Source organism: Physcomitrium patens, chromosome 7 (assembly GCF_059467195.1).
Source record: "Physcomitrium patens ecotype Gransden chromosome 7, ASM5946719v1, whole genome shotgun sequence".
Taxonomy (NCBI): domain Eukaryota; kingdom Viridiplantae; phylum Streptophyta; class Bryopsida; order Funariales; family Funariaceae; genus Physcomitrium; species Physcomitrium patens.
Genome location: NC_143416.1, coordinates 12,403,589 through 12,475,677, shown reverse-complemented (window position 1 = coordinate 12,475,677; position 72,089 = coordinate 12,403,589). Strand labels below are relative to the sequence as shown.

The following is a 72,089-nucleotide window of genomic DNA, read 5'->3' as shown; positions in this document are numbered from 1 at the left end:
TGGTTGAAAGATTTCGGTAAGCATCGTGGACTCTCAACTTTCATTTGGGTACACACAGCTTTCTGCCCGTCACTTTTCGGTATTTATCCGTGAGCCAAATGCAATATCTTGAGCTTCAAAATGCATAGAAATACGTTCCAAGAACTTGATGAGAAAAATTCTTTCGCCTTATAAATTGCCAACAACTTGCCACAAAATGGAAGTAGAACTCACAGGCGTGAACGGCAACCTAACTGGTACGAAACTGCTCTGTTGAACCGATAGGTTCGGTCAAAGAATCGGCAACTTTAGCCCCTACGTATTAGGCACATAAAAAGGTACACAGTCTGCAACTTTACCTAACCATTTCATCATGGGTCACAGGTTCGGAAACCAAATTAGAGCCGACAAGACAGATGGTTGGCCATGTGTACAAACTAAGACTGCTTGGTGTTGAGCACTGAGAAAACTACAATCCGTGCATGTTTTCAACACACATCAATGTCCCATGACTCTCAAACCAGCAAAATAATCATCATTGAAATTATAGCGAGTGGAGCTTTAAGTCATCTGGCGGATGAGATTGTTGAGCAAGTCCTCTCTGTTTCCAGCATCACCAGACTCAACGAAATGAAGCCTCTTCTTCTTCAGACCTCCCAAAGGACAGCTAAGTTTGAAAGACCATAAAAAGTTGTTGGCTTCCTTGAAGTGAGGTCCAACAGTGAAGATCTCATGAATGAGATCCTCAATACATATGATACCCAACTTTCCAAGTGCCTACACAAAATCAACAGAATTCATCAGGTGAAATCACTGCAAAGGATACACGTCAGGTCCTACTAATTTTAATTGTGTCGCAATGCAGCTATTTATACGAAATTCTTGTTGAGTACAAACCTCAAACCTAAGCCTTTCCTAATTAAGCTCTGTCATGATGACCACTTGTGTGAAATTCCTAGTCCACCATGGGTGATATCAACCGCAGAACTTGTTGCATTTTAAAATCTACTGAACAAAACTGGCAGACTAGTTACACCACAGAAAACGAGTTTATAATTCTAAGAAAGGACGGTACCTGCTCGATAATGGTATTGTCAGTAAGGGCGACACGTGACTTGACAACCTTACCGTGCCCACGCTTATAGATCAATTCACGAACACTCTTCAAATTAGGGTACCTGCAAGCACAATTGAAAGCCGAACTCGTGATCAATTCAAATCCAGAACAAGTCGGGGAAGGCAAAACACCTCTTTCAAAATGAAATTCTCCAAAACTCAGTTTTACGCCATTCGCTGCCTACCCGTAGGTCACATATGGCTCGACTCGACTCAACATGTTCATCGTGGCTTTGTTAACTTTCATGAACACCCCATTAAAGATCTGCATAAAGCACTCCTCACATCAGAAAATGACTCAATGAAAAAAAGAAAACAACAAACAACTCCGGCACTCTAAACCCTATAATTCTACATTAAAGCTTCAATACCCAATCCAGCTAGAAAAGAGGCATGCAAGCAAATTGAAGACGAATACTTGTACCTGTCTCAAACGTAACAACTGCATGATCTTCCTGGTCTTGGGATGCATGTCGTTCACACTGAACACAATACAAAAACTCAATCATCGTTATCGTCTGTAACCAACAATAAAACACTCGGAATTGTCTAAACTCAAATTCCCCAACGTGCGAATTTCCATATGTTGAACCAAATAGAATGTACACAGAGATTGAGAAAACGTATACATCCACTTTCAAAGCCACACTTCAATGCACGTTCGAAACCTGAACTCCATAATGTGATAAGTTAAAGAAAAGGCACCGAGAATAGGCGCCACAACCTTTAATCACACACCATAGAACGAAGAGAATCTCCTGCTTACCCACGAATACGAATAACAAACATGAGCTTGGCCTCAGGCTCCACATAGAATCCACCCTTCAGCTTCGCTTCTCTCTTCAGTCGGATCAGATCAGACTCCTGCTCCACATCCAGGAACCACCCATCAGTCCAAACTGTGAAACCCTAAGCCCCTTGGCAACCCTGATGCAAAGCACTCTGTTTCCACCAGATCGACTGTGAGCATCGCAGCACATCTGACCACGATATTCCTTAATGAACTGCTCAGCGCTTTTGAAGATGAGTTTGCGATTCTCTGAATTTCTGCTCTTCGAAGACTCCAAATGCTGCATGCGGTTGATGGCCCAAAGCTCATCGCGCTTCCGCTTCTTAAGTAGAGTTTTAGGCACTACTTTCATGGGCATATCAGCAACAGGTGCACTCTCCACTTCCATGCTGACCCTTCTACTGGTTCCTAGCACCAGATTGAATGCTCAACACTTCGCTGCGAGTCTGCGAGTGGAAGAGTGGCATCGAGGCAGCAACGCTTGCCCAAGTGGGCTGTGAACTTGAGCTGCAAACTCTAACGAAGATCTGACAGTCGAATGCGTTTGGTCGCCAATGGAATTGAGGGACAATTCTGAGTCAGAATCCGGCAAGTAAATATAAATGTGAGGTCAAATAATGTGGGTTTACTATCTATTGCCCTAAAATCGTGTCATATCCTTTGAATACATGCAAAATTACAAGATTATGCACACAAAATAAAATAACCATAATCTTTAATTTGTCTAATAATGCAATTGGTATGTTATATGCATTTTGATTACTTTCAAATAAAAAATCAAAATATAATAATGATGAATTTGTGACATTACATTGTTATTCTAAATATGTATTCCACGTTATTCTTACTTAAATTTTTCTGAGTTTTTTTTTTTTTTTTTTTTTCAGATATATATATATATATATAGATAGGAAAATGTTAAAACGACCAATGGTGGTTGACGCAATTTTCTTTGCATTAGCATGTTCATCCCCATCAAACGAACTCACATCGGCAACTTCTAGTGCATGGCTAGCTCTGTAGCAATGTGGTGCAGAGCTTTGATATGTGCAAATTCGAAAGAGGAATTTAAGTCTGAACATCTATTTGCTGATATATGGCTTGGTAAATCCTTAGATTTGGCAAGTTCAAGGGAAGGCTCTTCAATAAAGAAACTTATTGGATTAGATGCTTCTGCGCCAAAGAGCCAGTCTACACCCTTCTGTGAACTGCAAAAAGCTTCAAAATTCACCCTATTCATCACTAGACCAATGCACACAAGTGTCGTCAAGAAAACGGCCACTCCACGAGGCGCCAATCATGGACTCATCAATGAACACTTTTCAAATAGCCTCATGTTCTGAACGATTGTAAGATCACATGAAAACTGCACGTCGCCAATAAGATACGGTTCAGCGCTTCTCGCAATCACCTAACCAGCTAGCTTTGCATGTCTGACCACTTCAACATCCAGGTAGCGACCCCACAACGAACCTTCCTTGGACTACAAATTGCAACAAAAAAGTTGCACAAATCTACCAACAAACCAAAACACACGCAATGCTACTACTACCATCATAGAAATCTATCCCATCACTATCCAACTCCGTTGACATGTTTTCTTCAACCGACCACCCACCAAGTTGGACGCAATCTTGACAACTAGTTCTCCACATTGTAATCAGAAAACAATGGAATGCGACCCACAAATTGGATGACAATTCGCCTTGCCTTTCAAATTCTACATTGAGCGTGTGAATTTGCAAGCACTTGTAAGACATTGAAGACTGAATTCTAGCATCACACTCGTCGTCACACGCACTTTGGCACATCAACAAATCTCGGCAATGAGGTTGCGATTTAAATCGCCATTGGATTTATGGATTTGCACGGAGACTCTAGACACTAATACACTTTATTAAAAGGTATCCATACTGTATTTCCAAGCAAACTTAAAGCGAAGCAAAACAAAGCCTTGCCGAAGCGCCTGTTCATGAAAAGAGTACAGATCCCCTTCCATCTATCGAATATTCTCTGTTTTTTTTAATACAATTTTTGCACTAGATATGCTTCCAATGATGGCTTAAGTGTCGGTGTCGGTGCAGAGACTTAGGGTTTCAATTTTAGAGAATTGGCTTTACATCCCACTGAGTGAGATATGCTTCGAGATCTGTTACACATATCCCACATCAAATTTGTAGGCTTACCTTCTGCTAGATACAGTGCATTTCTTTGAAACTGTTGTTGGTTGTGGAGCTCGCAGCATTCCTCACGGCCACTTTCTACTGTTTCTCCATGCAAAAAATGGGCAAGGTAAAGAAAGTTCTCAACTAACGTTGCCCATTGAGGTCCGACAACTTTAGTGGGCTTCCCGAAGCCATCTCATGGCTGAACGTAGAAGCAATAGTGTCGTTGCAAAGGGTCACAAAGTGAAGCAAAGCACACATAACAAGATGCGAATGCTTTAACAAAGGAGGCGTCAAAGAAGAAAGAGCAGCGAGGATGTCATCCATGAGCTTGAGACGCATTGGCAACAGCCAGTTCCAGGAGAAAGGATTCGGGCAAGTAGGACGGGGAAGGGGAATTGAGGTAGGGGAGAGGGGTTGAGATCGTGGATGAAGGCTGGGAACGAGGGAACAGGGGAACGGGGACGAGTGTGCAATGATTCTTCATCCATGCTGGGGCGATTTAGTAAAAAATTGGGTGGCTTTAACATTTCCCTATATTTATATAGTTTAATATTTTCTTATATATATCATAATAATTAGACATTTGATATCTTTTTTCTTTTTTTCTTTTTTCTTAAAGAATTATTGTTAATGAGATTCATAAACATTATATTTATCACAAGGTATTTTTTTACATTCAATTGTTAAAATTTAAGTTGTTATCAATCTAACATTTCTATATGAAAAAAAAAAAAAAAAAAAAAAAAAATCTAAAAAAATATTTATATGTATTGATATTCAGTCTTTGAAATTTTTGTAAGTCTTTAAGGTATTTGTAAATTTTGAATATATCTTATTGACAAATGACTAATTTTTTTTATATGTAATTCAAAATGATTATGATATTTTACTTTTTTTCATTGATGTTTCTTTTGAAGTTTTATGTATTGAAAATTTTTTAAGACGATTGATCAAAATTATTTTGTACAATTCAAGTTGTAAATCAATGACAAGTAAATATTCCAGTATGCCTTTAACTTTACCTAGTTCTAGAATAAAACAATTAGACAAAAAAACATCATTATTATTTTGATTTTATAATATGAATTAGAAAAATATTCTAGTGTGATATTATAGAGCTATTGTGTGTGAATGCAAAAATAATAATAAAATTCTTAATAACAATAACTTAGTTCAGACCTATTCACATAAATATGAAGAATAGCAAGAAATAAGAGATCAAAAAGTTGAAAGGACATTATATTCTGTTCAATAAGGGACAAAATTAGGAATTAGGTAATATCTGGCTTGTCCCAAAACTTGCATTGTCATTGCTGAGGTGCACAATGTCCTTCATTTTATTTACACTGAAGCACTTAGATTACATGATTTTTTTTGTATAAACTTCTAATAATAATAACACCATTCAATCAAAATGTTTCATTTTAGGTCGGCGAACGATGTTAACGGCACACTTACATACCGAGAAATCGAAGTGGGATATGCACATACCCGGATCCGGATCCAGCTACAAATTGATACATGGTACACTGGTACCCGGACAATTTGATACCCGCACGACTGGCCCTTCGATTTGACCGTAATGGCCGCCCTCTTCGGTTTGGAGAGTGTGGAAGGAGTAGAATGCTAACCGAGCAAATTGGACACTCGCACAATCGAAGAGAACACAGAATCAAGCGCGTGATTGAAGAGCTGGAATCGTCCCGAGGAAGCTTTAGAATATTGTTTGGCCCGCATCCATGCTGTAGCAGCCATGTTTATGTTGGCAGAGCTGCAGGACACGCTGAAGGTGCCGCCGCAGAGCTTGAGCCTCGCGCTGCAGGATGCTATCACTCAGGAGCTTGCCAACCTTTACTTTGACAAGGTGAAATGAAAATTTCTCGCTTCTTATTCACCTCCGCGGCTTCTCTTCGTGCTCGGAAACGTGGTTCTGAGTGAAATTTTAGTATGTGAAATTTGAGGATGTTTTTATTTATTTATTTATATTTTTGATAATTTTTCGTTGGTCGATATTTTGGACTTTCTGGTTACTTGACATGTGAGTAGAGCATGTTCTGATTACTGCCTGGTTGACATTGTATTTGCGAGAAAGTTCTACGTTCTGCGAGACTGAATCGGTTTCTTTGGGTTTTCCGTGTCAAGTAGGTGCTGAAGGATTTAGGGCTGTGTGTGACGCTGTATGACATTAGTAAGGTAGAAGGAGGCTCTGTATTTCCTGGCGATGGTGCGCCTCACTTCACGGTTTGTTCCCTTTTAATTTTCTTAATTTTCTTAATTTCGTTTTTTTATCTCTGATTATTTCAATCGACCGTGCACGTCTTGTTTGCATTTGTATGACAGAGCAATTGCGCCATGCATAAATGTGTAGTGAATCTAGTGTGGAATAATGTAGGTTTCTATCATCGCATCTAATCTGAGTAATTTGGAAGGATTTTTGTAAGTAAAGCGCCATAGATCGTCTGGTCCAATACGCTGGCGATTCCCTGTATTCTGAAGTTCAGGGTTTAGAGGTTGAGATTTGAACTCTTTAGGATGTTACTCTCTGTACGGTATCTCCTGATGTTATGACATCTTTCCGTTTCCTTGCTGTGGAGCTCCGCATGTTAGTTGATTGAAAAGGTTGCTTGATTGATATTGACCCCGAAGGACAGTTAGTGATGTATGCATCTCGACACCGAAAGCTCGTAGAATTGGATCGACCTAAATTCGGCTTTTAGGGTTTAAGAAGTTGTACGACGCTTGTCAGTTCAGCATTGAGTCTAGAGATACTTCGAGCGGGTGGTGGATGTTTCCAGGTTGAAATGTGAGCGTCAGGCTTAAAATTGCAAATAGAAACCTGTTTCGCATTTTCACATGTTTTGGCTCTCCATCTGGTTGGATCGGAACACGTGTTGGGTGGGGTCCTTCAACAGGTGGATTTTAGGCTTGTTATGTTCCGCCCCTTTGTTGGTGAGGTGTTGATAGCGAAACTGAAAAGGTGCGACAAGGCAGGCCTCTATTGTACGTTTTCTCGCTCCTTAATATTCCCTTGCAATTTTTGGTATCCAAATGCACGTTATTACAATTTTTAAGTACGAATTCTGTATTGATGGTTCTGCTTACTCATTGAGAACTTCTGTGTTGGTTGCATTGTTGTTTCCAAAACGTTTGTGCAGTGTCATTGGGTAGTTTTTTTGAGGACATACACATTCCTGAGCATCTCCTTCAACAACCTTCCAAATTGTGTAGTCTCCTGCCCCTGTTATTGAACTTAAAAATGCGGATTTCAGAAAGTCTGGTAGTGGAACATTTTATTCATATTTGAGGCATTTGGTAAAATGAAAGTCCTGACTACAGCGATCCTGAGAGGGGAGCACGAGTATTGGCATTAAGTGTTGTAGCCACCGTGTTCAAGTTAGGGACGTTTTCAATGTGGATTCACATCATTGTGTCGTGCAGTGACGAGGAAGAGAAGCTCTGGATTTGGAACTACAACGGGGCTGATATGTTTATGGACCTTGAGGAAGATGTGAGATAAGCTTCCTTGGTTAGCTTCTGCTCATAGTGAAGGTCTTATTTTTGAAAATCTGAGTCGGATGTAAGGAGATTTGTTGTTAGTTCTCTGAACACGTCTTATCAATCTCAAGCAAAGTAATTGTCTGTGCAATTGCTTCCAGGTTCGATTCCGGGTAGTACAGGTGAAATACCCACCAATTCCTATTGAGCAAGAGAAAGATGCGAGACCTTTTGCTCCCATGGCTATCACCGTATGCAAATCCACTTTCATCTTATGTTCTTTCTTCTCTTGCAAATTATTCTGGATGAATGTTGCAGTGCTGTAAGCTTTTTCACTGGTTTGATTTTTTGAAAGTTTTTTTTTTTTTTTTTTTTTTTTTTTTTTTGTCGATGTATTATCGGATAGGACTGGCTGCCAACTCTGTTGGAGATGCAGAACTAAATTACAGTTTTGTGATCATGTTCACAACACGTGTGTATCATGTTGTTGGAGGTGCAGGGGGATATCAATGCAGATGGTCTTGGGCTTGTCGCATGGTGGTCATAGTCTAGCTTTTCAGTGTAGAGAAGCCTTATCGCCTGAGGTACTATACGTACACCTTCGGTTTTGTGGAAATGCTACTTTGAAGTAGCTGTTTGTAGAAGCTGCTTCCAACATGACCAATTTTTTTAACTAACTCTTGGTGTCGTGGATTTTTGCCAGATAAGGATAGCAAAGCTTGAGCAAGTTAAAGTTGTTTTTGAATCATGTTACGGATGGTAGTAGCATAATAGTGGTTACAATTTGGTTAGAGCTGAAAGGTTAGCGGCTATTGTTGCTACCTCATTTAGAGGGTGTTTCCTCAACGGTGATGGGTTGTCATAATACTACAAGAAACATAGCAGAGCTTCATTAAAGTGGCATTGACGTTTCTTGCTGATACACGAGGATTTCCTATGCTTGTTTAGTTGCCTTTCACATATTGCTCTTTTGAAGATAATATTATAAATAAAGACAATGATTTTTTTTATAGCTTCATTAAATGTTTGATTTAGCTAAGGTTTTATTCTAGTCTATATTGGAGATGACATATAATATGTGTAGCTTTTGATTTTAATGTTGATTTAAAAGATATTGCTTGTTCTTAGAGTTTGTGATTTTTATTTATTTATTTATTTACTTTTCAAAAAGATATAAGAAGATTTCATTCATTTAATATATATATATATATATATAATATTATTTTTTATTTTTTGAATTTGTGTTTATATGTTGTAAGGGTATATTTGGTTTGTTACTATAAGTACATTTAAATTTAAACAAAGTACAAGTAATGATAAAAGAATTATTTGATAACCAATTTTGCATTGCTTGATTTTCAAAGTCTAAAGATGTATTAAATAAATTATATCAACAATTAAAAAACTTGATTTTGATATTGACAAAGTAAAAAGAAAAAAATCAAAATAAAAATTAAAATAAAGGATTAGCAACTTCAATTTTTATTTTGATGAAAGATTCTAAATTAACAATAACAAGTCTAATATTAGTTTATTGGATATGTTTATTAAGATAAAAAAAATAATAATAAAAAAAAAATCCAAGAATTTGTTTAGTAAATGATTTTTATGCTTATATACTTAAGCTGTTCCAATAGATTTATTTAATTTAGTTGGTAAATATATTTTTGATTGTTACTATATTGGCTTGGTTTGGTTTGTACCATTACTAGGATGAATTCATGATATTTGTCGAATTATAAAATATATAACAACTCTTAGAAAAATAATAGTAAAGAATTACTAAACAAAAAAATAAGTTGTACTTTTAAATATATTACAAACTTCTAACAATTAATATGTAAAATTGATTTGAATGTAAAAGATCTTATTAGCCAATACTACAAAAAACTACTAATACAAAAAGAGCCAATACTACAAAAAACTACTAATACAAAAAGAGCAATAGAAGCAACAATTAAAGAAAATATAAATGTATATGTAGTAAACCAAATCATATAAAACAACTTGAATATAAGATAAAGAGACAAAGAAAGCTTCTCATTGGCTAAACATGGAAACAAGAGAACATGAGAATGAAAAACATGGATGAACAAGGAAAGGATGGATGGTCACAATCATTGCCAAAGGAATTGGACAATCTTATATCTTTGATATTTTTCAAAGATATTTTTCATCAAAATTCAATCAAAGGTTCAGATTATGTCATATATATATATATATATATATATATAAAGAAGATTCAATTAATCAAAAGAGAAAGAAAATTTTATAATAAAATTGGAATAATTTTTAGACTTTGAAAAACTTTAAAAATTTATTATCAAGTGTTATTTTGATATTAATATTTTATTTATAATATTTATTAAAAAGGATAAATTCACATAGAACAACAAGGTCAAAACATTATATAAGACATTTAAAGATTCTTGTATACAAACATCAATATTATTACATATAGATCAAAAAATACTATTTTATTTCAATAATAGAGGTATTTATATTTGCTTTAAGCTTAGTGTTTTTGTGATGTGGTGACATTAGTAATCTATATCACATTGTATATTTGTTGTATAATATTTTTGATACAAGATATTAATAAAAAATCATCAAAAATATTTATGCTTTCAAAAAATAGTGTTATTTATTTTTAAATATTATATATTTAATAATTAAAAATACATACATAGATAATTCTAATTTAAAAACATATTACATATATTTCCAAGATTTATACAAATTTATATTTTTTAATTAGATCATAATATTTTTGTAGAAAAATATTTTTTTCTAATAAAAAATGATATTAATACTTAAAAAATATCAGTAAGTAAAAATAAAATTAATAATTAAAAATCTTATAGAATCTTTTATTACATGTATAAGATGAAAGATTAAGAAACATTATAAAAATTTATCTAACAACTTAAGAGAATAAAATCTACATTTAAACTAAAATAAAAAAGTGGCCTCAATTAAAAATTTCTCTTAATCAGTCGTAAATTAGAAAAGTGTAAATATAAGATAAAGAGAAAAGAGAGAGAGAGAAAAAAAAGGCAAATAAATGAATAATAGAAAATATAAAAAATAAGAAAAATTATATCATTTAATAAATTTTATTTATATAATTAATTAAAAATAGCAATTTGAAATTATTTTTTTAAACTTTTTAATAACACCAAAAAAATATAAATTGTACTTATAATTTTTTTAAAATATGTCTAGTAGCTTATATGAATTTGAGTGCATAAATTCCACAAAGGTTGTAGCACTTTGGAAATAGATAAGAGAATAATACTAAGGACTCTAGGCCCTTTCAAAATACTCTTAATACACTACTTGTGTATATTGGTGACGTTCAAGTCCTTCACCACTTAAGTCGTATATTTTAGATATTAATTAAAAATTACAGTAACAACATATTTAAGTATATATAATCTCTGAATAATTTTAATAAAGTTTTGAATTCAGCTCTTACGCAGTACACACATTTCATCTGAAAATTTAATATTTTTCTCTCAAGAATCTTTTGAAATTTGTATCGGTGCATCGTGAGGCGGTGGTGGTGCATTGTGAGACCGTGGTGGTGTGGAGGGGTGGGACGGCGTGGTGGACAAGGTGGGGTGGAGAGGTGGGGCGGATTTGAACCATTGGGTTTGTGGGAGGTGATTGCGGTAGGAATGAATTGTTGATGTGCAGTATTATCCTACGTGAACGCGGGCTGTGATATGATTAGGCACGATTGAGAAGCTGACCTGATCTTCGATCTGACTCCCACAAGGGAGATGTTGTCGCCGCATGAGCCCTACCGACTAGGGATGATAATTTCGATTTTTGCTGTGTAACTGTTTGCAGCGATTGTTTCCGACACTTGTGCGATTCCTTGCTTCCTCTCCATCCCCGAATTCTATTCTTTTGTCCTTTGCATTCTGGATCTGGGATGCTACAGCTTCCAAATTCTGGTTTGTTGTGGCGGGGGAGCTTGTCCATTACACAGTGTGGCCTGTGTGGCGCCCGGGTCCTGGTGATGAGTGCGGTGCAGTGCTACCAAGCGTGGCAGTATGGTAAGGGGGAGGTTCTGCTAAGGAACTCAACTGGCTGCAGCAGCAACGCCCCACATCTAAGATCCATTACTTTACTACCAACTCATATTCTAGTTCATTACAAATATATATATATATATATATATATGTTTTTAAAATAAATGTTTGAATTCATATATTTTGTAAATATCACATACACTTCATAAATACGAAAATATGTTTAAATTCAATTAATTGATGTTATATATGACTAAATATAATAGAAATGTATACTCATATGCTTGAAATGTTTACTCACACTATGCCAGCTCGTTCTTGCAGACCAAAATACCACTTGCCATACAATGCCTATGCTCTTGGATCCTGATACATTATACAAGAAACAAATACATTTTTAATATGAAAAAAAAGCATATATATATATATATAAAGATTCTTTAGTATTCTTAATAAGGAAAAAAATTCTAAATAAGAAGTTTCAAGTTTATTGAATTATATATGTAAGAATATCTATGTTTTTTTAATTAATAAGAATCAAAACATAACATATGTATGCAAAAATTTAAAAATGGAAATAGTTACATTACTTTTTAAGAGTGCACACACATTTTTATTTCTTTGATGGAGGAAATAGAGAATGCATAAGAATACTGATCCCAATAAAAATAAACATATTGACGTTTTGATGACAATTATTCTCCTATGTTTTTACTTTTGTTCATCTGCACATTAAAATTATTTGTTAAACATATAACTTTTTGAATCTAAGTCCAATATCTATAAATAGTAAAAATTTATTTGAAGAAATAATCCATAATATCAAATATACATTAAAAAGAAAATCAAAATCAAAATCAAAAACTTGCAATATAAACACTTACCAAAAGATGTTGGACAATATTGCTCACAATAACAACTTTTTCCATTCACATCTTTTGAAGAATCATCACAATATGGACACAATATGGATTTCCTTGAAGAAAAAACATAATCGATTTTTAATCTTTAAGAGACAATAATAATATACCAAATTTTATATCAAATTCTATACAGATTTTATCTAAAAATATTTCAGTTAATCATGTTTTTTAACATCTATTATTTAATATTACTACAAAATTTATCAATATTTATATTTTCCTTTCTTGTTTCAAGTTTAGACTTTTATAAGCACAACTAAAAACAAATATATGAATAAAAAAGCTAAATACAAGTTTCGAAAATGTAAAACTTTAGTTGGATATTTATCCATAAATCATTGTAACAACTCATAAATCAACGATGCAAATTTGGATAAACAGGTCTGAAGTTGAAAGAGAACTTACTAGAGAAGGATCCCTCTACTTGTTATGAAGGATTTGCCAAAGGACACATCCACAATGTGGTTGTTTCTGAAATTCAATACTTGTAAACTCCTTTTATTACTTTTCTTCAGATTTTGAATGCTGGATTGCATGCTGATCAAATCCAAACTCTCATTAATATTGTTGTCGTCAAGGTCCTGCACATGAAGTGTTCAATTTCAAATAATTTGCAGATTTGTCAAATGTTAACATAAGGCAAAGCTGGTCATAGTATATGTGCACACTCATAAAAAAAGAAAAGTTCCCTTGATACAAACAGATGGCAATTGAGCTACGTGAGGAAATCTAGCACGGATAAATAAATTACTGGGTATTAAATTCATCCAACTGGTCACCATCTCAACGTTACAAATGGGGTAAGAGATTGAACTTGTCATAAAAACACGTGACTTTTCACAGGTTACGTTGTGGCACTAATGGCACCAAAACATTGCACTTGCAGTCTCTCCAGTGATAGCAGATCTGGAATCGAGTTCCGATCTGGTAAAACACCTCCAAACTTGAGGCCTGAAACATCCAGCACTCCTAGCTGGCTCTTGGTTCGAAGCCATCCCTTGAAAAGCTGTGAGAGGTGCGGTAGATTTGTGAAGTTGTTGCGACTGATATTCCTGCAGCATGAATTCACTGTTTGATTTTCATGCACGTCGCACAATATATAAAAGTTTTGATACGCAAGGTTGAAATAATTTGATATGCGTCCCAAGCATGCCTACTACTCCATTTCAAGTTTGCATTTGCAGCGTTCAACGTGCATGTGAAGTAGGTGGATAAGGACAATCGAATCGAGGCTAATACCTCGCGACAATTTCTAGGAAAACTATTTTTTAATGCATTCTGAGGATTTTGAACCCACCCAACCAACTCTGCAACCCTGGACTGCAGCACCAGGCTCGCTCAATTACGTTGCGAAACGCGGGCAGCTATCATCCACTGTCAGTGTGTTGGAGAGGGGCACAACCTGAGCTGTACCGGCTCTCTAAAATCAACGGACAAGAAGTGCGGACGCCATAAAAACTGGAGGCAATAGCATGAACTCCTCAACGCAACTGCTTTCGAGGGCAGGTGAAGCAACTGGACGCCTGGACGAGCAACGATGACCCGCTTCAATATAAAAGAAAACTTTATTCCAGTCCAACTCAAAATGTACAAATTCCTGGCCCCTTTGTGGGAAAGCGTCCTCCCATCATCTGACGCTCCTGGAGTTGTATGGTGGTTGCCATGAGGAGTTGTTGGTGCAAATACGCGTCACCGTCGTCAGGTCATCCACTTACGCTCCAAGGCTCTGGTACATTGCTCACAAGGACCACTTGTTATCCGCTCCATGTCAAGCTCCGTTCAGGCTCAGTCTGAGGATGTGGTACTAATGCGCAGTGTATGTGTGACCTGGCTAATTGGGGCAAGTGTGTCCTGAAGCCAAGGCCTGCATAGAATGACACCTGCAATGCGGCCATCATTTCTGGCGTGTGTAGCCATTTATTGTCATGCACTGGTTCCCGATGTCGGTAAACGGTGCTCACGGCGCGAAGTAAGCACTTCGAGTACCGTTTACCGTTTGTCGAAGTAAGCATATCTTGCGACGGAGTGTAACCAAGAGATCTTTAACTTCTATTCTTTTGTTTTATTTCTTTCCTTGTCTAGAAGTCTCTGATTTTTCTTGTTATATAATATATATATATATATATATATATATGTATTCTCATATCTATGTGTGTGGAAGTCTAATATTCTGGAAAGAATGAGTTCAATAGTTTTCAGTAAAGGGCATTGAAAGAATGAGTTCAAACGACTTCAATAAAAAAGCATTCATAGAATGAGTTCCAACAATTTCCAGTAAAGAGCAATGAGAGAATGAGTTTCAACAAAGAGGATTGGCATGTGTCTTTTAAAGTGAGGTACAATTTTGTGAGCATACGCCATCTAAGCAACAATTATTACATAATAAGTCAATCCAAATATCAAGTTTAGCATCTTAAGAATGTGTTGAATTATTTATTATTTGAAATTAAATTTACAGTTTTAAATTTTAGACAATTTTTTTTATTCATCAACAAATCTATGAGTTATTTTTCAAATAATTGATCAAATCTAAAAATTAAAAAATAATCAAAGCTCAACAAATTGTTAACTACTTACACAAAAAGTAGTTTATTATGTGAATAAAATAATATTTATTGATAACTTCATTTACAAGCATTTATTTGGATTAATTTATCCATAACATTTATGAGTTAATCTTTAATATGTCAAAGGAGCCCAGAACTTCATGCACTATTAAACCACTTTTTGGATCTCATGAGTTGCATCTTTTATTCATGAATATTCACAGTTAGTAGTCTCTCCAACAACCATGCATAAATTGCAATGTTAGCACACTATTGAAGGGCATTATCAATGAAATATCCACATCTTCTAATATAGCATCATGGAGAAGTTTACACTTTCTATTCTATTACTTTATATTTTCCTAGTGGTATTATTTTGTTTTCTATATTTGCAATCTAAATAACAAGTATTACAGAATAAGTCAAGGCAAATTTCAATTTTTACACTATGATTTTATTTATTTATTTATTTATTTTTTGTAACTAAATGTAGAGAATTGATCTTAAATAGAACTCTGATATAAATTATAAAAATTTGAAAAATAATAAGTATGTTGTAAAAAATTAATTTTTAAGTTGTTTAAAAGATAATTTTTATAGGATCTTTGGTCTTAGAAACCTATTTTGAAAAGTCATGGTTTATAACCTTCTGAAAGTTTTATGCTTGGTGAAGGAAAAATGTTATTTTAATGAGATTTGATCTTTAAAGATAGTTTTAAGTGACATGAGGTTATACTATGTTTTTGTAAAATAACAGTTAAGAAATATTATTTGCGATTCCTTCTAAAATATTTAATATTTTTTAAAACATTTTTTGTCTTTTAAATTATCATAAAATATTTTTAGAAAATATAGATATTTTTTTAAAGACCATTTATTAACATTTTCATATCTTTAAAAAAATTAATTAATTTTTTAATTAATTTTTTTAAGGATTTCCAGCATTGTGAACTATCTACCAATACATTTAGAGATTACATATTTTGTTATGATTTTTTACGTTTAATATTTTTAAAATTCCTTTTAATACAACTATGGTAGAAAAGTAAACAAATTTTAAAAACCTATATTTAATAGATAAATGTGTTTCATGGAGATTAAATAATTAGATATATAAATTTATTGTAATTTATTTTATTAATGTTTTATGCATAAAATTTTAAAAATAGCTTCAAAAATTTATAATTTAAACCTATTATTAATTGAGACCATTGTCTTTTTTGAATGAAAATTGACTAAAGTATATCATGTAGTATATGGCTTAGAAGTTTGGTTCTTGCCCATATATTATAAAAATAAATATATTCTTTTACAAACCTAACATTTTTTTGTTATCAATAATCTAGTATTATTATTTCTAAGGTTTTGTCAAAACAAAAACATCCTAAAATAAAAAGATTGTGTATTGATCATAAAATTGTGGAGGTGTAGTAATTTTATGATACATAAAATTATTCCTAGATAAGGAAAAAACATATTTCTTCTTGTTGGCACCTTTGAGTTTCAACATTACTCTATACATTTACAACCTTACAAAAATAACAAGTTTTGATTTTAGATAAGATTTTCTTTTTCTTTTTCTTTTGACATTGATGAATAATAACATAGTGTTATATTATTGTTATTATAATAAAGCTGCATTCCTTCACCTGTTCAATAGAGGCTGCTATTATGAAATCCTAACTCAACTCTAAGTTAAAAAAAAAATAAACCAAATAATTAATACATGCACACGAGTACAACTTATTGATTTACACTACAGGCTGTTGTCTGTGCTACCGTTTGAAAAACAAGCTGACTAAAACTCCTCACTCCATCACTTATGGGCCCGGCCATAGCCTCGAAGTTTGGTCAATCAACAGAAGACCTCTCACTCTGCTCTAGAACCTTGGAGCGCGAGGACATGCACACTTGCGTATCACTGGTTAATCAGGAATACTTGGAGATGCTCTTTCTGAACGATAGTTGCTGTAAAATCGGCAGTCAAATTGAATCCTCCCAAGATGCCGATTCAGTAACAGATAGAGCAAAAGAACAAATATGAAGGATTTTTGAGAATCTGAGTAAAATCCGAGGCGGCAATGGATAGAGCGACAGACTGCGTGGATTGAAACCTGAGCTGGCTGTACCCACCGCTTGACTGCTTCCTGGTGCTCCTAGAACACAGATCACGCGCACTTTTGAATCGTGGCGTTGTGGTCTTGGATGTCTCCACGGATTTCACCCCAAACTTCCAGTCTTTCAATATATTGCTACATTGCATAACACATCACTGACCTCATTGATTGTAATCTGATGCAGATTTTTCAGTTTTTATTATTATTTACTGTATATATTATATACTCTAAGAACCAGGAGTAATAGAAAACTTGGTATTTCTGTGCTGCGTTGGAATGCTGGGCATGAATAATGGTCCATCTGTCTGGACTGAACCGAAACAGCTATAGTTCCACTGTATCAAGTGGACTACTGTGGCTGTGCATCGGAAGTGAATGTGTCAAAATAAGTCTTCAAACACATGTACATCACTCGTTTCTCTATATTGTACACCACTTATAGTCAGTTTAAGACTACAAAAGATAATAATATAGATAAATTATTACTCAATTTATCCACCCACCAAGAGAAAAATTAATTATAAAAAATTTTTAAACAAAATTTTGACAAATTTGTTTCAATATGTATTTAGTTCATACAAATTTAGTATAATTATTAACTTGGTAATTTTTATAAAATGGTGTAAGTAGAAGTCACTTGGATAAGAGATGAAACAAACAAGCTGTATAGATGAGTGAGAGCATACATCATCTTCCAACACTCCCTCTTGCACTCATTCTTCTATAACAATTGTTTTTCTTCTTTTACTAATGTTCTTTAACTTAGATTGGGTGCAATAAAAGCTCCATTGATTGTACACCTTAACACTTAGACATGGAAGATAAAGAAACAAATGATTTTTAGAATTTGTATGTAGACCTTTGTCTTGTTATTAGTTTCTTGCCTTGTTATCTTAGTGCTTCTTAAAAAATGTTGCATTTGTACTTATTGTATGCTTAAGTACTTGTCTTGTTGTAGGACTTTGTTTATTCAACTTTAGTTTTTGAGTCTTGTGATGATGATGTTGATAGTAATGGTGAGAATTATCAAGTATTAAAAAAAAAAAATTCAATAACAACTTTAGTAGTAAGACAAAAATTACTCTATAACCAAACTCAAATGAGACTATCTAAAAAATTCTACATTATTCTTTGTAATTTTCAACTTGAAATCTATACTACTTAAGAAGATTGTAAGAGAGAAATTGATCTATATAATAGAATAAGATATAAGAGTTTTTAAACTTGAAAAGAAATAAAAAAATATTCTTAGGATTAAGAGGATAATTACAAATTTATTAGTTCAAATAAAATAATTAACTTCCTTCAATGACTTAAAACCAAGCTTGAATCTATAGCTTTTAAATTTAATTCTCCTCAAAGTTTTGGTTAAAATATTTATAGGCTAATTTTTTGTTTTAACTAATTCTATCTTTATTGTATAATCTTTAATTTTTTGTTATATAAAATATGATTCTATTTTTAAAAGTTTTATTTTATTATATAATATTAGATTTTTTTTATTTAAATATTATTTTGGTTGTCATACCATATTATTACATGTTTCTTTTTTCTAACTCTTAACTCAACAAGTAGTCTTTTTAAGTCTTCACACATGTCCTTTTTAATAGCTTGATATTCAAATATTCAAGAAGAACTTAATATTGAAATTCTTTTAGAGCACCAAGATATAGATGTGAAGCAATAGGTCAATAGATAAGCATTGGTAGAAATTTGTCAAGGACAAGAATATAATGAAACCAAATAATCAAGTAAGACTTTTTTCAAAGAAGTATGATAAAATAGAAGTAAGGAAACATGTAATATTAAATGAAATTAGAATAGCTATTAGCAAAATGTGTTGACTTTTTAAGCCACATATCTTAACTTGCAAGGCAAGTTTTTCTATGTGCACTACATAGTTAGTTTATTCCACAAGCTACTTACACATTGTTGTATGGCATGATTTTCTATTTGAGAATACATCGAATACGTAGATGTAGAAAGTTTAGTTTTAACTTATTGAACAAGTTCCAATAAATGATATATTCTTATTATAGAGGCCAAATAAATACAATAGTATCAAAAAATATGCTATTAAAAAAATCCTTTTATATTTAAGAAGCTTTATATATAAGGCTTTTTAAAGCATTTAAAAATTTTCTAACATCCTTTGCTATACCAAATCATAACTAACTATTTGATGGTAATTTTGATTTTCCATAAGTTTAAAGAAAATCTATAATCCTCTTATAAATATCCATTTTTATATCATAATTTTTTCATAGCTCTATATCTCCATCTTTAACATATATATAAATTCTTTGCTTTCAAAAACCTCTGTACTTTGCATAAAATGCCCAAATTATAGCAAAATCCTTTCAAAATATTTTTCTTCTTCAAAGGATTTTTTTCTCTTTAAATTTTAGAAATTCATTTCTCTTGATCCAATAGTTTAATTTTTGTCAAATTTTTAGATAATATAGAATTTATCTTTAAGCTTTACCACAAAAATAAATAAACTATAAATCTACTACAAATCGTCTGACAAATTATAAATCCTAAAAGATGCTTCAAATCCTAATTTACAAGCACTTAAACACTATTTTTTCTATATTTCAAAAACCCAAATTCTAAATGCCACAAAATTTGTATATAAATTTTATTAATATTATAACACATATTGAAAGAAAATTAAGCCAAAATCTTGTTAAATTGCTCAAGATATGGCTTGAAATACAATTACTAGTAAATCAGATTGCTTATTGTCCTTAGATTGCAAGTATTGACTTCAACTTCCTAATAATCCTTTATTTCAACTTATAATTCATCAGACATTATATGAAACATGTAGCCAAAAAAGTGCTTTCTTCAACTCTAGTTGTTGATCCTTCATTGCATTTTGTACGCGTATTTTATATCTAAAAGAGTGACAATAGGTACAAAACCTACATCTTAACTTTAAGTACCTATGTCTTTCTGACAAAAACTCCAAATTAGCCAAAATTTATACCAAAACCATAGCTAAAAATCTAAACTCTCTAATCCTAGCCTTTTAAGTTCGAATTGTCTTAAAAGAATAATCCTAATTTCTAATAAGGCCTTGGATAGCTTCCTTGATGTCCATTAGGTATGCCTTTTGGCCAATAGCAATGAAGATTTTTATCATCTATCTTCATTCATCCATATGGATACCCTAATTATTCTTTTTGCTACCAAAATCCCTCTCCAATTCTTTTTTTTATAAGATTTATATAATATATGTCCCAAACACCAAATAAAAGAAATAAAATAAATCTTCAAGAATCATTAATGTTTAATAAAGGTGGTTCTAAATATATCAAAATTATTATCAAAATAAAATCAACCTCAATAATAATCTTTTTAAATAACTACTTCAAAGTAGTAGTATAACCATATTTTGTGACTAACTAAAATCTAATAATATGACTCTTATCACATTGTATAATAAATTGTACATTAAATATTCATATATATTATTTTCACATAATAGCTGAATCACAACACAACATCTATCCCTTCCAAACTTATGTATGCTTTGGTATATATCAAGAAGAATCAAAGTTCTGGTCGGCATCATACTATTTCTTTAATATTGTCTTTTTCATAATCCATATTTTTTTCTTCATTTGTTAAGAAATCAATATCTTCTCCAATACTTTCACCTATTAAGTCTTAATTTCATTGTTTAAAAAATTTTATGTATTTTTCTACAATTGGAATCTTAAGGTGTATTCTATGTAACTCTTTTAATATATATATGGCATTATTTAAAATATTTACTATCACATAAGGTTCAAACCAACTCTTTGAAATTTTTTGCAAGGTACTGTGTTGGTTATCTAAACTACTGTCATAAATAAATATCTAATTACCTTCATAAATTCCTTGTAGCCTTAACCAATGCCGCTTATCAAATTTGTCATTATTTTTTAAATATGTTTCTATCAACTTCACAATTATTTTTTATACATCCTCAAGTCTCTTCTCTAGCTAATAAATTTGAAGTGCAAGAATTTTTTTCCTAGACATATTGTCTTACCAAGGTAAAACACTCCAAGTAGATATTTGTTCTTCAATTGGCATGATAGGCTTCTATCCTTGTATCAATTTTACTGGAATATATCCAATTATTAAATTATGAGTAGTACAGTCAGTCTATAAAGTAAATAGTAATAATCTTGGCTATTCTTTGATTCTTCTTTTGCATGCTTTAACAATGGCTTTGATTATAAGAGCATGACCTCACTTACTTTTGGTATTACCTTTAGGATTATATGTTATTGTAAGTGCAAGCTTAATTCTATATTTTTCAAAAAACTCTCTTGCTTCATATGCATCCAATTTTCTATGGTTGGCAATAATCTCTTCAATACATCCATATCTACAAATTACATCTTCTAATAGAAATCTACAAACTTCTTTAGTAGATTTTTTTTGTAAAGCTCTTCCTTTCACTTGATTAGATAAATCTTCTTGTACCAAAATCAAGTATTGTATCTGCCATAATTCCATAGGCATAATAATTAGATCCACAATCCACTTATAATATATTACAAGAGGGTATGTGGAATGCAACTCATCTTTGTGTCAAATCTTTGAGTATATTTGATAAATTTGACATGATTCTACAAACTTTATCATATCTTTATATATATTACTTTACGAATATCTTACTTTGAGCTTGTTAAAAGTAGCATAAATATCTTTGTCGTCCACCTATAAACTATCATAATTTTTTTGGATTAGTTGTTTTTATATTTTTGTTTTGCAAATCACTCTTTGTCGTATATTACTATCCTTTTTCATTTCTTCCACAAATAACCACCTTATAAAAGGTAGTTATAAGCTTTCTTTTTAATCTACTTAAAATAAATATTATTCCATCTTGGTTGCCTTGATAATGTGTTCAAGTAGTGCCTAATATCTATCCATTCTTCTTTATATAACTCTTCTATAAATGGTTTTGAATATTCATTCTTTCCTTGATGTATTCTAAAATAAAAGGTAGTACCTATATCTTTGGTATCATCAATCAAATCTTTTTTATATTCATACCTAGCCTAAGATAGCATATCTGCTATCAAATTATTTTTGCCTACTATATGCTTAAATTTAGGATTTAAGGATTTGATGTATGCAATCCATCTTAGCATAGTAATATCAAGGGTGTTATAATTAGTGATTATTTTTAGTAATACCAAACAATCTATTTCTACTATCATTGGTGCTCCAATTAAATAATCTCTTTCAGTCTTTATATCTATAATTGTCTCCCACAACTCTTATTTTACTTGTGGATAATTCTTTTGTTGTTAATCTAACACCATGGCTCCAAATCTTATAGCAAACATATTTTGTTTCTCATCATCTTGTTTTAAAGTCCAATCAATAGCTATTGGATTTGTATTGACTATAAGTATTACTAGTTTGCCACCTTCATAACTTATCCTTCATAGCACATGTAAAAAAAATAATAACTCCTTTAGTTTTTTGAATTACTTTTGTATGTTTCTTCTTCCATTTAAATCTCTTCTCTTTTTATAAAAAACTATAGAGAGAATCTACTATGTGTGCATAATAAAAAAATCCACACATAATAAAATATGCATGCTCCTAAAAATCTCCACACCTTTGTTTGTTTCCTACAAACTTCTTTCATCCATTATATAGCATCTACTTATATAGCTTGCGACCAAACCATCTACATAAATGCCCTATAAGAACAACCTTCCAAACTCCAAAAGTAAATTTAATTCCTAATAATGTTAAAAGTGTTTCTTCAAGCTATAATAAAATCTTATTACAATCTAAAATATGATTAGATACAAATTTATAGCACCCCTTTTGATCCATTGCTTCATTTTTTTTCTTCTTCCACACACCTTTTTATTGGGATATCATCCAAAAAAGGTAGTCTTCTTTAGAATAAAATCTCAAAGAACCTTATTCATTCTATTTATCATGTGAGCAATTGAGTTTGTTGCACCTTGTGATAATGTATACATCTTTAGCAACTCTAAAAGTATCTTCAAAGTGGTGATATCTCTGCCTCGTTCAACTAGTTGGAATTAATAATATCCTAAATAAAGATCTTCAATAGAATAAATGATTCTACCTCCAAATGTCTCAAAAAATTCTCCAATAATTGGTCCAACTCATGTATTTCTAATGGTCACTTGATTCACTAGTTGCATATCCTAAACTGTAGTGTTCCATTCTTCTTTGGTATTATGAATCAATAGTTAGAATATGATACAAATAATGGTTTTAAAATCTTCATTTATATCTTTTCTTTTAAAAGCTCCATAAATTTGGATAGATGCCCTCGAGATACTATAATTGGCCTTAAATTCCAAAGAATATGTGGAACTATAAATATAATCATTGATGCTACAATAATTAGGTCCATACACTCAATTTCTAAAGATTTATTTGTAATGAAGATTTAAGCATCAAAATATTGCAATTTATTCTTCTATTTAGTACTTGATAATGCAATATTAAGTTCTTATTGGATGACACTTTGTATTTGTTGTTGCATGGACATTGTATTTTGTAATAATGTTAATTTTTTTTTGTTTATTGAATATGGTTTATTGTGAGTTTGGTGCTTTAAAAAATACAACCAATGTATGTTTATGTTTGACTACGTTATTTTTTATATATTTTATAATTTCGACTTTTAAAATTATATCATATATATTTTATTTATTTTTTTAAAATTTTGAATATATAAGTAATTTTTTTATTGAATACTTTTTTTTGCCCTCATAACACTTTATTCAATAAGATTTCTTAATTTATCTTATTTTATATCTATGAATTATTTTAAAGTTATTTTTTATGTATTAAAATAATATTTTTTGAAATAAAAATTATAAAAAAAATAAGAATTTATTTTTTTATTATTTAGTTTTTTTCCTTTCTTTAACTAATTAATATACCTTTGCTTTTGTTGTTTCTTTACAAGTACATTACTAGTAGATCAAAAATTTATTTCTTTTGTTTTATTTTTATTTTTTTGTATCTTCTTATATATACTTTTTCATTCTACATAATTTCTTATTTCTACTTAAAAGCCCTTGTTGCTTTACTTTAACATTATTATTCTATCTTTTCTTGTTATTAAATTATTTCACCTTACTATTGTGACTTTATAATACTTGTTAAAGTTTTACTTGGCACTCTTTTGGACTTGTAAAATTCTAAAAATTTATCATGGTCTTTTAAATTAAAAAACTAATTTTTGGAACATTATTATATTTCTTTTTTAAAAGAAATTACTCTTCTTTTTATTAATAATTTTATCAAATTTCTCAATATCATTTTTGGAATTCAACGAAATCTGTTTGCAAGTAGCAACTTTATATCATTACATTCTAATTTTAAAAAATAAGATTTTAACTTCATGTAACAACTTTAGGAGTTGGTACAAATGTTATTTTTATTTCCTTCAGCAAATAGGGTAATCTTTAATACTATATAAATTCTTTATAATTTCTTCTTTGAATTTTGTATTAAGAGGTACATTAATAGTTGTAAGTATAATCCTATCTTCTTTAAAGATGAAAAATTTCTTCTTTCAAGAATATATACAATTAAGAAAAAAAATATTAAAACCATCACACTAATTTCTTTTTCTTAGAAATCTTCTATAACTTAACTTATTCTATCAATATTTTTATTCTATCAACATATATTTAAAATATAATATTTATAATAAGTTAAAAAATAAACATAAATTATTTTTTAAAAAATAATGTAAAAATTATAATTTATATTAAGATTTTTGTTTTTTGAAAAATTAAGGATTTAAAATTTTCTTAAGCTTAAACTATTATAAGAAGATATTATGCAAAAGTTCTAAAGCCCTTGGCTTATCTTCCTACCCACTCCAAAGGTGCTATAACCTATTTAATATTAATACATCTTAATTTCTAGTAGTTATTGCCATGTTATTTTTTTTTTGTAAAAATCATGTAATTATAATTTTAACTTCATTATAGTATTTTAAATCATTCAAATAGTACAATAAAATATTAAACTATCAAATTTTTTTAATTTTTTATATTGACCTCCAAAAGTTAACAAAATTAAAATAAAATAAAATAAATCCTAGAAATATATATCTTAAAGGTTTTAGTCAAATCTAAATTAATTCTAAATAATCTTCTAATATTATTAAGATGATGAAGTTAAAATTAAACTATCTCAAAAGATTTCTATAAAAATAATTTAAATCAACTAAACATTACATTAATCTTATAAATTAGTAAATAACTATGATATCTTTTTTAAAGAAAATTTTACTTTATAAATATTATAAATTCATTTCTAATAAAAAAAATATAAATACAAAAGATTTTTTTAGAAACATGTCTTAAGAACTAAATAATTACTTCTATCTATTATTCCTATAATGTTGGAAATTGATTAACTATTGTCTCTTGTATATTTTGACATTATACCTTTTTTCTTGTTTTTTTTCTTTTTTTTCTTTTTTTTTTGTAAAGGCCTAGTGACATTATTATAAATTAGAATGTTTATGATCCATTAATTATATATGTTTCTTTTATTTTTTCCACTTATTATAAACCTTTGCTAATTTTCTTTGATATATTACTTATATATCTTTACTTTATCTTCAATTGAGAATTCCATACATTTTAATAATAAAAGCTCTCCTATATTTCAACTCTTACATTAAATTTCATTGCAAAATAAAAATTTAATTCTTTTATTTTTAATTTTAATTATAGAAGTATTAATTTTAAATTAATAAATTATATCTTAGTTAAAATTAATGATAAAATGATATATTAATATTTTTTAATAGCTAAAATTCTAAATAAAAAATGGTACGTATCAATTAATTCTCTATCCTAATAATTGGCCAGTCGTAAATTTAAAATAGATTTTTTGTACAACGATAATTTTGATGGTACTTTAGACTGATTTAGGTGAATTTTAAAGAATGCAGTTTTTTTCAAAAAACTCAGTTTTTACAAAATCTTATCTTTCATAATTAAAATTATTTTTTTATGTCTTTTTCTTGCTTTAAAATATTATTATTGATTTTTACATCTATCAAATGGATGAAATATATATATATATGGATGAAATATATTTATATATATATATATATATTACTTAATCAAAAAGTATTATTTCAACTAATTTTCTTTATTTAAATAATTTTGAAAATTAAAAAAATCTTTCAAATATGATATAAATTTTTAATAATTTTAAGATCTCTAATTAGCTTTTAAAATTTTATTTTGATGTTAATGTTTATTTTAAATATGTCTAATAATCTAAAAATTTATTATCAAAATAAATCAAATCAAATAAAATCATATAATTTTTCAATATATATTTCAATTTATATTGAAAAATATTATTTATTTGATCTGAAAATGGATGGTGATGTAAAAACAAAGTCATTTGCTAAGCCAATGTATTTCACATTTACAAATGATTTAATTTACATCAATAAATTTTAATTTAAATTATTTTATATTAATTATATATATAAAAAAGATTTGGTAGAATCTCTACTCTTCTTTAGTTATTATAAGCACATTACTAGGTTATACTTATTAGATAGGTAGTTAAAACCATCTCCACTTTTATCTTCTATGGAGATATATAGCTTACTTCCAACCTTAATTATATACTTGCTTATTGTATTATTAATATGTTATCACTATATTATATATATATATATATATATATATATATAGACATACATACATACATACATACATATATATATATATATATATATATATATATCTTGATAGTAAAAAAATATTAAAAATCGAAAATTTTATCAAGAATTTTTAATACAAACTTGATTCTAAATAAATAAATAAAGTTTTCACTTTTGACTTGCATATAATTATTTTTAAAATTCTTACTAGATTTTTTTTTATTTATTTTATGTTTGAAAAAAAATAAAAAAATAAAAAAATAATTTTAATTGATTTGAATTAAATTTTTTTAAATATATATATATATATATATATATATATATATTTATTTATATAATAATCATTCAGTATAATTTTTACAAATTGTGTGTTGAGTTAAGTAATAATTTGCACAATGAGAATCTAACAAAAAAATTATCAAGTGCTTTTAGAGAAATATAACATTAAAACTATACAATCAGAAATAATAAAAATGTCACATTATTTCTTGGTCCCATTAACTTATTATTGCATAGTTTAGGACTTCTAAACCTTATGAATATTTTTTTTGTTATTAATTCTGCCAATTTAACTTTCTCTTTTGTTTTAATATTCTTCTTTTTGTCTTATTATATTTTTTCTCTTCCTGTGTTTAAATTCACAACCTGTATATCAAAACACCAACTAGAATTCTCTGAAACACAGCATAATTGAGACGTTATTTTTGGCTGTACAAATGCTCTCAACTTATCGGAACAAAGTCTAGGTCTATGTCATTGTTTGGCAAGGCTAGTCTTGTTAGAGACCTTGCCCTCCTCGGTTTGTTAACTGTTGCACACCTGCTGCCGAAGATTTATGTAATTTCTTCAAAACTGAGTTCAATCCTGCTTCAATGTCATTCTGTTTGGTTTTATTGAGTAATCATATTACACCTGACCATGCGGAGGCACAGGATCTTTACTAGTATATGTTGAAGTGATTTGTAGCTGTGATTTTTCAATACATGATCATATCTTCATGCAACTCCGAGCTGTCGATTCGGCTAGAAAGTCCATCTCCCCTTTTCCTTACGGTGCTTTCTATGGTTAAGCAATTGAGCAGATGAAAAAAGCACTTATTGTAGAGCACGAAGACCAAACAAGATGGGAAAGCACGCAACGACGTTTACTACACTTAAATGAGCTTTCGGGGGCATTTCCAGCTCGTCAATTTTTTATGGAACTAGCTGTTGACTGAAGCATTATGCTGCCTTCTGCTCATTGCCTTGCAAACGATATCCTCGGAGGATTTAACTTCGTCACTACAGTTTCTGCAACATGGGTTCTCATGAAAGTTGAAGTGCAAAGCTTCGTGATCAACATGGATGTATCTGATCAAACGTGATCCCGACTTCCTCTTTGTGCCACATCGTTGACATCGTTAATCTTCCAAGCTGATGAAGTTGCAGGTATTCAAATCCACTCGCATTCCTGACGAACCCTTAAGTTGGAAATTGGCATTTTGGCTTTCAAGCAAGAGGCAGTTCCTACTACCTCATTAGCTGCCACTGTAAAGAAAAGATTCGAGCCTGGTGGAGTGCAGCCATGTCTTTGCTTATCGCTTTTGAATATTTTCGTATTACTAATGCATATTTGAAGCTAGACAAGGATCAGGCTACAGCATTGCCGAGAGCCGACATAATTCAAAACTACATTGTTGCATAAAAGCCAAAGATCGCACTCTCTTCAACTGCGAAGGAGAACTCTTTCGCAGTGACAGATATCCACAACCTACATACCATTAGAGAAAGTCCGATAGCATGTTCGAGTCTCGGGTTTCACGAGGTTATCTGTCCTGGCTTGATATCAGCTATTTCCAGTTTGCAGTTGCAAAGATACTGACTTCTACCATATTATTGAGAGGGTTACAAAGGAAGAACTTCGAGGTAGGAAGTCAAGGATGCTTCGGAAGGATCCAAGAGTATGAGCAGGACGATGATGAGGATCGCGTGGAAAGGAAACAAGGAATCTTGTAACGACCCACGTCGAGGTTTCGGCACAGGATCCCAGTTATCTTCGGATGCTGCGTTTGTTCTCATCTTGTGATCACTTCGTAGACAATTTGTGTAGCCGGTAAAGCGGCACTGGAGCATCTCGAGAGATCGTATCTACCGGACTGGCTGACCTATCTCATCGACATCGGAAAATGTAGATATGTGTATATATATCTGTAAATATATGTTCTCAACTAGTTTTGATATGCTAGTTAAGATGAAAACTTTCAGATTGTGTTCCTGCGCCGCACTTCTAAGTTTCACTGCTCAAAACTGCTTCACCCAGATGAAATTGTGGTTTGAGACTACAACTACAAGACAATATATGAAAAAGTCCAATGTTTTGCAATCAGCTTATCTCAAAGGAATCAATTTGAGACAACAAGACTATAGTACACATATACATGTTCCATATTTCTATAGTTGAATAACAAGTATACTTAAATAAAAATATACTTATATTTAACTTTACATGAAAAAAAAAATGATCTTTGGGTGTTTAATGGTATATTCTTTATTTTTTTATAATAAAATTTTATTATATATATATATATATATATGTATATATTTAAAAATTTTAATCTTAATTGTTGAAAGTTTATGATCAAGTCAAAACACATTTCATTACAAATTATAGCTATTTAAAACTTAAAATTTCTAATATATTAGTATCTTAACAAAATATTTATAAAAGCACTTGATAAAAATTGATATTGTATTACAATTGATATAAGTTTTCATTTCAAAATAAACAATATAAAAAATTTATTTGTAATATAAATATAGTTTTGTAAAACCATTATTCTATAGATTTTAAAATCAACTCTTTATATCAAAACAAATTTAATTAAATTTTAAAATTTTAGTCAATTTCTTCTAATACCAATTTCAAAAATTAATTAAACTTATCTAATTAGAATCAATATGAATTAATAATAAGTATAATAAAAGACCTTTATAAAGTATAATATTATAATATCTATTTTTAATTTTAATTCTACATATATATTAAATTCAAATTTACATGAGTTATTTTTTATATATTCTTCTAAAAAATATTAAATTGATTATTTTTAGCTAGATTAGATTAATAGTCAATTTTTATATTTTATTCATTTTGAAATAATTAAAATAAAATTAATTAGAATTTTAATCTTAAATATAATCATTTTAAATAAAATTATAACCTCAAATAAAAATTAAAAAATAATGTTATAAATGGAAGATGAAATGTGATTCAATTCCACCTTACTTCAAACTAAATAGAGGTTAAAAATAAGTTAAACACAAGTCATATCCTTCTCAAAATATCTTTATAAGCTCAAAAGTTTGAATTATTATAAATCAATAAGTTTAAGCTCAATTGTATTTGGCATAGCTTTAAAAAATCTAAATATTATTAAAATACAAGTATAAAATTAATTTCTAGAATCTTCTTAAAACATAAAATCAAATAAATAGATAATTTATTACATTAAGTAATCAATTTAAAGATTAGAATAATATTCAAAGAATATTTTTTTTATCAAAATTACATATTAAAACTATAAAATATAGTAGTTAAATCCTTTAAAACTTATTAATAATTAATTAACATAGGCTTATTACATATTTTCTAAATTAGTATTGTATCAAGATATTTGAAACATGCATGTTTGTCAAATAAGTAAAGTTGAATTAAGTCAATAACGTCAATTTTGAATACCAAGTATACATTTAATTTTATCATTACTTATCATTACAAATTATATATATATTAAATAAATTAAAATAAGAAAGAAAAATAGAGATTAAAAAAATAATAAATATAAAAATGAAATGAATTAAAATAAATATTAGAAAAATATTCAAAGAATAGTTTTTTATTAAAATATTAAAATTATAAGAGAAAATATGATATATGTCCCTCAAATATGCTGAAATATTAAGAATATCTTCGTATTCTTGATAATAGCAAATTTAATCTCAAATATAATAAGGTATCACCACTCTTCCTTTCTTAGGTGCATTTGGGGCCTAAATTGCGTATTGTGCAAATTTTGGCATGGTCTTGTTTATTATATCTCCTAAATATGATTTTTAATATCTTAATATCATTCAAATTATTCAATTTTATTATTCATATCTACTAACCACAAGCAAGCAATTGTGCAATCTTTCAAATTTTTATAACAGCATAAAGAGTAAATTTAGACATTGTGAGTTAAATTACGCTTGATTGCAATAAATCTTCAATGATTGATCAATATTATACATTCTAACAAAAATAAAAGTAAAAAAATAACTTTTTAATCAACCTATTTGTTTATAAATCTAAAAAATTGCAAATTTTGTCTCTGTTATCCTCAAAGACTCTAATGTTGTCCATCTTAATTATGGCATTCATAAAGGCTACAAAGAAAAATCTCTTGGTTGTGATTCTTCCGAACTAGAAGGCACATTGATGTATCAGTGAACAACACTTAGTCCAAAACTAACACACCTCTCTTTAATATTAAGTTTGCTACAAGTTGGAAGACATTAAACTAGGACCCTCGTAAGAATTGCAATGCCTTTGAGGCCTTGGAGATCTTTCTATCTTATCTTCCAGCAAGCACCTGATACTTTAGACCAAAAGCAATTTTTATACTATCACATGTTGTGTAGGTCAATATGTCAACACATGAAACTATTCTTGGGCCAAAAAGAGCCATGCCAAAATCAGCAGAGCATGTTGTTTGAGCTCCAAATGCACCTAAAAAAACAAAGAGTGGTAATACCTCATCATATTTGAGAGTGGATTTGATATTATCACATAAGCGAGAAGTAGATTTGCTACTATGAAGAATATAAGAATATTCTTGATATTTCAGTATATTTAAGGGATATATATATATATGATATTTTTTTAACTATAAAATATTATAATTAATTCTATAAAACTTACTAACAAGCAATCAATATAGGTTTATTAGATATTTTTTAAATAAATATAAAAAATTATTATTATTATTAAGTTAAAAAAACATAGTTGTTTTTTATAAAGTAATTATTTGAATAAGTTAGATAATTAAAAGCCATTCATTCTATTAAATAATATTTTAGAAATATTAAGAAGTACTTTACAAAAAAAGATTTAAGCACTCTTATTTATAATTATTAATTTAAATTCCATAACATTTTTTTTCTTGAATTAAATCTTATATAATTTCTTTTTGTTAATAAAATAATTGATTACTTTAAATTTCTTTTTATAATAATTTCTTTTTTAAAATTAATTTTATAAGGTATTTTTAAAATAATAAAATTTACTATTTTTACTTAAAGATAAGCTTTAAAGATAAAGCTAGGCTTCTCTTAAAAATCTATTAATTTGATAACTTTTCTTAAATGAACAAATGAAAAAATTGCTTAAATAGGAGCATAGAAGAAAATCTTAATAAGTTTAATCTTATTAAACTTTAGAGAAAATTTTATCCAAATTCATGATAACAAAAAGTCTTTTAAGTAAGTGATATGAACATAAAAACAACTCTTATATAAAAAGGTCTTATACATGCAACCATGTATGTAAGACAAATAGATCCTTAATCTTACATAAATATTTATTACAAATCTCTAAAATTTCCAAGGATGAAACAGTTAAAAAAAGATTACCATAATTTTTAAAATTTTTTAAATATATTTATTACACTTATTTAAAAATATATTAATAAAATAAAACAAAATCAGACACATATTTTGTAGTATGATGCAAAAGTTTTAGTAATTAGTAGTCTTTTTTAATATAAAAAAATAAATTGGCATTAGCTTAATATTAAAAAAAATAATATATACAACTAAAAGTAAGATCATTTATATGATTATGAAGAAATAAAGTGGATGTATAATTTTTAAAATTAAGATAGTAATGCTTAGATCTTATTTAAAAAAAATTCAACAAGATAGTTTGATAATTTTAATTTTAATTTTCTAAAATGTACCAAGTGAAATATATATATATATATATATATATACTCTAATATCCTATTTGGATTGTATTTAAAGTCAAAGGTAACAATGTAATTTTAATTGACTCTAACTTTTTTGGTCTTTATGCATATACCAAAATCTAAAAAATTGAGCACATCACAAGAATTGTTAATATTCACAAAGATATGTCTTAGTATGCAAAAATCCACCATTTATAATGTATTTTTTTTGGATACTTTAATAAAAAAAAACACAAATATGAAGTTAGATGTATTTTTTACATAACACTCTGTATTTTTTTAATATAGAAGAAAAACGGCATAGTTTCTTGTGACTACAAGCCATTCTTGTTAATGAGGTATTCAAATATTTTAGTCACTATAATATAAAAAAAATAAAAATAAAATAAGAATAAAAATTATTGGCTTGTAAAAATAAAACATTTTTTTACCAAGTTGGATGGCTTAACTAAAGAGATAGAGAAACAATATGACAAACCATACAAGAACAGAAATAGAGGAACTTTACCACAAAGAGAAAACATAAAAAAATAAAAATAAAAAAACATTAATCACCAAATTTGGGCCCACCTTGGATGAACGATAAAAGTAAAAGTGGATGAGAGAATGAACGTTTCGATAACTTTTTCATCAAAAAAGGTCAGTGACAGAAAGTACCCAATACTCGGGAACTAGTGCCTCTGGGCCCGTCTCAGTCGCACGTCAACGAAATCAACAAAAAATGCCACTTTTAGGGTTCCAGGAGCTCAAAAGAGGTAATGCAAATGCACCTCGGTGTCGTCTTTTTTTTCACTTCAGATGAACCGAACCAGGACGTAATTCCGGCCCCATCGGAAGCACATATCATGGGATTGTGGTGACTGTTTTGGTGAAGCTAAGCGACCAGTCGCGACCACGGAAGTGGTGGCCATTGACGGAGCCAGCGAGTGGTGAAGGAGAAGCGCCCAACCGACACAGAATGGACAATAGAGCGTCACGTAAACCCCGAAGAAATGTCTTCAGCATTAAAGCAAGAAAAGCTTTGCGTCCACCGAGCGATGGCACGAGGGCTGCTTCGGAACTCGCCTTAGAAACATCATGTTGGACGACTTACTCGGTAATAGTTTGGGTCTGAGTGGCGGTGAAGGAGAATATGCCAAATTTTAACTTGCTGCCAGTTGTGGGTTGGGAGTTCTAGTCTTGTTACAAGTGACAGTTTTAGGAAATTGAGCTCAGTTTATAATTTGAGTCAATGTTCATAATGCTATTCAAGTGTGAAAATCTAATTGAATAAAAAAAAATTAATCACAAATCAAACTACATTAGTAGGAATCAAATTGCAACTTTTGTGTGGGAACCCTTTTCTTAAAACCACCAGTTCACAACCTGATTCGCAGCTGGGTTTTGAGAATTATTTAATTATTTAATGTAGTGATATTTTAAATACTAAAAATAGATATCAATCCAAGACTTAGTGAAACGTTAAATTTTATGAAAATGAATCCACCTGTTAAATCAAAATCCAGAAAACAGAAAAACTTCTCCAAAATAAAAAAGAAATGTAATGATCGTTGGGAAAGGATCAACTCAGCATAGTTTCTTAGTGAGAAGTGGGTGTTGAGCATTGTTCGTGGCCTAGCAGTAGCCATTTTGCATTCATAAAGTAACAGAATATTCAGGAATGTTAAGCTTTATGACTATAAAGAAGAGTTGGGTGTCATTCTCAGGCGAAAGCACATGGAAGTAGCTCTGAAGCAAGGAACTTTGTCACTCTAACGTATACTGCATGCTTTTCAATGCAAAAAGAGTAAAATTTTGTTTTATTTGATACATGGTTACACCTTACATTCTTATGGAGTTTTTTTTGTATATATTAATTCTGGTTTAATATATATATATATATATATATATATATACATAATTTTTTTACCTGTATTTATTTTTAAAGAATCAATAATTATAAAATATAATTTTTTGTTAAATAATTTTATATTTAAATGTAACTTTGTTATTTGTAATTTTTATTATAAGGTTCTACAAACAAGAATAAACTACTTGTGCAAGTAAGATGTTGTTTAGGTTTGCAAGATTGACAACTTGCTTATTTAAACTACACTCACTATGTGCACACAACAAAAATTTCACACAAAGATTACAAACAAGTAACATAGAGAAAAAAAAAACTATGATATGGTTTGTTCTACTTAATTTTTTTTCACTCAATAAAAAGTGAAGAAAATTGAACCATATAATTCTAAATTAAGTGAACAAGCCAAAAATCATATTTAGTATGTTTTAATATTTTTAACAATGGCATTTTTGCCCAATTTCAAGTGGAGTTGTCCAAGGTCCACCTAACCAAAAAGCCATAGTGTGAAGTGACCCTAAAGTTACAATAGTGTACTTTTCTTCTGTTGGTACAATCCTTAAACACAAAATCAACTTATCATTTCAACACGTTGTGAGGAATGAAGGGAAGACAGCTCCATTGTTAAAGGGGATAGAACTTTCCACCAACACATTTCTACATGGAAAACTCCAACTGACTCCACATTCACTACACATCCTCCTCCCCCACTGTACCTCCTCTCTACTGTCATCGACTTGTAGTATTGGACCAGAGTTACTCCCCATCGATATGCGGACACAGTTGAAGTCAACAAAGACAATGACACTGTTGAGAGCTGTCCTGGAATCCCTTTTTAGAGTTTCGAGTGCAGACCGATTCCATCTGCGCTGGACAAAAATAATCTGGGTCCGGATAAACTCTAAGTCTGTAAATGGAGCATCCTCACCAGCTGCGGACGAAGCTCACCACAGATGCGAATCTTCTGCCACAAGATCACGTACTCTTGTAGAAGAATCTTTGGGTGCACTAATTCGTTGTCTCTGTGGAGCACGTACAGCTTGATTACTTATGACTGGGATCCATGCCCAGTTCTGCTGTGTTGGATTCTACTTGCTTGGTCTCTGTTGTACGCTGCTCGGGAGCTGTTAGATACTGGAAGAGAGATCGTCTGTTGTAGCAGATTGTAGAAGTGTGCTGGAACCAAGTGGAGGCATGTGTGGTCAAAGCTTACTGTGAACTCCTCGCTGCGTAGGTTTCGGTAATGTTGCTTGCTTGTATTGAATGATTACCCTGGTACTGTGATAAATCCCGCTGCAGCGCGGCTTTTCTTGTTGGAAGTAGTGTATCGGTGTTGAGACCGACTCAGTGATGGACTGGTGGTGTTTCTATGCACCGGCAATATATTACTGCTATCAACTCTCAATAGATTTCAAAGTAGACTCAATTCCTTACTGCGATCGATTGCAGTGAAACTCGATAATAGAATAAATTACGTTGTTTTATTTATTTTTGGTTTTGGTTTATCAACGAGATGGCTCCTTTGCAGTTGTAGAGACTTCGTGTGCGAGGTTCATTCCTTTTTCAGTGGACTTCGTAGCCGCTTGGCATTCGTTAGGTGCTTCGACAGAGCTAGACATCACAACTGTCACGGAAAGTGAGCCCAGAGTTTAGTCTGTTCTTCTTCTCTCCTTATCGCCTTACGTGCAGTAGAATACTCAAAGTTGGAGATCATGTCAGTCTGGGTCCTACCTCATTGAATTTCTTCTGGGAAGTATATTTAGAATCATGTTTGGAATTGGCAGAGTGATTACTACGATTGGGTGTGTTTGGACGTGTTCACATGGCTTTCATCGAGGTCGGAGTCTCATTTTCTTGGCAGTCCAGGAAATGGAAGAGGGACGGACGTGGACTTTCCGAAAGCGATAGCAATGAGAAGCAACTCACAGTGTGTGATTACTGATTTGGATTTGGAATCAATGCTGGGTTGGAGAGCCTCTTGATTGACGAGCGGCGGTTGTGTGTGTGTTGGACTTGGGTTCAGGTAGATTGTAGGATCGCTCGCGATGGCGCTTCATGACAGAGAAGGAGGTGGGACTGCAGCTCCGAATGGGCAGTTGGTGGAGGAGGTGCCACTGGTGCACAAAGTGTTGGTGCCACCGCCAGGCGGCATCTTTAAGGAAGTGGGTCAGGGAATCTGGGAGACGTTCTTTTACGACGCACCCGTTGATCGATTCCGAGGTCAGAGCAAGCGCATTAAGAGCTGGCTGGGACTCAAATTTCTCTTCCCAATGCTTGAATGGATCACTTCGTATAAATCCAGAATGTTTGTGGGTGATCTCATTGCAGGCATCACCATCGCCAGCCTCGCCATCCCTCAGGCACCTCTCTTTCCTAACCAATTTCCTTAAATGCCCTGGCATTAACTTATTCGTACAATTTCGTAACAAAGCTGCTGTCTTCCACTACAGGAGTACCACGTTTTCACGGAAGTCATCGTTGATTGCAGGATCTTGGTTATTCGAAGCTCGCTGGAGTGCCGCCTGTCAATGGACTGTGTAAGTAATGATATAGCTGCAAACACTTGCAGTATCTCATTAGCTGGTGAAATTGGACTCTTGGTTAAAATCATCCAATTTTTGCGAAGTTCTGAGGATGGTTATGTGTGTCAGATTCAAGTTTTGTGCCACCGCTAATTTACTCCGTGCTAGGGAGCTCAAGAGACATAGCGATTGGGCCCGTTGCGGTGGTGTCGCTTCTTATGGGAACTTTGCTGAAGCAAGAAATATCCCCCACGGAGCAACCCGCGCTTTACTTGCAGCTCGCATTCACGGCGACTTTCTTCGCGGGCATCTTCCAGACTGGCTTGGGAATCTTGCGGTATGACTCAATCACTTCACCATCACCAATCTCATCTAATTTTCAGGATTTTTCATCGATCGCTGAATACAGAAATTTAACCTTGCTGTGAGCTAAATCCTTCTCCTCAATCGGGCTGTCAATTGTATTGCAGCCTGGGCTTTGTAATTCAGTTTCTCTCCCATGCGGCGATTGTGGGCTTCATGGCCGGCGCAGCTGTCACCATCGCCTTGCAACAACTCAAAGGATTACTGAACATAACAAATTTCACCACCGACACTGACTTCGTCTCGGTCATGAAATCAGTGTTTGGGCACATCGACGAAGTACGTAACAACAATGACTGCATCTCTCTCGTCCTCTATAAATTTAGCGAGCCTCGACACGCAAACGCATGATAGATTTCAACAAAATTAGGGTGTGCGCAATGTTTTAAATTCATGGATGGTCAAGTTAAAGCTCGAAAATGTCAGGTTACAGTCTATTACAATTTTACATATTTCATGGATTCAAGACATGGCTCATGCACCCATGCCTGCAGTGCGTCTTATTAACTAACGGAAATCTTGAACCTGCACGTGCAGTGGAACTGGCGATCTATTGTAATTGGGCTTGCCTTCTTGTCATTTCTCGTGGCTGCTAAAGTTTTGGTAAGGACTGATTCCTTTCAAAACTTCTTTAGTTGTATGTGTATATATATATATATATATATATATATATAAATACATAGTACTTTGTTGGGGAGTTTGCAGCTCGTCGTTCATGATAACTTAAATTTTCAATTAGTTCATATCTTCCTGGACGATTTCTTGTTCAACAACCCTAATTGAATGCACAGGCCAAGAAGAAGCCCAAGCTCTTTTGGGTGTCAGCAATTGCACCACTTACTTCCGTGATCCTTGCGACAGTGTTCGTGTTCGTCTTCAGGGCAGACAAGCGCGGGGTCAAAGTTGTGAGTAAAATCTCGTCTGAAACCTTAAACCATGATGATCTCGTGAATTGTTAAATGCAACAATTACTTGAATGACCATGAACTTTGCAGGGTGGGCGCAGAGATCGGTTGATTTGCGAATTTAACGTTCTGATACCCATCTGCATCTTGATTCGTAGGTTGGGCATATCAAGCAAGGAGTGAACCCATCGTCAGCAGACCAATTACTTTTCACTGGAAAGTATGTGGGAGCAGCAGCTAAAATTGGCTTGGTTACATCGCTTATTGCACTCACCGAGGGCGTTGCAATTGGGCGAACATTTGCAGCGTTACGGGACTACCATATCGATGGGAACAAGGAGATGATCGCCTTTGGTATCATGAACATTTGTGGATCCCTCACTTCATGCTATTGCGCAACAGGTACTGACTCCCATTTGCTCTCATGAATCAGTTCTTAAGAAAACATTAGCATACTGTGTCAACAGTAGCAGATAATTAATGACGCTTGGCATAGACGAGATTTATAGGAAGATTTCAACATCGCCACTGTGTTGTTTCCAGCCAACTGGTAACTAATTTTCGCCTCTTTTTTATGATTCTAGGGTCATTCTCAAGGTCAGCCGTGAATTACCAGGCGGGAGTGAAGACAGCCATGGCTAATGTGGTTATGGCCATTACGGTGCTCATCACGCTCCTGTTTCTCACCCCTTTGTTTAAATACACGCCCAATACCATCCTCTCTGCAATTATCATCTCTGCAGTCCTGTCCCTGATCGACTTCAAAGCCGCATGGATCATTTGGAAGATTGACAAGTTCGACTTCCTTGCTACTCTGGGAGCTTTCTTCGGTGTCTTCTTCGTGTCTGTGGAGATCGGGCTTCTCATCGCGGTCTGCATCTCGTTCGTCAAAATTCTTTTCAACGTCACTCGACCCCATACAGCTCTCTTAGGGAACATCCCTGGGACGAACGTCTACCGAAACTTACAGCAATACCCAAAAGCCACTGTCGCACCTGGGATTGTTGCAGTTCGGGTCGACGCTGCCATTTACTTCTCTAACTCGCAATACATTCATGACAAAGCCCTCCGATACGTCGAGGATGAGATGGCTAAGCCCGGGAGCACTCCAATCCAGTACCTCATCATAGACTTGACCCGTAAGTTGATCGGCCTTAATGCTGTTTGATGTGGAATTCCGTGACACGATCTTAAACCTCAAACCCCCAAACCCTATACCACAGCTTATTTCATCGATTGCGATCCCATTACATGAATGCTTTTGATTAATGAGAGGATCTCGCTTGTGATGTGCAGCTGTGACAAACATTGACACAAGTGGAATCATTGCCATGGAGGAGCTTCAGAGAATTTTGAAGAAACGAAAGATTCAGGTAGTAGTTCTTCCATCCCTCCACCATTTTTGCATTTCCAATTTTCAGATTGCATGGGTGCTTTCTTTTGAGCTGGTAATCTGAAATGGTTTTCAAATGGATCGTTCGCAGTTGGCGTTTGCAAACCCAGGATCCCAAGTCATCCAAAAGTTCGACAGTTCCGGGCTTTTGGAAGAGCTCGGATCAGAGTGGATATTTTTCACAGTTGGGGAGGCCGTTCAAGTTTGCTCAATGTTTTTGAACAAAGCTGCAGGCGAGGGATCAGTATGATCACATTTTTGACAGTTTTGTTTTATGGTCTTATTCCATTTGAAGCTCAGAGAGACTCACTGGTACCAAAACATCTCGTTTGGCAAGTCTCTCCAACTAGGACTCGTGTTTTTTGGCCAGTAGCCCAACACTGAGTTTATGTGCAAAATTCTTGCACATTTCACTGAATATAGTCACAGTTAGACTTGACCCATTTGCTAGAGTTCCTCAATGCCGACAGTCTCAGGTTTTGGATCCTCTTTGCAACAAAATGATAAAACTGGCTTTATCTTGTTGATCTTCGTCTATCTGTCCTATATTTATGACTGTTCATTTCTTTTAGTCTTCATGCATGATCCGTGTTTTTGTTGCGTAGAGAAGTAATGTGTGTATGTGTGTTTTTTTGCTTTGATAATCCTGCATGTAGAATTCCGTACATGATTGTGTTTGATGAAGATGCAGGATATTTAGAGAGAGCAACGGTGATAAGTTCATGCGGTGTAGCATGCAGACCCTGGTGGAGGAGCCATTTCTTTAAGGAATTGTCTTACTCCAACTGGGTGGTCATTATTCTCGGCTGGTTTCAGTTTAATTCTACGTATTAAAATATGAAGTGCGAGGAAAATGGGCATGTGTTCCAAATCAGTGAGTTTGAAATAACGGTTTGCAAGGTTTTTCACCACGTGGTTCGATGATATTTTAAAATATTAGATAAATCAGTAACTATGAACTAATAAAATGAAATTTGCATTTAATGGAAATTTTTTTAAAAATTTAAAAATGTTCAATTAACATAATTGTCTTTAGAATTCAAATGTTTTTATAAATTTTTAATGTCATTTTCTACTAAGTTATATAATTTCTTTAAATTATGAAAAAATGGTAGAATTGATGTGATTCTATAGTGCTAGTTATTCTCTACTAAGTTATAGCCTTCTATAAGTTCTATCCTAGATTATAAGTCAATTATATATATATATATATATATATATATATATGTATGTATATATGTATATATATATATATATATATATAAATTGATCCTACTAAAATTGATCCTCCGTTATCCAATACAGTCAGTGGATTGTCAATTATATCAAATATTGGAGGATATTGAGTTACAAAGAGATAAGTTGTGATTGATTGACATGTGTAAGTTTTTTGATTAGCCATCTATTTATAAGAAGACGGGTACTTTGGCTATTCTACTAAATATAATATTTGATTGCTAATATGTATATATATATATTTTTATATATATCTATAATATAATATAATTTACTATATATAATATATAATTATTATATATAATATTAGATATTTAATATTTATAATATTTAATATCTAATTGTACATTAGACTTTCTTTCTTTAGTCTTGCTTTCTTCATCTCTCTCTCTCAATTTCCATTTCTCTATCTTTTTCACTTTCCATCTTTCTATCTCTTTTGCTCTCTGTCTCTTTGTCTCTCTATCTTTCTCTCTTCTTCCATTTTTCTTTGTCTCTCTCTCTTTCTAATCTTACTTTTACTTTATTTTTTATCTTTCTTTCTCTTTCTTTTTTTTGTTCTCTTTTATTATCATACTCTATTCAACATGTCAAAATACTAATCAATGCTCAAAGGGTCGAAGTTTGCCAAAAAATGAGAGCTAAGTCATTAATGAATCAGAAGGATCTTGCAACATGGACAAGAAATCATTTCAATTTCCAAAAATCTCCATTGCAGAGCACTATTGGCTGAATCTTTAATAAGTGCAAGGAATATGAGAGTCTTGACTTGTGTGTACTTTCTGCAAAATGTCAATGATTTCTAATACATCTATGGTTCGATAAAATATTGATTAATTAGATATTCCATTGCCAAAACATTGGGATATTATACTCACTAATGGGCTAATACAAGAGAAAGGGAGTAAGTTTGCAATTCTTCTAAGCATTACAAATCTTCCAACATTCTCCAATGACTAGGTGCAAAAGTTCAAGCAACAACATGGATTCCAAATACTTAAATTGTATGGTGAAGCTACTTCTACAAATACAGCTGCAATTAAGGTATTGTTTCTAGAGTTGAAAGCAAAGATTAAAAAATATGCCTTAAAAAATATTTACAATATGAATGAAATTGGATTGTTTTATTACCTTTCACTTGATAAAATAATTTTTGCTCTCTAGATTGCAGGCATAAAATGAGATAAGACAAGGATTATCATTGCTTTAATTGCCAATGGACATGGCTCAAATAAATTGGATCTTTTTTACATTAGCCATGTATGGAAACTTATAACGGACATACATACTTATTCTAATATTCATCTATATGATTAAGTAGAAATAAATAAAAGTAGATTTATTTCATAATATTTTTTAGAATAACTTCTTAGAAGCTTCATAGATGCTACTTTGACTTAACATGTATTTGTAGTTGATTAGTAGATTAGAAACTTAGTCAAGAAATTAACTATCTATTGGCAGCTTGTAAAACAAACTAATTATGTAGCACACATATAGAAAACTTGCCTTGCAAGTTAAGATATGTGTTTTGCAAAGTTTACACATTTTGGAGGTCTTATAGGATATTGTTACATAGTGCTTAGTTAAGTTTATATATAGAGGCAAGAGTGAAGCCTTCTTCACTCTTATCAATGTCTTTTTAGTCTTTAATCTTATTTCAAGACTTTCTAATCTTCTTATCTTTAGCAATAGCCATTCTAATTCAATATATTATCATCTTTGAGTGATTTCTTAGTCTTTTTGAATGAAATAAGAGAGTATTGACAATTTCTTTCTTCAAGTTTTATGTCCTTGATAGTTTGACAGGAGTCCTAACTTATTGTTCTTGTCTTGTTTTAGAAGTGAGTGGATTATCCCACTTCTATTGTTATATTTTGAAGGTTGAAAATTATCCACCTTTAAAAACTATTTTATTTTCTAACACCATTTTTTTCCTTAAAGAGGAAGAAAAGACTTGACATTGTCAAGAAGGTTTGTGTTTATATTATAGAGAAGCTAAGCACACTGCTTAATATTATCAAAAGAAGCAACACATTCACAAAATAAGGAGCATGATTGCCAAAGAAGACAATATATCAAAAAACAAGTCTCTCTAGCTTTGTTTTTTGATATAGAGATTGTGGAGCTATAATCATATGCAACACCTAATAAAGGTCCTATTTTTTCATAAAATCTTTCACTTTTTTTACAATCAATGTATATTTAGGACCTAGAAATTACAAAATCTTTGCATTATTAGATTCAAGAGCCTTAGCCTCTTTTATAGACAAAAACATTGTCAAGAAACAAGAAATATCTTAAGTCAAGAAACCTACATCCATACATGTAGAAGTCATAGATAGTCATTTGTTGTCTTCCGGAGATGTTACTCATGAGACTGTTCCTTTAAATGTAGTAATTAAAGATCATAATAGTATAGAAATATTTAATGTGATAAGATCTCCCTCTAATCTAATTATTTTAGATTTATTGTGGTTAAAAAAAATATAACCATTAGATAGATTAGATTTCTTGTAACCTTATCTTTTCTTATAGTTTAATCCAAAATTTTGATAGTGAAGTAAAAATAAATAAGTCTAGTACATCCAAATCCTTATTAGTAGGTACAAAATCTTTCATGCAGGAAGCAAAAGAAGAGTCATCTTTTGTTATATATGCCACATCTATTTTTGATGGTATAAACATATTAAGTAATATTCCTAGCTATTATCAAGATTTTTAAGATTTTTTTGAAAAGAAGAATGCAAATATTCTTTAAAAGCATTGATCTTATGATTGTTCAATTGATCTATAAGAAAGAGCTCAACCACTATTCAAATTGATCTACAACTTATCGCAAAATGAATTGGTTGTATTAAAAGAATACATTGACAAGATAGAAAAGTACATATTCTACTCTATTCCAGTTATTTTCTTAGGATACATCATTTCTAACAAAAGATTAATGATGGATCCTAATAAGGTCTAGACTATCATGGATTGGAAGGTCTCAAAAACTATCAAAGATGTGCAATGTTTTTTGAGATTTGCAATTATCATTGAATCTTTATTATTTATTTATTTATTTATTTTAAATTGTGACTTTTCTTTAATATCTAATATGTAAAGACAAACTTGAGTAAAACAAAGAAACTAAAACATCTTTTGAAGCCTTGAAGATATCATTTATTTCTGCACCAATTTTATATTGCATCAATATTTTTAAGGCATTCTTTATAAAAACAAATACATCAATTTTTGCTATAGATGTATTTTATTAAAAATAGAAGTAGATGATAAATTCCATCACATAGCTTTTTATTCCAAGAAATTTTTAATAACCAAGATTAACTACGAAATCCATAATAAAGAGCTATTTGTAATTATGGATTCATTTTAAGAATGGCGTCATTATTTAGAAGGTACTTCTAGTCCAATTATTATGTATATAGATCATAAGAACCTCAAATACTTCATGTTCGTACATGTTTCAAATTATTGCCAAGTTTATTGGAATATGACTTTATCAAGATTTAATTTTAAGATTATATATAGATCCAAAAAAATAATAAGGTTTATTAGATATCCTTTCTAGATATTCTTCTCTTATACCAAAAGAAAGAGATGCATCTTTTGATCAACAAAGAATGATTCTTTTGAAGCCAAATTATTTTCATTTTTGAGTAATAAAATCAACATTTATTATTGATTCAACCTTTATTAAGCAAATTCAATCAAGTATGTCTTCTGACCTTCTTATTAATGATATTAAGAATAATTCTTCTAAGTCTCATAATACTTCCAAGTTTAAATTCAAAAATAATTTTTTCTACTTTTAAGGACAATTATATATTTTGGAAGATAAAGTACAATTTGTCAAGGACACAAATTAAAAGAAGGTGCATAAAGTTGTAGAATCTGTATCAAAAAGAAAGTGACAAAATAAAAGAAATTACGTATATTCAAAGAAGGACTGAAATGGCTATTATCTAAGACTAAAAAATATAAGACTTTTGAAACTAGACTAAAAAGCAAGAAAGGAATTGACAAGAGTGAGTAAGGCCTCACTCTTGCCTCTATATATACTACTTAACTAAAAAATACATGGCAACATGCTATAGGACGTTTAATACCCATCCAACTTGTAGGACACATGTCCAACTTCTACTACAAGTGGTCAACATGTCCACACGTGGCCTCCTTGTTAGCCAAGTTTTTAACCTACCAATCACCTATAGCCATGTGTAAAGGTAAAACAGTGTCTATGAAGCTTTTAACAAGCTTTCCACAAGATATTATCATATTTATCTACTTAGAGTTACTTCTACCTATTCTTATTATTTAGATAATTATCAGAATAAATATGTATGTTTGTAATATAATTACATGTTTTTTAAGCTTGTCATGACTTTTCAACAATTAGATATTTTGGATACAACAAGACTTTGGAGCTAATATCTAGAGATTTTTGGTGGCCTCAAATATGAAAGGCAGTCAAAGACTTTGTACAATCATGTAATATTTATTCAACATTGAAAAGTCCTTGTTATCGACCTTATGAATTTTTTCAACCATTACCTATTTTGGAACAATCATAGTCTTCTATTTCTATAGATTTTATTAAAGATCTTCTAATCTTAAGTTTGTATGATTTTATATTTGTGATAGTAGATCATTTTACAAAGATGGCATATTTTGAATTATGTACAAAGTCACAAGTGAAGAAATGACTGAGCTTTTTTTTTGACAATATCTATTGCTATCATGAATTGTCCAAGGATATTATATTGAATATAGAGACTTAATTTATATTAAGATTTTGGAAAACCCTTTTTATGATTTTAAAAGTGGATATAAAGTTCTTTTTGACTTTTCATCTTTAAACTGATAGACAAACAAAATGGGTGAATTTAGTTGTGGAATAATATTTGAAGTGTACCATTGTCAAGGACAAGAATCTCAAACAAAGAAAATTCTCAATACATTCTTATGTCACTGAAAAAAACTAGAAAGTCATTCAAGAGGTGATGTAATATTTAACTAGAATAGCTATTGCCAAAAATAAGAAAATTAGAAAGGCTTGGAACAAGACTAAGGACTAAAAAGACGTTGACAAGAGTGAAGAAGGCTTCACTCTTCCCTCTTTATATACTTATAACTAGAAGCTATGTGGCGATGTCCTATAAGACCTCCAAAACATATTGATTTTGCTAACGACATGTCTTAACTTGTAAGGCAAGATATCAATGTATACCCCACATAGTTAGCTTGTTCTACAAGTTACTACACTGAGTTAACTTGTTCTACAAGCTACGAACATGCAGTTAGCTTGTTGGCCAAGTTTTTAATCTACTAACACATTTAAAGTCAAAATCGTGTCTATGAAGATTATAGAAAGCTTCTCTAGAAGACTTTATGAAATTAATCTATATTTACCTACTTCTACCTAATCATATAAATAACTATTGAAGTAATTGTATATATTTGTGATATTATCCCCTCTTCTAGGGACGAGTTTCACGAGGAGCGATCATCATCTTTCATGGATCTTTGTAATTCTTTAACTTGATTTTGATGGATGTTGTCGATGAAAGGCCTCAACCTTCTTTGTTGCATTTGCAAGATTCTTTGTTGCTTCCCATGTATGTTCACTAAGATCATACCCATGCCAATGAATAAGATATTCTAACCTATTTCGATGCTACCTTGAGTCTAAGACTTCTTCTATCTCGAATTCTTGATTATTATCCACTTTTATAGGAAGAGGTGGCATTTGTCTTCTTTCCAAAATATTCACTATCTTATACGACTCCAAAAGTGACGTATTGTCAAGGACATACACTAGGAAGTTGTAGAAGATTCTAGAAGGTTCTAGAGAAGCTTTGTAGTTTGTAGAAGCTACTTGAGAAGTTTTCAAGCTCGTGGAAGTTGCTTGAGAAGCTTCCTAACTCGTGGAAGCTACTTGAGAAGCTTCTTAGCTTATAGAAGCTGCTTGAAAAGCTTTCTAACTCGTAGAAGCTGCTTGAGAAGCTTCCTAGTTTGTAGAAGCTACTTGAAAAGCTTCCTAGCTTATAGTATATATAGGAGCCAAGACTGAGGAGATCCTTAGTCTCGACAATATACCTCTTGGAGTTCTAGCTCACCTCTCTAGTGTTATTCTTGTATTCATTTGATTAATCTAGTTCTTATCGATTCTTCTTGAGTTTCTTGTTTAGATTTCTAATCAGTATTCTAAATTCATGACAGTTTATCAAGACTACACTCATCTTTCATATCAGAGCTAATTCCTTCTTATTAGAGTGTGGATTATTCCTCCGCTTAAAGGTGCTGGCATTTTAGAAGTTGCGGATTACTCTCCTCTAAATTGATATTTTTTTTGTTATAATATTGGAGTCTTAACTTTCTTGGAGAGAGTGGATTATTCCTCTTCTTGAAGGTTTTAAGGCGTTTTAGAGGTTGCAGAGTATCCTCCTCTAAACCAATACTGCCTTTTTATAGAGTCATTTTTTTTCTTCTCTTAGAATGGCTGGAGGTCAAGATATTCGTATGACTGAAAGTTCAGAGTCCAAGTTGAATGCCATTATGAATGTTCTTATTACGTTATCAGAAAGAACTATAGAGATTGAAGGAATTATTGTAAGACTTTATAATGATGGAGCATTCGGGATGGCACAATCGAAGATTCACCAACCTCAAGCTTCAGCACAAAGAGAAGCAGTTTTGCCTCTAGTTCAACAAGGACCATTGGTCTTACAATGAAAGGAGCCCTGAATTAGCCTTCCAAATAAGTTCGATGGTATGCGTTCCAAGTTTTGAGGTTTTGTCAATCAAATTAGATTGATAATAGCTTTACAGCCCGAATGCTATCCGACGGAGGAGTCACGTGTTGGACTGGTTGGAACTTTGCTCACGGAGCAAGTTCTATCATGGTTTGCTCATTTGTTTCAAAAAGGATCATCAATTTTAAATAACTTTGAAACTTTTTTGGAGGCATTTGCAGAAGCATTTGACAAACATGACAAGGCACGATGGGCTACAACAAAGATCCGATCACTATGACAAGAGGTACGCTCCGCATCACTCTACGCATCAAATTTTAGACAATTAGCGTGCGACATCAATTGTGACAAAGAAGCATTGATGAGTCAATTTTATTGGGGCTTGAGGGACAATGTAAAGGATTTATTATTATCTCTTCCTGATCTGCAAATGCTCAACAAAGCCATTAGCCAAGCTGTAAAGTGCGATAACTGCCTATTTCAACATCGCCAAGATCAATGCTTAAGACAACATATGGCTCACTATGCTCCAACTATGTTAGCAAGCAGCCTGAATTTATATTCAGAGATGGAAGACATACAAATTGACGCGGTACGTGTCAAATCCCTAACTCTAGAAAAAAAAAGGTGGCGTATGGAGGAAGGACTATGCTTGTATTATTGTGAAGAAGGCCACAGAGCTGGAAATTATCCCAAGAAGCAAAATCGACACATTATCAAGACCAGAGGCACATTTATTTAGGAAAACAAGGATGCTCAACCATAATAGGGACTGTGCGGTTGAACAATTCAATGCCACAACAACAATCAAGTTCCTTTCTTTCCACTCAGCTTGTCTATTACTTTACCATTCTTCTATCTTTTGGCCCTCAAAAATTAAAAACCTTAGCATTATTAGATTCAAGAGCATTTGCTTACTTTTTAGACAAAGAATTTACTAAGCGTCATGAGATTCCTTGAGTAAAAAAACCTAAACCCATTCTTGTAGAAGTAATAGATGGATGACCTTTATTGTCTGGTAATATCATCCATAAATCAGAACCTATAGAGGTGACGTTTAAAGACCATAGTAGTTATATTATTTTCAATATTATTAAAACCTTGTCAAACCCTGTTATTCTTCATTTTTCTTGGTTAGAAATGCATAATCCATCCATAGATTGGAGATTACGAAGGATGATATTTCCTAAGGAACATTCCGAGAGTAAGCATGTTAGAAGATCCCAAATCAAAAAACCCTTATTTCTTGGAACAAGAACGTTTGTAACATCGTCCAAGGAAGGCACATCGTTTATCATTTATGTGACTCCAACTAGCAGAGAGAAGATTTTGACAGCAAATATACTAGAGTAATATAAGGATTTTGAAGACATATTTTAAAAGAAAAATGCCGACATGCTACCGGAGTATCGACCATATGATTGTGCAATAGACTTGTAGGAAGGAGCACAACCACCTTTTGGCCCAATCTACAATTTGTCGCAAATAGAGTTTATGGAGTTGCGGAAGTACATTGACGAGAATCTAGCCAAGAACTTCATTCATCATTCAAAGTCGCCAGTTGGGGCACCAATCTTATTTGTGAAGAAGAAATATGGCTCCCTGCGGATGTGCATGGATTATCGAGGTCTCAAGAAGGTGACAAAGAAGAATCGTTATCCATTACCTTTGATATCAGGTCTTCTAGAGCAACTTGGGCGTGCAAGGATCTTTACAAAGATTGATCTAAGAGGAGCTTACAACCTTGTGCGAATCAAGGAAGGAGATGAATGGAAGACAACTTTCCATACAAGGTATGGCTATTTTGAATATAATGTCATGCCTTTTGGTCTTACTAATACTCAAGCAGTCTTTCAACAGATGATGAATGATATCTTTTGGAAACATCTTGACGATTTTGTTGTCATTTATCTAGATGATATATTGATATTTTCCAAAGAACGTAGAAGAGCATGAGAAATACGTTCATCTGCTCCTTGAAAAACTCCGCGAGCGAGGACTTTATGCCAAGTTAGAAAAGTGCTTGTTTAACCAAACTGAGATGGAATTTTTGGGATTCATTGCAACTATGGTAGGCTTGAAGATGGACCCAAAGAAGGTGGAAGGAATTGTATTATGGGAAGTTCCAAAGAAAATTAGAGATGTACAATGCTTTTTTGGCTTTGTTAACTTCTATTGAATCTTCATCAAGAATTATTTTCAAGTTGCTGCTTCGTTCACTCAGTTGACATGTAAAGACAAGCTCGAATGGGGACCTCTAGCGGAAAAAGCATTTCAAAATCTTAAGACGACATTTACTATGGCTCCAATCTTGGTACATCTGGACTTTGCAAAGGCCTTCTATTTTGAGACTGATGCTTTAGATTTTGCTATAGGAGCTGTACTTTTGCAGATAGGCATAGACGAGAAGCTTCATCCGGTTGCATTCTACTCTTGAAAGTTTTCTGCTGTTGAGATCAATTATGAGATCTATGATAAAGAACTTCTTGTGATAATGGATTCTTTTCAAGAGTGGCTTCACTTTTTCGAAAGAGCCTGTGCATCTAGTAACTGTATACATGGATCATAAGAATTTGGAGTACTTCATGTCGGCTCGGGTTCTGAATCGTTGTCAAGTTCGATGGAATATGTTGCTATCTAGGTTTGACTTTGTTATTACTTATTGGCCTCGAAAGCAATAAGGACTATTTGATGCATTATCAAGGAGATCGTATCTAACACCAAAGGCTGGAGAAGCAGTGTTTAATCAATAATGTACAACATTGTTGAAGTCGAAATAATTCAGACTTTGCTCTGCTATAGTGCCAATTGATGTTAACTTCTTTAATCAGGTATGTATTGTAACTATTAGAGATTCTGTAGCCCTTAATATCATGTAACGAGTCAATAAAGACAAGCTCAAGGTAGAAGGAGATCTTTTATATTTTGAGGAGCAGTTGTATATTCCAAAGGGACCAACATGACTCCAAGTTTTTCAATCTCGAAACAACTTTTCAACTGCAGAACATTTTGGATTCTATAAGAACTTGGAACTTACTTCTCGAGACTTTTGGTGGCCCCAAATGTGGAAGGATGTCAAGGATTTTTTCCTCTCCTGTGACATTTGTTCAAGATCCAAGAACCCTCAGCATCGTCCTTATGGACTTCTTCAACCATTGCCTATTCCACATTGGCCATGGTCTTTAGTTTCGATGGATTTCATTACGGACCTACTGCCATTAAATTCATTTGACAACATTTTTATTGTGGTAGATCGACTTATAAAGATGGCACACTTTTTTCCTTGTAAGAAAACATCATCAAGCAAAGACACAGCAAGGCTCTTCCTTGGTAGTGTGTTTCGATATCATGGTCTACCAGATGATATTGTGTTAGATCGAGGAATCGAATTTGTATCAAATTTTTAGAGATCTCTCTTTGAGATATTGAAGGTGGATATCAAGCTTTCTTCGACTTTTCATCCTCAAACTGACGACCAAATAAAACAGATGAATGAAATATTGGAACAGTATTTACGATGCAGTATCAACTATCAGCAAGATGATTGGACTGCATATCTATTATTAGCCAAGTTTGCATATAATAACACCCTTCATGCGTCGACTCAACAAACACCATTCTTTTCCAACTATGGGTATCATCCGAAGCTTGATTTGTTGAGTCCGTCAACCAATAACAATCCGGCAGCTAAAGGATTTATAAAACAACTATCGGAGCTTCAAACTACGTTGAAGCTTCAATTGCAAACCACCCAAGAAGCTTACAAGGCATCCGTAGATAAATTTCAAAATCAAGCATCTACTTTCAAAATTGGAAATAAACTATGGCTACTTCGACGAAATATCAAAACCAAGCGGCCATGTGATAAGTTGGACTACCGAAGATTGGGACCATTTCTCATCCAGAAGCAAATCAATCTAGTGGCATACCGACTAGGATTACCTACTGCTATGAAGGTACACCCAATCTTTCATATTTCTTTGTTGGAGCCTTATCGAGAGTCATCTTTTGTTAGAAGAATGTAATGTCTGCCACCTAGTATTGAAATTGAGAACCACTAAGAATACGAGATGAAAAAGATACTAGATTTGCAGTGTAAATGGGAAAAATTGGAGTACCTAATACATTGGAAATTCTATGATATCAATTAGCGTACATAAAAACCAACGAAAAATCTTATCAATGCATCGCAAAAGATACAAGATTTTCATCAACGTTATTCTCAAAAATCTAAGCCCTTTCGATGAAAGTTTTTTAGTGAAGTTCCTTCTCCTTGAGGTCTCTTAATCCTCAGTCTTATAAAGAAGGGAGAAAAAGAATCTCTAAAAGACATAATTAGAGATTATAAATCTGTAACTTGAGCCCACTCTTCCATGTTTAGTGCTTATATTTTTTGATCTGATATGGATAGCCAAGAGATAGATACCATACTAGTCATGTCTTCTCAACCGAATATCTCACGAAGATAATCCTGAGATGAAGAACTGCCTGTATCACAAAGACAATGGAGGATACCTAGTAATAAGTTACTAGTGATTGTGTTTGAAGTAGAACCTGCCTATGGTGATCTTCCCAAAGAAGTATTTATAGGGTATTTTCACAATGAAGACATGAAAGTTCATGCTTGGTCAAAAATCGAAGGCGTAGGATACTATCGTTGGTTATAAGGACCAATAAACTACTTTCCGTGCAAACAATAATTGGAATATATTGTAGACACTATGCGACAAATTTTCAACTTCTTATGTTGGTATTGACTCGCAATAGGAGTACTTTTTGGAAACCTTGAAGCTAAAGGGGGGGGGGTGATATCAAGGACATACACTAAGAAGTTATAGAAGATTCCAAAAGGTTCTAGAGAAGCTTTGTAGTTTGTAGAAGCTACTTGAGAAGTTTTCAAGCTTCTGGAAGCTGCTTGAGAAGCTTCTTAGCTTGTAGTATATATAGGAGCCGAGACTGAGAGGATCCTCAGTCTCGATAACACACTTCTTGGAGTTTTAGTTCACTTCTCTAGTGTTGTTCTTGTACTCATTTGATTAATCTAATTCTTGTTGATTCTTCTTGAGCTTCTTGTTTAGATTTCAAGTCAGTATTCTAAATACATGATACATGTGAAATATAGGGTGGATCTTCATAGACTCTGATAGATGTAATCAATAAGCAATAGGATTGATTTGTTCACAAATAGAAAAAGGTCCCAGCCTATGATACTCTAACTTATTACAAAGACGAGTAATCTTAATATTTTAATGAAGTTACCATACTTTATCATCTACATTGAATTGTAGTTGTTCCTTGCAATAAGCATCCGCATTAGTCTTTTGCCATTCTTAAGCTTCTTTTAATTATATCTTCATTATTGCATGTAGCTTTGACAAATGATTTGCTAAATCTTCCTCCGCAGGATTATCAATTTTTGAAAAGTCAAGAGTATCAAGTCATGGATAATAACCATAATTGGCAAAGAAAGGTGTTTGTTGAGTAAAAGAATGTATTGAATTATTGTATACAAACTCTGTCAATGGCAAAAGAATTGTCTAATAATCTTGATGATAGTTAATAGTACACCTCAAATACTACTCCAAAACTTGATTTACTCATTTTGTTTGTCCGTTGGTTTGAGGATGAAAAGTCAAAGAAAGATTATATATCTATCTTTAGAAGCTTGATACAAATTAAATCCCTCTATTTGATATAATATCCTTTGGCAATCCATAATAGGGATAGATATTGTCAAGATTTATATCTATCACTATAATAAGATTTCAAAAAAATATGTTGATTTTATTGCTTGAAGGTAAAAATGCTCGGGCTTTAAGAAAATTATTCTTTATTGATCGAAAGATGCATCTTCTTTTTTTGGTATAAGATAAGAATATTTAGAAAGGGCATCTGATAGACCTTGTTGTTTTTCGAGTTGATAAGTGATCTTAAAATTGAATTTGGATAAAGACATGTTCTAATGGGCTTAATGACAATTCAAAATACGTGCTGACATGAAGTACTCAAGGTTCTTATGATCCATATATATGGTAATTGGACTTGAAGCACCTTCTAGATAATGACAACATTCTTGAAATGAATCCACGATTGCAAAGAGCTCTTTGTCATGGATTGCATAATTAATTTTGGCTGCTAAAAATTTCTTCGAATGAAAAGCTATTGGGTGGAATTTATCATCTAATCCCATTTGTAATAACATGGCATAGATAGCAAAGTCTAATACATGTGTTTTCATAAAAATTGCCTTGAAAAAGTCGATGCAATACAAGATTGGTGCAAAAGTAAACTCTTTCTTTAAAGCATTAAATGATGCTTTTATTTCTTTATTTCACTCAAATTTGTCTTTATAAGTGAAACATATAAGCAGAGCTGCAACTTGAAAAAAGTTCTTGATGAAGATTTGGTAGTAATTAGCAAAGTCCAAAAAGTATTGTATATCTTATATTATTCTTCCAATCTTCTAATCTATGATAGTTTGGACCTTCTTGGGATCCATCGTAAGGCCTTTGTTGGAAATGATATATCCTAAAAAGTCAATTAAAGTAGTATGGAATACACACTTTTTTAACTTAGCATATAATCCTGTATCTCTAAATTTTTGTAATACGCAACAAATATAAAACTCATGTTCTTCTTTGTTCTTAGAGTAGATTAGAATGCCGTCTAAATAGCAAACAATAAAATCATCTAGAAATTTATGAAAAATATCATTCATAAGATGTTGAAAAGGGGTCGGTGCATTTTTGAGTAAGAAAGGCATGACATTATATTCAAAATGTCCGTATCTAGTTCAAAATACAATCTTCTATTCATCTCTTTTTTTGATACGAACTAAGTTGTATGCTCCTCGTAGATCTATTTTGGTATAGATATTTGCTTGATTGAGTTGGTTAAGAAAACTTGAAATCAAAAACAAAGTACACCTATTTTTTATAGTGATCTTATTGAGTTTTTGATAATCAACACACATCCATAGAGATCCGTCTTTCTTCTTTACAAATAAGTTAGGAGCCCCGGTTGGAGATTCAGAATGGCGTATGAAGTTCTTTGCTAAGTTTTCATTAATGTATTTCTTTAATACAACCAATTTATTCTACGACAAGTTATAGATTGGTCCGAATGGTGGTTGAGCTCCTTCTTGCAGATCAATTGAACAATCATAAGGTCAATTCTTTGAAAGAATATCTGCATTTTTTTTTTTCACAAATGTCTTAGAATTCTTGATATTGGCTAGGAATACCACTTGATGTTTTTTCATTAGAAGAAATGGGCATAGCATATATATCAAAAGATGATCCTTCTTTTGCAACATGTATAAAAGAACTTATACTTACCAGTAAAAGTTTGGATATACTAGACTTATGTACTTCTACTTCAGTAACTTGATTTTAGATTATACTATATGAAAAGTTAACATTACAAGAAATCCAATCTATTTGAGGGATATATTTTTTTAGCCACAATAACCCTAGAACAATTAGATTAGAGGGGGATCTTATTACATCAAATACTACTATGCTATTATGATCTTTAATTTTTATATATAAAAGAATAGTCTTCTGGGTAAAATTTCTAAAAGACAACAAATGACCATCTATGACTTCTACATTGGTTTTCGCCTTAATGAATATGTTTTAGAAAGCTTTGAAGCTGTTGCTATTACTTGGCTTGTTCTTTTCCAGTCAAGTCTTTGTTCTTGATGCCTTTCAAATAATCGATTATTGCATGTAATGGCTTGAGTAATAAATTATTCTTAAGATTTTGCTTTCAGCATTATTAGTAACAAATCTTTGACACTATCCTTCAATCCATATCAAAATTGATTGATAAGTTCTTTATCATTCCAGTTCACATCACAAGTAAGGTTTTGAAATTCAATAGTATATACGGTAGCTAACCGTGATCTTTGTTGTAAAGATAAGAGCTTGGTCTTTGCTATTCTTTCTCCATCACTTCCTCTGAATGTAATCGTAAATACTTTTAGGAATGAATTCAAATTATAAAGGAGTCATGAATCTTTCTCCATTAAAGGTGCAAACCAAGAAAGAGGACTTCTTGATAGAAGTGTGCCTATGAATCCGACTTGAGTAAATCCATCAAGGTATTGGGAAGGATGCAACTTTAGATAGAGCTTGACTTGTTACAAAAATCCTCAAAATTTTGATCTTATTCTATCAAACTTCTCAAGCATTCTAATCCTTACTCTCATCATACTTGTAGAAGCGAAACTCTCTAGATTTGGTTGTGAGGTCAATCTACTCGCTTCTTTTAACTGCACAATTTCTTGCCACACATTTTGAACTTCTTCCATAGGCATAGGTATAGTATTTCTATGATTCACATTAGAAATATGTGAGATTTCTATTCTTAAGGTGTTGACAAGTTCATGAAGATCTACAATAGTTGCAAATCTATTTTCACTTCTACTAAGAATAGCATCCACAATCTTTCCTTCCATAGACAACTCAAATAAATTTAAAAAATTAAATTAGAAGAAAATAATCTACAACCCCTAATAAAAATTTCTACAAAGATGGATAATCTACTCTCTTTAAGGAAAAGATCAATGTTAGAAAATTATTTTATTTTATTTAAAGGTCGATAGTCCACAACCTTCAAAATACAACAATAGAAGTGGGATAATCTACTCACTTCTAAAACAAGAGAAAAATAGTAAGTTATCACTCTTGTCAAAATATCAAGGACATGAATCTCAAAGAAAGGAAATTCTCAGTACACTCTTGTATCATTGAAGAAAACTAGAAAGTCACTCAAGAGGTGATTTAATATTTAACTAGAATGGCTTTTGCCGAAAATAAGAAGACTAAAAAGTCTTGGAACAAGATTAAGGACTAGAAAGGTGTTGATAAGAGTGAAGAAGGCTTTATTCTTGCCTCTTTATATACTTATAACTAAAAGCTACATGGAAATGTCCTATAGGACCTCCAAACCATGTTGACTTTGCTAACCACGTATCTTAACTTACAAGATAAGTTATTTATGTATGCGCTACATAATAGGCTTATTCCACAAGCTACTACACAGAATTAACTTATTCCACAAGCTACCAACACGTGGTTAGCTTATTGGCCAAGTTTCTAACCTAAAAACACATCTAAAATCAAAACCATATCTATAAAGCTTCTAAGAAGCTTTTCTAGAAGACTTTATGAAATTAATCTATATTTACCTACTTCTATCTAATCATATAAGTAACTATTGAGGTAAATGTATATGTCTGTGACAACCATCAATTATCATCAAGATGATTAGGCAACTTTTTTGCCATTGACAAAGTTTGCATGCAATAATTTCATATATTCTTCTACTCAAAAAATATATTTTTTGACAATTTTGGTTATCATCTACGACTTGATATTTTTAATTTTTTAATAAATAATAATCTTAAGGCAAAAGATTTGACAAATCATTTGTCACAATTACATGTAACAATGAAGGCATAGTTAAAAAGAGCTCAAGAATGACAAAAGATTAATGCGGTGTCGTATTACGTGCTTTCCTGCTCGAGAACACACTGGGTGTTTGGCTGTAGAAGGTAATATGGAGATTCGCCAATAGTCAAGCAGTCTATCAGTTTTTGACTGTTAGAATATAAACGACTACAAGAATACACCGTAAATCTATACGGATGCCCCTTCGACTGCTCGTCGAAGTCCTTTTTGTCCCGAACGGTAGGTCTCTAAACGTTACAGAGAACCCCAAACAACCTAAATTGTTAATCTTCGATACCGCTTTGTACTTACAATCTTCTATCCACTAACTGTCTTATTAGATTAACCCAATAAATTTCATTCACTCCGCATACTCAATCCTATAGACACCCTTTTAATTCTTCAATCTCAGACGTAACTCGATTTCACAAAACAGTCAAGAGTAATCAAATCCACTTCGTTAAAAATCTCGATTCACCATTACAACACTGACTTCAGCAACGATTGCCTCAGTCTTCTCAAAATCCTATGAAGAAAAAAAAAAAAAAAAAAAAAAAAAAAAAAAAAAAAAAAAAAACCCAATTCTCTGTCTTCTTTCCCCGCCCGAAGCATGAAGCTCCTCTCTCCCTGATCTTCAAAAAAACTTCCAAAAACTTATTCTCCCCCTAACCTTATCCTCTGAATTTCATCAATCTTTCGTCTTGGATCCGGAATTGGCTCCCACCGTCAGAGCTTAGATCCAAAATTGGCTCCCGCCGTCAGAGCTTTCTCCTCCGTTTTTACCTTTAAGAGATTCATTTACCAGAGAATAGGACAGCCTGAAACAGAATCAAAACCCTGTACTCGGGTCCACATTGAGTCGCCCAATCAATTCACGTCTCATATTGAGTAAGATGCCCGTAGTAACCTGGATGTTCGCGTAATTGGGTCAAATTGGTCCTCGCGTTAGATTGGCGAAGAGGCCCGTAGTAAGACCTAGATGTTCCTGTAATTGGGTCAAATTGGTCCTTCGTGTCAGACTAGCTGAGGCCCGTAGTAAGACCTGGATGTTCCCGTAATTAGACTACATTGGGTTGCCCGACCAATGCAGGTCTCATATTGGGTAAGAGGACCCGGATTGGATTATCGAAATTGGATCCAATTGGCTCCTCGAACCCGTCGTGTGAATTGGTCCTTCTCTTCCTGCTGACTCCCGTTATTGGAATCGAATGGAGCATTTCAATATGCCCCGGCTGATTGTAACGGGATGACTGAACCTGGCCACTTAGTATTTGCACTCGAGTTGGTCGTTGCTCCCAATATTCGAGGTAACTGAATATTAATAAAAGTCCCCTTTCTTTATATTTTCACGGTATAGTCGTGTTACAACACGACATCCACCCCCTCTGAACCTTTGCATCCTCCGGTATGCACCAATTTATCTAATTGCTATTTGATTTAGAATATATCCTCTACGTCTTTGTCCAATTCGTCTTCGTCACCTTGATTATCCAAATCACTTTCAATCTCTTGCTGCGGAATCTCTATACCTTCATTAAGGTCTTCCATATTCATCTCCGCGTGTCTTTGTTTAAATATTTTTACTCGCTTCCCTACAATTGGTATTTTTAATTTTATACCATCTAACTCCCGTAACGAGTAAGTCGCATTATCATGAACAGTTGTTATCACGTATGGTCCAAACCAACGTTTTGAAAATTTTCGCAAAGTACTATGTTGATTATCTAGACTATTGTCATAAACAAGTACCCAGTCACCTTCCTCGATTGCTTTAGGTCTCAATCGATGTTGCTTATCGAATTGCGCCTTGTTTTGTAACCTTGCTCTTTTTAACCTTTCCAATGCTATTTGCACATCTTCCGTTCTTTGCTCCAATTGTCGAATCCTAATAGCCAGAAGTTCTTCTCTTGTCAATCCATCTTCCCATGGTAGCATACTCCAAATAAGTACCTTTTCTTCAATCGGCATAATTGGTTTTTGACCTGTCATAAGTTCTACTGGCATATATCCTGTCATCGAACTATGTGTTGTTCGATCAGCCCATAATGCAAATGACAAAAGCCGTGGCCACTCTTTAACTTTCCCATTACAAGCTTTAACCAATGCTTTCACAATCGGTGAGTGACCGCGTTCGCTTTTTGCATTCCCTTCCGGATTATAAGTAGTAGTCAGTGATAGTTTAACTCCACATCTTTCAAAGAACTTACGAGCTTCTTGTGCATTTAATTCTCCACGATCTACAGTGATTTTTCCTACGCATTCGTAGCGGCAAATGACATCTTCAAGCAAAAACCTACAAATCCCCTCTGTAGATTTTGTCCTCAATGCTCTTTCTTCTACTTGATTTGATAAATCTTCGCGAGCTAAAACCAAATATCTCATCTGTCATAACCCAACCGGCATAATAACCAAATCAACAACCCATTTAAAATGAATAGCCAGAGGATACATAGGATGAAGACCATCTCGATGTCGGATATTAGAATACGATTGACAGATTTTACATGACTCTACAAATGAGAGCACATCTCGATACATATTTTTCTACCAATATCGTTCCTTGAGTTTAGCAAAAGTAGCCCAGATTCCTCTATGCCCTGCCCATAAACTATCATAAAACTCCTTTAATAATTTTAGTTTTTCTTCCCTTTTGCCTATCACTCGTCGTGGCATCCCAATTCCTTTCTTCAGTCTCTTCCATAAGAATCCATCTCGAAGTAAAAATCCATATGTTTTTTTTCTTATTTGTTTAAATTTTTCTGTAAACCAATTCCCCTACTTAGTTAAGGTATTCAAGTAATGACCAATATCCAATAATTCTCCTTCATAAGATTCTTTAAAAAATAGCTTGTCTTCTCTGTTGAGATTTGATATTAAATAGAATTTCAATCCGACGTCATCAATGTCTTCAATCATTTCGTCCTCCCTCTCGTATCTTGCTCGAGATAGCATGTCCGCTACTAAATTGTCTTTCCCAGTAATATGCTTAAATTCTGGATTTAGTGACTTAATATAAGCAATCCATCTCAACATTGCAATATCTGGCATTGAACAATTAATAATCATTCCAAGCAATGGCAAGTAATCTGTTTCAATTACTACTAGTGCCCCAATCAAATAGTCCTTTTCAGCTTTCATAGCCGAAACAACTCCACAAAGTTCTCTTTTGACTTGCGAAAATACATGCTGACAAATACTTAAAACTTTAGCCCCAAATCGAACTGCAAATCTATTCCCATTTGAATCATCTTGGCCCACAGCCCATCCAATGGCAATTGGACTAGCGTCCACAGTAAGAATCACTGGTCTATTACACTTATAATCAACCTTCCTCAATATTGGAGGTGACATCAATAATTTCTTCAATCTTTGCATTGCCTGAATATGCCTTTCTTTCCATTTAAATTGATAACCCTTGCGTAACAGTTCATATAATGGATCCGCTATGTGAGCAAAATGAGGGATCCAGATTCGATAAAATACACATGCACCCAAAAATCTGCAAACCTCTGTTAAAGAATCACAATCTTCTTTCATCCTTCCAATTGCATCAACTTTAGTCGGATCTGGTTTTCTTCCATAAGATCCACATAAATGTCCAACAATCACAACCTCTCCTACTCCAAATACGGACTTCATACCCGATAATGTAAGATGAACTTCTCTAAGTCGAGTTAAAATCTTTTCACAATCTTGTATATGATCAACAACATATTTGCGACACCCCCTCGTATCTAAAGTTTCATCCTTGTCTCCTTCTCTGCACCCTTTTATAGGAACATCATCCAGAAAAGGCATAGTCTTTTCCGGAATAAAATCTCTCAATACCTTATTCATCCCATTCATCATATGTGCAACTGAGTTGGTCGCGCCTTGAGGAAGAGTGCACATTCTAACCAATCCAAGTGGTGTCCTCATAGTTGTCATATCTCTACTTCCTTCGGTAAGTTGAAATTGATCATAACCTAAATACAAGTCATCCATTGAATAGATCGCCCTTCCAGCAAACGCCTCAGCAAATTTATCCACAATAGGTCTAATTCCTGCATTCCTGACAGTTACTGCATTCACCGGTTGCATATCTTGAATAAACCGTAGTGATCCATTCTTCTTAGGTACCGTAAACCATCGACTAGAATACGGCGCAAACGAAGGTTCCAATATTTTCATCTTTATCTTTTCTTTTAATAGTTCATCCAATTTAGGTAAATGTGCCCTCGGTACTGGAATCGGTCTTAGATTCCAAGGTACATGTGGTACAGTGAAGATAACCATAGGTGTTACAATATTTGGATCCACACACCCAATTTCATGAGATTCGAAAGCAAACAATCTACCTTGTTTAGCCAACATCTTTTTGAAGCAAGTAATTTCCTCTAGCAATAAAGAACCATCAGAACCAATCTTCAATTCTTCAAAAGTCTCTTTAGTAAACTGGTGTCCAATACTCATTGGATCTCTTAAACTTGCTTCTTTTGATACTTCTCCCATTTGTTCTTTAGAATCTTCTAGTAATGGTCCGGCAATAGGCTTTACCTTCTTATCTACCATTTTGTATCTCGTCTCTACAGTGACTTCTGGTGCTTGAAAAGATTCAAATATGGTATAAACCTCTCTTGAATGAATCTCAACAATCTTATCATTATTCCTAACCCAATAGATGTAATCAATTCCAATGAATCTTCCTGTCCATTTTCTTCATAAACACCTAAAATCCTCTCATCATCTTGCAATGTACCTAACTTGCGTAATTATCCTTCAATATCATATAATCTTTTTCTTTCTTTTCTTTTAAAATCATCAACTTTCTTATACATAATATTTCCATTCTCCAATATACCAATAAAACTCGCATCAAAGGCACCTTCATCTCGCGAGAGTACCTCCTCTTTTGTACCTCCATAATCTCGCTTTATAGTGGTACCTCCCCAAAATCCTTAAATCCTTCAACAATCTTTGGCAATGGTTTTTCCCTCAACCTATCTCGATTCCGTTCATGGTTAGGAGGTACTGTTAGAAATTGTACAGCTTTCCTCCCATCTTCGCTCCGTACCTTTGCATAAGCAGAACCATCGTCAATTACTTTTATTTCCATCCGTGTTGCCGTGATATAAGGTTGTCCTAAAATCAACGGATAAGACGTTGTATCTTGAACAAAGAAATGTTGCTCCGTGACAACATCTCTAATCCGAATTTTGACATCTGGACAAGCTCCATATAATTCGCCCCGTGTGTTATTAGCTGCTCGAATTGCCCATCCATGTTCCATATCAATTGGCCATTTTTGCTTCTTATAAAGATCTTTAGACATGAGATTTATTTCAGAACCATGGTCGACTAAAGCAACTATTGGTTCTTCTATGTCTCCTACTTTCACCAATACCTTAGTAGTTGCCCTTGTTCAATGCTTCCGAGTATAATGGCTCAAAGTTTCCATTTCCTTGTCAGTATAATCTTTGAAATGTACTCATTGATTATACCCATTCTTTTCATTTGTTGATTACTTGTAACGAATATCAACCTCTTGTTCTTCTTTACATATTCTTGCATCAATAACATGACTCATTCCAGTTTCACCCATTAATTGCCTCTTTCGCTTAATGTTGTCAATGATAACATCATAAAACTCCTTCTTTGCAATTCCCAAGACTTCTTTCAATGTGAATTCCACCTAAGCGTTTAATATACGTTCTTTCAACACCCCTTTCAAATTTGTTGCCACTTCAATGTCAGAAAGTAGCTTATAAGCAATTGATTTGCTCTTATCTTTTGTCTCCTTTGTTTTTTCTCCCAATGATGCTGAGGTATCCTTTACATGCAATTCTTGTGAAGCTGCCTCCTGAGCCATGTCTCCTCGAGTTTGCCTCTTAGAAGAATTTCCTTCTCTAGTATCATCAAAATTTCCTCGTCTCTTTTCTTCCATCAAAGCTTCATGTTGGCTCTTAGCAATATATGCATGAATTGAAAGAGACTCAACAGGATCCTCTCAACCTGTTCTACCTCGTATTCTAGTTGCAGTTCTTAATAACGCTGTCGTATCACGTGCTTTCTTGCTCGAGAACGCGCCGGGCGTCTGGCTGTAGAAGGTAGTATGGAGATTCGCCAATAGTCAAGCAGTCTATCAGTTTTTTGACTGCTGGAATATAAACGACTGCAACAATGTACCGTAAATCTATACGGATGCTCTTTGACTGATTGTCGAAGTCTTTTTTTTTGCCCCAGCCGATAAGTCTCTAGACGTTACAAAGAACCCCGAACAACCCAAACTGTTAATCTTTAATACCCCTTTGTACTTACGATCTTGTATCCACTGACTGTCCTGTTAGATTAACCCAATAAATTTCATTCACTCCGCATACTCAATCCTATAGACACCCCTTTAATCCTTCAATTACAGACGTAACTCGATTTTACAAAACAGTCAAGAGTATTCAAACCCACTTCATTTAAAAATCCCGATTCACCATTACAACACTGACTTCAGCAGCGATTGCCTCAGTCTTCCCAAAACTCTACGAAGAAGAAAAATCCAAATTCTATGTCTTTCCTTCCCCGACCCGAAGCATGAAGCTCCTCTCTCTAATTCCCTTGATCTTCAAAACTCTCCCATGAAACCCGAACTGGTAACCTTGCAAAAGCTTGAAAAAACTCGCTTCCCCCCCCAATTCTCTTGAAAAAAAAAAAAAAAAAATCCCCCCAAAACTATATCCCCCTTAACCTTATCCTCTGAATTTCTTCAATCTTCCGTCTTAGATCCGGAATTGGCTCCCACCTCAAGCTTGGATCCGAAATTGGCTCTCACCTCAAGCTTGGATCTGAAATTGGCTCTCGCCGTCAAGCTTTCTCCTCCGTTTTTACCTTTAAGAAATCCATTTACCGAAAATAACGTTCCCTGAAACGGCACAGAGAACAGGACAGCCTGAAACAGAATCGAACCCCGTAATCGGGACCACATTGAGTCGCCCGACCAATTTAGGTCCTATATTGGGAAAGATGCCCGTAGTAACCTGGATGTTCCCGTAATTAGACTGCATTGGGTTGACCGGCCAATTCAGGTCTCATATTGGATAAGAGGACCTGGATTGGATTATCGAAATTGGATCCAATTGGCTCCTCGAACCCGTCGTGTGAATTGGTCCTTCTCTTCCTGCTGACTCCCGTTATTGGAATCGAACGGGGCATTTCAGTATGCCCCTGCTGACTGTAACGGAGTGACTGAACCTGACCACTCAGTATTTGTACTAGAGTTGGTCGATGCTCCCAATATTCGAGGTAACTGAATGTTAATAAAATTCTCCTTTCTTTTTATTTTCACTGTATACTCGTGTTACAACACGACAACGCTTCTTGAGGTAATTTTCTTTCTTGCATTGTAGAAACGGCAGAAGCCAAAAACTCACTAGTTTCCATACTTCCACCAATTTCATCATCTACTCTAGCACCATAACTTGCACTTTCTCGTGCTGCTGTTTCATGCTCTTTTAGGTAATCTTGAACCAATGCTCTCATTCTTCCCTTGCCAAAATTGGTTTGAAGAAGATCCTCTCTATTTTTCAATGCTATCTTCCCATCTTTCCAGCAAATAATTCCCTGCCGTATCATATTATTAAATTCATTGCAATCTTTTTTAGTGTGCGAAGCATCATCACACCAAATGCATCTTTGTACATACCCTTGTTTTGAAACATTCTTCGAATTGTTTGTAGAAGTATTCTCTTCAAGTCTTGCTAATTTGATTTGAAGATCTCACATTCCTCGTATAATTTCTTCCATTCCCATATCTACTTTCTTTGATAAGGATGTCGAAGGTTGAACTGTAGGCATTGTTGGTGGTGTTGTACGTACTGGAGCTTTGGGTGCTTCTACTGTTTTCGGAATATTGCTACTATCCTTCATCCTTTTTTTTTTTGTAAGCAACCCCACCGCATCTTCAACGTTCTTCCACTTCGTTGTCAATCCTTCATCTTCTTCTTTGTCTTCAAGAAGGAGTTCTAATTCCCCTTTAATTCTCCATCAGCAGCTTGAAGAAATAGATCAACTTTGTTCGGCTCCAATGTCAATTTTTCTACCTTCGATAATTGAGAGTACTGCCTCTCAAATTCCCTTAGTAGCTCTCTTGCTTATAAATTCTTATTGGGCCGTTCAATCTATTCCAGAAACAACTTTTTAGTAACGCGATCAACATCTTCCAAGAAATATTCGTCTTTCAATGCATGTGAAAAAACCTCCCATGAATTCCCATAACGATCCGTAATCGATGTAATGTGGTCTCTTATCTCCAGTATCATGGCAAGTCCAAATAGTTCAACCATTTTCTTCTCAGAAACCCGATTTCATTCCATTTTACGAACATAACATCTTAAATACCTTGAAATATTCTTTCCATCAAATTGATCAATTTTATTGACCACTGCTTGCAATGCTTTGGTTGCCAAAGCTTCCTTTCGATCATTGCTTTGTTGTTGCTGCATTGATAATGAGAAGGCTTGAAACATACTAGCAATAGATGGATCCATGTGCATACCTTGTCCTTTAGAAGAATCCCCACCAGAAACTTCTCTCAAAAATCCTTTAAAATTTTTATTTTCGTTTTCCATAAAATAAAGATAAAATCAACCGAAATCCAATACCTTCCACCTCAAGCTTTCACGTCGGGTTCACCACTTTTTGTCGTATTACGTGCTTTCCTACTCGAGAACGCACCGGGCGTCTGGTTGTAGAAGGTAGTATGGAGATTCACCAATAGTCAAGCAGTCTATCAGTTTTTGACTGTTAGAATATAAACGATTACAAGAATACACCGTAAATCTATACGGATGCCCCTTCGACTGCTTGCCGAAGTCCTTTTTGTCCCGAACGGTAGGTCTCTAAACGTTACAGAGAACCCCAAACAACCTAAACTGTTAATCTTCGATACCGCTTTGTACTTACAATCTTCTATCCACTAACTGTCTTATTAGATTAACCCAATAAATTTCATTCACTCCGCATACTCAATCCTATAGACACCCTTTTAATTCTTCAATCTCAGACGTAACTCGATTTCATAAAACAATCAAGAGTAATAAAATCTACTTCATTAAAAATCCCGATTCACCATTACAACACTGACTTCAGCAACGATTGCCTCAGTCTTCCCAAAATCCTATGAAGAAAAAAAAAAAAAAAAAAAAAAAAAAAAAAAAAAAACCAATTCTCTGTCTTCTTTCTCCGCCTGAAGCATGAAGCTCTTCTCTCCCTGATCTTCAAAAAAACTTCCAAAAACTTATTCTCCCCCTAACCTTATCCTCTGAATTTCTTCAATCTTTCATCTTGGATTCGAAATTGGCTCCCACCGTCAGAGCTTAGATCCAAAATTGGCTCCAGCCGTCAGAGCTTTGTCCTTTGTTTTTATCTTTAAGAGATTCATTTACCAAAAACAACGTTCCCTGAAACGGCACAGAGAATAGGACAGCCTGAAACAGAATCGAAATCCTGTACTCGGGTCCACATTGAGTCGCCCAATCAATTCACGTCTCATATTGAGTAAGATGCCCGTAGTAACCTGGATGTTCGCGTAATTGGGTCAAATTGGTTCTCGCGTTAGATTGGCGAAGAGGCCCGTAGTAAGACCTAGATGTTCCCGTAATTGGGTCAAATTGGTCCTTCGCGTCAGACTGGCTGAGGCCCGTAGTAAGACCTGGATGTTTCCGTAATTAGACTACATTGGGTTGCCCGACCAATGCAGGTCTCATATTGGGTAAGAGGACCCGGATTGGATTCTTGAAATTGGATCCAATTGGCTCTTCGAATCAGGCTCACCCGTCGTGTGAATTGGTCCTTTCTCTTCCTGCTGACTCCCGTTATTAGAATCGAATGGAGCATTTCAGTATGCCCCGGCTGACTGTAACGGGGTGACTGAACCTGGCTACTCAGTATTTGTACTGGAGTTGGTCGTTGCTCTCAATATTCGAGGTAACTGAAGATTAATAAAAGTCCCCTTTCTTTATATTTTCACGGTATACTCGTGTTACAACACAACAACGGATGCTTATTGCAATTAATAACCTTAATTTAAAATGGATAATAAGATATATTTACTTTGTTGTAATATCAAGACTCTTTATCTTTGTAATAAGTTGGACTATCGTAGGCTTGGTCCTTTTCATACTTGTGAACAAGTTAATCTTGTTGCTTATCAATTATATCTATAAAAGTTTACAAAGATCTATTTTGTATTCGATGTGTCTTTTTTTGAGCCATACAAGATAATAAATATTATATAAAGAACATAAAGGCTACCTCTTCATATAAAAATAGATAATTATCAAAAATTCAAGGTAGAAGAAGTCATAGATTTAAGGTGATACTAATATAGGTTGGAATATTTTATTCATTGGTATGGATGTGATATTAGTAAATAGACATGGCAATCAGTAAAGAATCTTACAAATAGAATAAAAAAAATTGAGGCTTTTTATTGATAACAACCATCAAAATTAAAATAAAGAATTGTAAGATCCATGAAAGATGATGACCGCTTCTCATAGAACTTGTCTCTAGAAGAGAAGATAATGTCACGGATATGTATACTTATTCTACTATTTACTTATATGATTAAGTAGAAGTATATAAAAGTAGATTTATTTCATAATATTTTCTTGAATAGCTTTCTAGAATTTTTGCTACTTTGACTTTACATGTATTTGTAATTGATTGATAGGTTAGAAAATTGGTCAATAAGTTAACTATGTATTGATAGCTTACAAAATAAGCTAACTATATGGCACTGTCGTATTGTAAATGCTTATAATATGTAAAAATTAATTAAAATATATTTTATGTTCATAAGTCTTAATGTGTGTTAGAATGGTTAATAAATTAATTTAAAAAGAGTGGATATAAGAAATTACATTTTGAATTTTATCTATTCTTATTATAATAATTAAATTAGATAAGATTTAGATGTTTAGTATAGAGTTTTAAGAGAAGGTCGAAGCTTAAGGATGAAAATCTAAACTACTAGGAAGTTTATGGAGAGGGATGAAATCAAGGCATGGTTGGATGAAGGCAAAAGGTAAAGATCTTTATTCCTATTGGTCGAAGGTCATGTCCAATGGGCATTCAATATGCTGTCCATGACCATAACAAGGGTTTTGGCAACTTCAAAAGACGCATCCAAGAATCAAAAGCAAAATTTAATAGGTTTAGGATTTGGGTTACAATTTATATATATTTTTTAGAGGATTTGGAGTTAGGATGATGAAATTATAGTCGTTTGAAGGTAAGGTATCTTTTTAAGAAATGTTATTGCTATTTTAAGGATATAAGGAGTTTTATGATAGATTTTGGAAATCAAGAGGTGCGGCTGCAAGGGTGTTTTCAAGATCTACATCTTTTGTGAAAGAATTTCTGCATTTAGAGTTTGTATGAAGAAGTTATAGAGCATTGAAAATAGTATATGTAATTCAGAGGCAGTAAGTGAGTCATTTTGCTGAGAGTAATGATTGGAGCCATATCTTAAGTTTTCGGATGAATTTTTGGCTAAAAATTTTCAAAAGTATGTATCATTAAATTAAAAAGCTATATATCAAATTTTTATGATATTTAAATGCTTAGTTTGTGAAATATGAAGAAATTTGTCCACAAGTATATATAAGTAAGGATTTGAAGCTATTGTTAGAATTTTGGCAATGTCTCAAGATCCATAATAAATGTATAGTTGGAATTTGTTGTAGTAGTTGTTAAAATACATCAATATTTTATGTAAAATTTGGATTTGTTTGGATGGTCCGATCATGAGATGTAAGTTGTTGAAGTTCAAGAAGAATTCACTTTAAGGATATACAAGTTTTTATAATACTTTTATCTTATTTTTGGTGATTTTTGGTACTTAAGGCTCATGAATTGATGTAATTTTTTTTATGGACAATTTTATATATAAACTTGGTGTTTTCTTTATTTAGAAGCTTAGTTAAGTATTTAATAACAACTAAAAGTCCAGTACTTTTGTAAGGCAAATTCTCTCTACTATGACAGCGCACATATAGAAAACTTGCTTTGTAAATTAAAATACGTATTTTGCAAATTCAACATATTTTAGAGGTCCTATAAGACATCACCATATAGTTCTTAGTTAAGAGTATATATAGAAAGAAGAGTGAAGCCTTCTTTACTCTTAATAATGCCTTTCTAGTCTTTAATCTTATTTTAAGACTTTCTAGTCTTCTTCTCTTTTATAATAGCCATTTTAGTTCAATATATTACCATCTTTGAGTGATTTTTTAGTCTTTTAAAGTGAAAGAAGAGTGTATTGAGGATTTCTTTTTTCAAGATCCATATCCTTGAAAAAAGCTTATTGCTTTTAAAAATAATTAGAAACAACTTACCTTTTATTATTGTAAAAATCAAAAAGCATAGATGATTAATTACTTGTTTTAGGTATAACTAAAGAAAATTGATAATAAAATGGTAGATGAGAATCAAAAGATTGGACTTCTTCTCAATAATTTATCTTTATACATTCTAGAGAGTATTCAACTATTGAATGTTGAGATATTATTTTTGCCACCAAATACTATTTTGTAAATCCAACTAATGGAAAAAAGGATCATTACTACCTTTAAAACATATTATCATTGCTTCCAATTCTAAGATGCCATTGATAAAGATGAAGCTAAGGAAGTTGATATCTACAAATTTAATCAATTGACTGCAATGCATTGGAACAATATTACATAGAATAGTATGCTTGCAACTATCATTAGTAATTGCTTTTGGCATACCGGCTTATTGAACAATGTAGGTACGGAAAATAGAGAGGACAACCTTGGAGAGACAATCATTGATGATGAATTATCTTCAACAATACAGTAATTGAACATTCATAACTCAACATCTATTGAAGTGCTTCTCAATCTTAAGAAGGAAGAAACTATCCATGAATAGTTTATAGATGAAGAACTTATTGAAATGGTACTAGAAAATGAGAATGATGATGATGTTGATGAAATAAAAGAAGGGGAATAAGAAATGACATCCAAAGAGATGCTTAACATCTGCCAAAGATTTGTTATGATCCTTGACCTTTTGATTCTATCCTATCTTATAGCCTATAACGTTGCTTGGCAAATTCAATACACACTAAGAAGCCAAAGAAAGCACCAAATTTCACTCAATTCTTGGCTTCATTTCCAATTATAATTACTTATTAGTATTATATATTTTTTATTTTATAAAATTTAATAATTATCCCTTGTATTGTACAGTTGCTGTAGGCCTTCACCTATATCTTTTGTAAACCAATTTCATCACACATGCTCAAAAATTCTATTGAATACCAAAAATAGAAGGATATTAGTTTAGAGTATAGGAATGTAGTTGGTGGAGCATGATTTGTATTGGATATTGGAAGATATTGGCTTATAAAGGATTACATAATAAAGGATCAGTTATTTATATATATATATATATATATATATATATATATATAATTTACAAATTTATTTATGAAATTTTAATAAGACTAATTTTTTATAATTTTTTATGTTTTTTTGAGTTTATTATTTTTTTATTTGAATTATAATAGTATAATCTTTTATAAATATAATCTTTAGATAAAATATAAATAAATAAATAAAATTTTTATTACATTATGAAATTTATTTAAATATAGTTTAGATATATATATATATATATATATATATATACTTGTATACAACATGTATGTATAAAAAGAAAAATCAGATATTTTAAAATTTATGAAATCACAATAAATGCACTTTACATCTTTGATAAGTGTCATGTAATTACCTTGGTCTTTACAAGGTTTTAGCATGGTCTTCTTTTTAATTAGTATTTAAAGAAGTAAAACTAAAGTCAATTTTGTCTTGTTAATATATCTTTTATGTTCTAATATTATTTTAAGAATATTCAATATTTTGTGCTTACAAATAAATATTATGATTGTATTTTTTAAAAATTAAAATATGACCATATTTTAAATCTTTTAAAAAAATTAACTTAAAAATCTAATAACTCCATGCTTAAATAATTATATATACATTTAATCATACGAATTTATTCTATACAAAAAATATTATATTCTACAAAATCTTTTATTTTGTAATATTTCTACAATTATTTTTCATAAAATTCATTAATTTAAAAAATATATATAAACATACCAGAACATAATAAATATAAAAATTAATCAATACTAATATTAAATTCTTGTAATCTATTAAATGTAATTACAAATTAGATTCTTTATTTATTCAAATTAATTTTTTATAAAATATTTTTAAATTTAAATTCAAATTTAAATAAAATATTGCTTGTTTTTAGCCACACAATACTTACAAAAAATCAAGTATTTATCATGCCATTTCTATAAGACTAACTTACATTTTAAAATTTATAGTTAGATGAAAGAAAATTCAAATCCGTTAATAAAATAAAACAAAAGAAAAATCCATTGCAATATTCACTTATTCAAACATTGTATAATAGGTTAGAATATATGATAGCCCAGCTTTACAGATTCTGCACAACAAGTGAAACCGATGAATCACATGGAAAGATAGCCACACTTTTAAAACCGAACACACTCATCAAAGTCTTCAAGGTTTGCCAATGTATGTGCTGCTTCGTGTACAGAATCAAAACCAAGACAAACCAACAAATACCAAAACTCGCAGATTTATTCTTTTTTTTTTGTTTGTTTGTTTGTAATTTTGTTTTATCTGTAATTTTGTT

The 72,089-nt window shown here is 32.5% G+C and overlaps 3 protein-coding genes and 1 long non-coding RNA gene across 7 annotated transcripts; 3 read left to right on the top strand and 1 right to left on the bottom strand.

Annotated features, from left to right (window-relative positions):
• Positions 1-145: 145 nt before the first annotated feature.
• On the bottom strand, positions 146-2,400 carry LOC112284306 (large ribosomal subunit protein uL30x). Its single transcript, XM_024524004.3, has 6 exons — positions 2,081-2,400; positions 1,862-1,959; positions 1,520-1,577; positions 1,281-1,360; positions 1,055-1,157; positions 146-756 (listed from the first exon to the last, which is right to left on the bottom strand). Exons 1-6 carry the CDS (start codon positions 2,192-2,194, stop codon positions 541-543), a joined length of 669 nt encoding a protein of 222 aa, XP_024379772.1. The 5' UTR covers positions 2,195-2,400; the 3' UTR covers positions 146-540.
• A 3,315-nt stretch (positions 2,401-5,715) lies between these two features.
• On the top strand, positions 5,716-8,560 carry LOC112284323 (uncharacterized). Of its 2 annotated transcripts, XM_024524031.3 has the most exons (8): positions 5,716-5,917; positions 6,199-6,294; positions 6,966-7,053; positions 7,209-7,275; positions 7,492-7,561; positions 7,710-7,799; positions 8,048-8,132; positions 8,252-8,560. In XM_024524031.3, exons 1-7 carry the CDS (start codon positions 5,807-5,809, stop codon positions 8,093-8,095), a joined length of 570 nt encoding a protein of 189 aa, XP_024379799.1. In that variant the 5' UTR covers positions 5,716-5,806; the 3' UTR covers positions 8,096-8,132; positions 8,252-8,560. The 2 variants fall into 2 exon arrangements, with proteins under 2 accessions (XP_024379799.1, XP_024379800.1); XM_024524032.3 differs by lacking the exon at positions 6,199-6,294.
• A 27,247-nt stretch (positions 8,561-35,807) lies between these two features.
• LOC112284863 (sulfate transporter 1.1) lies at positions 35,808-40,428 on the top strand. Of its 3 annotated transcripts, none has more exons than XM_024525192.3 (11): positions 35,808-35,910; positions 36,742-37,078; positions 37,207-37,255; positions 37,370-37,577; positions 37,711-37,882; positions 38,141-38,206; positions 38,395-38,508; positions 38,667-38,910; positions 39,093-39,647; positions 39,805-39,881; positions 39,993-40,428. In XM_024525192.3, exons 2-11 carry the CDS (start codon positions 36,764-36,766, stop codon positions 40,149-40,151), a joined length of 1,959 nt encoding a protein of 652 aa, XP_024380960.1. In that variant the 5' UTR covers positions 35,808-35,910; positions 36,742-36,763; the 3' UTR covers positions 40,152-40,428. The 3 variants fall into 3 exon arrangements, with proteins under 3 accessions (XP_024380960.1, XP_090108133.1, XP_024380957.1); XM_090252007.1 differs by having other exon boundaries at positions 35,808-35,958; positions 36,746-37,078; XM_024525189.3 differs by having other exon boundaries at positions 35,808-35,958.
• Positions 40,429-41,494: 1,066 nt separating this feature from the next.
• Positions 41,495-42,678, top strand: LOC149988568 (uncharacterized). The gene is made up of 2 exons (XR_016504210.1): positions 41,495-42,181; positions 42,302-42,678. It is a non-coding gene; the product is annotated as an uncharacterized LOC149988568 (long non-coding RNA).
• Positions 42,679-72,089: the final 29,411 nt, after the last annotated feature.

Coding starts and splice junctions, on each gene's coding strand:
- LOC112284306 (XM_024524004.3), bottom strand. CDS start 2,194: ATGAGCTTTGGGCCATCAACCGCATGCAGCATTTGGAGTCTTCGAAGA. Junction 1,960..2,080: donor GTTCATTAAGGAATATCGTG/GTCAGATGTGCT, acceptor GATGTGGAGCAG/GAGTCTGATCTGATCCGACT. Junction 1,158..1,280: donor GAGCCATATGTGACCTACGG/GTAGGCAGCGAA, acceptor TTGTGCTTGCAG/GTACCCTAATTTGAAGAGTG.
- LOC112284323 (XM_024524031.3), top strand. CDS start 5,807: ATGTTTATGTTGGCAGAGCTGCAGGACACGCTGAAGGTGCCGCCGCAG. Junction 5,918..6,198: donor CCAACCTTTACTTTGACAAG/GTGAAATGAAAA, acceptor CGTGTCAAGTAG/GTGCTGAAGGATTTAGGGCT. Junction 7,054..7,208: donor CGACAAGGCAGGCCTCTATT/GTACGTTTTCTC, acceptor ACGTTTGTGCAG/TGTCATTGGGTAGTTTTTTT.
- LOC112284863 (XM_024525192.3), top strand. CDS start 36,764: ATGGCGCTTCATGACAGAGAAGGAGGTGGGACTGCAGCTCCGAATGGG. Junction 38,509..38,666: donor ACAAGCGCGGGGTCAAAGTT/GTGAGTAAAATC, acceptor CTTGATTCGTAG/GTTGGGCATATCAAGCAAGG. Junction 39,882..39,992: donor TGAAGAAACGAAAGATTCAG/GTAGTAGTTCTT, acceptor GATCGTTCGCAG/TTGGCGTTTGCAAACCCAGG.